The 72,089-nt window shown below is 42.9% G+C and overlaps 1 protein-coding gene across 1 annotated transcript; it reads left to right on the top strand.

Annotated features, from left to right (window-relative positions):
* The first annotated feature begins 12,555 nt into the window (after positions 1 to 12,555).
* TBP (TATA-box binding protein) lies at positions 12,556 to 59,554 on the top strand. The gene is made up of 8 exons (XM_063441235.1): positions 12,556 to 12,677; positions 20,654 to 20,763; positions 22,345 to 22,661; positions 45,448 to 45,535; positions 46,411 to 46,502; positions 49,987 to 50,154; positions 55,121 to 55,215; positions 58,620 to 59,554. Exons 2-8 carry the CDS (start codon positions 20,716 to 20,718, stop codon positions 58,697 to 58,699), a joined length of 888 nt encoding a protein of 295 aa, XP_063297305.1. The 5' UTR covers positions 12,556 to 12,677; positions 20,654 to 20,715; the 3' UTR covers positions 58,700 to 59,554.
* Positions 59,555 to 72,089: the final 12,535 nt, after the last annotated feature.

Raw genomic sequence — 72,089 nt, 5'->3', positions numbered from 1 at the left:
AAAGTATTTTTGGAAGACCTCCCCAATTTTAAATGGCGTGTGGTGTTTGGTGCCGTCCGGTGATAGTATTGAGTCTATTTGTTTTCGGTCCGCCCTATTTCTCAGTTTCCTGGCTAGTAGGGTGTCGGCCTTATTAGATTTTTCATAGTAGGTCTGTCTTGTCCATTGCATGGCTTTGTGTGTGTCTCTGGTCATGAAGTTCTTAATTTCGGTGCGGCAGTCTGTTATTTTTGTGAGGATGTCTTGCGTGGGGTTTTGTTTGTGGCTTGCTTCTAGGGTCCTAAGGTTTGTTAGGGCTGTTGCTAACTCTGCTAGTTGAGTTTTTTTCATGTGCGATGCTAGGCTTATGATTTTCCCCCTCAGGACTGTCTTGTGGGCTGCCCATAGTATGCCTGGTGAGGGTGCCGTGGGTGTATTTAGCGTGAAGTAGTTCGTCAGTTCAGTTAGGATAGCTTCCGTTATCGACGGATTGTGTAGTAGTGTGGGGTTGAGTTTCCAGGACCATGGTTTTGCTACGTCTGGGACCTTGATTGATAGTGTAATGTCCGCGTGGTCCGACCACGTGATGTTGCCCACGTCAGCCGATTGGGTCATGTGAGTAAGGGGGGGTGATATCAGAAAAAGGTCAATGCGGGAGTACGAGTTGTGGGGGTGGGAGTAGAATGTGTAATCCCTAGTGGTTGGGTGGAGCAGGCGCCATACGTCTACCAGTCCTTGTCTGAGCACGAAGTCTTGTAGTAGTCTGTCTATTTTGGGTGTTGGGTTCGGAAGGGTTTGGGTTCGTAGTCTGTCTACCGTCGGTGATAGCGTGGCGTTGCAGTCGCCGCCTACGATTTTGAGGTGGCCTGGGGTTAAGGCTAAGTGTGCTTGGAACGTGTCCCAGAAGTTTTTATCCGGGGTGTTCGGTGCATATAGTGAGGTTATGGCGTAACGGGTGTGACCTGCTTGGCCCGTGAGTGTGATGAATCTACCTTGTGGATCCTTCAGTATTTGTTTGGTGTTGAGTGGGCAAGTTTTTCGCATCAGGATAGCAACTCCATTTTGTTTGGTCGTGGGGGAGTTTGCCGTGTGACATTCTCGGTAGTGTCTATTAATGAGGTGAAATGGTTTGGCCTGTGTGAAGTGTGTTTCTTGCAATAATATAATGTCTGCGTTTGTACGGTTTGCCCACCTCATTAGTTTATGTCTTTTTGCGGGGTTGTTGAGGCCCTTGCAGTTGATAGATACGCATGTCAGTTTGGTGTTCATGTTTTCTCGTTGTGTGTGGAGTGGGTCGGAGGGGTTGTATGTGTGGTTCTTGAGTGGAAGTGTTGTCTGTATCTGTGTTGGTTGTTATGGTAGGGGAGTCAGGTCCTTTTGTGTGAGAGGTCAGGGGTTCGCCTCCTGGTAGGGGTGAGGGTTTGGTGTTTCCTGGTCTTATACTAAAGCTGCCAGGCGTGGTGGGGGCGGAGATCGAGGGGGTGTAGGTACCTGCGTGTTGTTGCAGTCCTGTTCCTGTTCCCTCGTGGGTGGTCTGCTGTCCCGATGGGGGGGGGGAGCAGATTCGGCCGTTATTGGGGGGTTGTCACGAGTAGGTTGTGTGAGTCGGATCGGAGGTGTCCGGAGGGGGAATGAACCTCGCCTCCCGTCTCCTTCGAGCCGTGAGTGCGTTACCTTAGTCGCGGTCATTTGTCGAGTCGCTATGTCCTAGTGGTTGGGGTGGCACTTAGGGTTCCGGGATTCTGTGGAAAGAGTATGCATGACATTAGTTGAGATTACCATTTGTGGTTTGGTATTGCCTGTGCTTGTGTAAGAGGCGGTCTGTGTGAAGTAACCGCTCTGCCATGGTGACTGGGGAACAGCGCATTTTAACAGTTACGCTGTGGTAGTGGGAGAGCTGTGCGATTTGACAGTTAAGTCTTCGCCAGGGGAGAGTGGTGCTTAGTGACTTTAGTGCCCTGATGATGGGGGGGGGCATTGCCCTGTCCCTCCAGTGTCTCAAAAAGAGGCGGACATTACGCGTGGTTACCCATGTCTTGGTGGAGGGGGAGGCTGTTTAGTATAACTTCAGTGCCTTTTCGGGTTGGGATAGGGGTGTCCATTGTCACACCTGAGTCCTAGTTAAGGGGAAGCAACGTTACTTGGCGTGTTTTATAAGTTAGTGCGCCAGTTAGCAGTCTCCCAGATGGACATCATAGTAGAGGTGAATACAAACAATAAAACAGTAAAACATATCAACTATGCGAACAATTTCTTTTTTCCTTTTTTATCGTGTTTTTTTTTTTTTTATTTTTTTTTTTTTTTGTTTTTTATTTTCCCTTTTTGTCCTTGGGTTTTTTGTTTTAAAGATTTCCCAGGCCTGGGTTACAGCGGTGGGATCCGCTGGGTGAGGGAAGTGTCCATTAGTCTTTGTACCTCAGTTTACCATATAATAGGGGGGACTGTACAGCAGTGGTATCCGAGTCCTGTCATAGGGAGCACAGCGCTAATTGTTACCTTTGGCTTAATATAGGGGGGAGAGCGTAATAACATAGAAATGCCGTGTTAGGGATAGCGTATAATGGTTCGGCGTATTTCGGCCTCCTGGTTCTGTAGATGTCTAGCGGTAAAGTTTAAGTGTTGAACTGTGATGCGGGGTGGGCCTATTCGCTGTGGTGGCAAATTATGCTGTAGCTGGTTGGGCGATATTAGCTACCGCCATGCCCTCGTCATTTAGGTAGTATAGTGTCCTGGGGGATTGTGAGAGTAGTAGAAGAAGGGGAGGGACTGGGATTTTCTATGGCATTGGCAGCTTAGTTATAGTTCCCTGGTTCGACCTGTCTTGTGTGCGAGCGTGTCTGCCTGATTACTCCCACAATAACATCATAACAGAATTTAGCATATTTAGCTAGACAGTAAAAAAAGTAAAACATTTCAACATATCAACATTGCAACGTGTTAGTGTATACAAGCCTGAGTCCTCGTTTGGTTTATAGCGGTAGAGTCCGCTGGGTAAAATGAGAGTCCAAGGGCCGTGTGGGTTGGGTTCAGGTTACGTTGGTCCGGTTGGCTGTCCCTGTTGGCCCATTCTTGGTTTGGTGTCGGTGTGTCTGTTGCGGGCGTTCAGTCGCTTGGGCCGCTCCGGTTCCGTTGTTGTTGCGGCGGTCTCTTGGTGGTGGTATGGTGGTGAGCTGTATTCCCAGGGCAGTTGCAAAATCTTCCATTGCAGCTGGGTGGTGTAGGACGTGTTCCTGTTCTCCCACGCGAACTTGAAGTTTAAAGGGGTGACCCCATCTGTATCTTAAACCTTGTTGGGTTAGTGCTGTGGTGAGAGGTTTTAAGTCCCTTCTTTTCCTCAGTGTGGTGGGGGCTAAGTCCTGGAAGAAGGCGAGTATGTGGGTCCCATGTTTCGGTTGTGTGGTTCTGGCTGCCGCCATGATTTTTTCTTTCGTGGCAAAGTGTAGGAGGCGGACAATAATGTCTCTAGGGATTGATGGGTTGAGGGCTACAGGTCGTAGGGCCCTGTGTGCCCTGTCTATCTCCCTGTCTTGGTCTGAGGAGTTCGGGAGCAGGGATCTAAACAGGTCTTGCAGCGTGGGTAATATGGCGTCAGTGTCAACTGTCTCTGGCATACCTCTTATTCTAATGTTGTTCCTGCGGGAACGGTTGTTCAAGTCTTCCAGACTGTCTTCAAGGAATTGTATTTTATCACTCAGGTAAAATATATCTTGCTTGTGCTGGGTGGTGTTCACTTTAATTTGAGTGATGTCAGCTTCTGCCTGGGCTGTGCGGGTATTCAGGGCCTCCACTTCTTCTTTTAGGCCTGAAATGTGCCGTTCTAGTTCAGCGGCTGTGTGTGCTTTTATGTCCGCTGTGGCATCCTGCAGCATTTGGCGGAGGTCGGCTTTGGTAAGCGGCTCTCGCGGTGTGCGGTAGTTGGAGGCTGCTTCTCTATCAGGGGCTTCACTGTCGTCCGTTTCAGCTCCGGATTCTTGGGCCTCCTGGGTTAAAGATGGCCGCCCCTGTTCCCTGGTGGCGCGGAACATTGATGCCACCGATACGGGAGTATCTTTTTTTTTTTTTATTCCTCCCATGGCGGTATTGATCGGGGGGTGCTGTGGGTAGCGTTTACCCCTTTTGTGCGGGTGGATGGCCGGGATAAGGTGCAGATGTAGGCTGATTGCGGCTCGTGGACGGGAGAGCTCAGGCCTCACACGTCCTGCTCCATCGGCGTTCAGGCTCCGCCCCCTGTGTTTTACTGTTTTAAAACACTAATATTTGTGTTTAGTGAAGTCTCTCGAGAATAACAGTACCCCCCATGTACAGGTTTTATGGTGTTTTGGAAAGTTAGAGAGTCACATATAAGGCTTGCATTTCATTTTTTTTACATTGAAATTTGCCAGATTAGTTATGTTGTCTTTGAGACAGTATGGTAGCCCAGGAATAAGAATTACCCCCATGATGGCATACCATTTGCAAAAGTAGACAACCCAAGGTATTGCAAATGGGGTATGTCCAGTCATTTTTAGTAGCCACTCACAAACACTGGCCAAATATTAGTTTTTTGCTTTTTTCACACAAAAACAAATATGAACGCTAACTTTGGCCAGTGTTTGTGACTAAGTGGCTACTAAAAAAGACTAAACATACCCCACGTTCAATACCTTGGGTTGTCTACTTTTTCAAATGGTATGCCATTATGGGGGTAATTCTCATTCCTGGGCTACCACACCGTCTCAAAGGTAACATTACTAATCTAGCAAATTCCAATTTGAAAATGGAACGTTCTATATTTGACCCTGTAACTTTCCAAAACACCATAAAACCTGTTAATGGGGGGTACTGTTGTACTTGTGAGACATCGCTGATTACAAATATGTGCATTTTTTTGCAGTAAATCCTAACAGTATTATGACATTTACAGCTAAAATGTGAGGCGGAACTACAAATTAAAAAAAAAAAAAAAAAAATTCTCATTTTTTTTCATTTTATTCATAATAAATTATGTTTCATATATAAATATTTGATACGAAATGAAAGTTTTTCCTGAATAAAATGATATATAATAAGTGTGGGTGCATTTAATATAAAAGAGGTGAATTACGGTTGAACAGACATATAGCGCAAATTCCAGTTTTTGTTTACGTTTTGTTTTTATCAGAACGTGTACTATTGACTCCGTCCTGAAGGGGTTAATGTTAGGGTTATCACAACACTACCTATTTCTGTAGCATCTGGTAGCATTAAAGGGACACTATAGTCACCTGAACAACTTCAGCTTAATGAGGTTGTTTAGGTGAGTGCTACAGCTACCCGGAGCCTTTTTCTTGTAAGCACTGTATTTTCTGAGAAAATGCAGTGTTTACATTGGAAGCTTGGAACACCTCTTGTTGCAGTCAATCAGACGGCCACCAGAGGGACTTCTGAGTTCAGAGGCCCTAAAAAGGCCTCTCGTCCGATGCATTCTGGGTGAATACATCCAGGGCCGGCCTTAGGCATTTAGACGCCCTGTGCGAAAAATCTTCACAGCGCCCCCCCCCCGTCATCCATGTATGCTGTTATGTTTGTGTTGTCTGTGTATGTAATAGTACGTGTGATGACTGTGTGTGATATGTATGCTATGTGTGATAATTGTAATGGGTATATTAACAGTGTGTGATATGCGTGTATTGGTTGTATGTGACACACACACACACAGACACACACACAGAGTCAGACGGCCATACACACACAGGAAGACATCCACACACACACAAGCAGACAGTCATACACACACACACACACAGACACACACAGGCAGACAGTCACACACACACACAGACACACACAGGCAGACAGTCAGTCATACACACAGACACACACAGACAGTAATACACACAGACACACACAGAGGCAGACAGTCATACACACACACACACACACACACGCAGACAGTCATACACACAGACACACACAGGCAGACAGTCATACACACAGACACACACAGGCAGACAGTCATACACACAGAGGCAGACAGTCATACACACAGAGGCAGACAGTAATACACACAGACAAACACACAGATGCAGACAGTAACACACACAGACACACAGTGGCAGACAGTCATATACACACACACACACACACACACGCAGACAGTCATACACACAGACACACAGAGGCAGACAGTCATACACACAGACACACAGAGGCAGACAGTCATACACACAGAGGCAGACAGTCATACACACAGAGGCAGACAGTCATACACACAGAGGCAGTCATACACAGTCACACACACAGAGGGCAGACAGTAATACACACAGACAAACACACAGAGGCAGACAGTAATACACACAGACACACAGTGGCAGACAGTCATATACACACACACACACACACACACACACACACACACAGACACTCAGAGGCAGACAGTAATACACACAGACACAGTGGCAGACAGTCATATACACACACATACAGTCATATACACACACACACAGGCAGACAGTCATACATACACACACACACACACAGAGACACACACAGGCAGACAGTCATACACACAGACATACAGAGGCAGACAGTCATATACACACACACACACACACATAGGCAGACAGTCATACACACAGGCAGAGAGTCACACTCACCTGACAATCACACAGTTACCTGTGGAGTTCATTGTGGAGGCAGTGCAGCTCCTGGTGACTGTTTGGTGGGGAAGCAGGGACTCCTTCCTGCTTCCCCTGCAGCCGTTTTCCGGCGCTTTTAGCTCCGCCCCCGCCGCACGGTAAGCTCCGCCCCCGCTGCAAATTTAAAAAAAAAAAAAAATTTTTTTTTTTTTTTTTTTAATCGGCTGTGCGGCCGCACGGCGCCCCCTGCTCCATGGCGCCCTGTGCGGCCGCACAGCTCGCACACCCCTAAGGCCGGCCCTGAATACATCAGACGGGCTATCAGCACACAAAGCACTGTGAACGCGCTTTGTGTGCTGATAGCCTGTCAGCACTGCTGTGGGCGTGGCTTCAGATGACAGCTGAAGCCCGAACCCACAGGGACGCTATCTGGCCACAATAGTGGTTGAAGGGGGGGGGGGGAGACCTACTCTCCTCCCCTCCCCCCCGGCCCCCACCCCTGTGCGGCGGGTGGCGGCCCTAAAATAAAAAATAAGGGGAGGACCTACTGTCCCCCCCTGGCCCCCACCCCTGAGCGGCGGGTGGGGGCCCTAAAATTCACAATAGGGGGGGGACCTACTGTCCCCCCCCGGCCCCCACCCCTGTGCGGCGGGTGGGGGCCCTAAAATTATCAATAAGGGGGGACCTATTGTCCCCCCCGGCCCCCACCCCTGTGCGGCAGGTGGGGGCCCTAGTTAACCCTTCCCCCCCCCCAAAAAAAAAAATATCTCCCTACCTACCCCCCTCACCCTAAAAATAATGAGGGGGGGACCTTTAACTAAAAACCTGTAAAAAAAAAAAAAATGAGCTAAAAACAACTTACCATTCGATGTTTTCTTTCTTCTAAAATCTTCTTTCTTCAGCCCCAAAAAAGGTCAAATAAAAAGCCATAATAACTGACGCAATAAAAAAAAAAAAAAAACCTGAGCGCAAAAAAAATAATCCATCTTCACCCATGGAGGGCTCCGCGCAGACTGAGCTCTGCAGGGCGGGGGAAGGCTTATAAAGCCTTGCCCCGCCCTGCAATTAGGCTAAGAACACTCTGATTGGTGGGTTTGAGCCAATCAGAGTGCTCTTTGTCATTTTACAAGCGTGGGAAAGTTCTTTGGAATTTTCCCACGCTTGTAAAATGACACAGAGCACTGTGATTGGATGGATTTCAAGCCATCCAATCACAGTGCTCTGTGTCATTTTACAAGCGTGGGAAAGTTCTTTGGAATTTTCCCACGCTTGTAAAATGACACAGAGCACTGTGATTGGATGGATTTCAAGCCATCCAATCACAGTGCTCTGTGTCATTTTACAAGCGTGGGAAAGTTCTTTGGAATTTTCCCACGCTTGTAAAATGACACAGAGCACTGTGATTGGATGGATTTCAAGCCATCCAATCACAGTGCTCTGTGTCATTTTACAAGCGTGGGAAAGTTCTTTGGAATTTTCCCACGCTTGTAAAATGACACAGAGCACTGTGATTGGATGGATTTCAAGCCATCCAATCACAGTGCTCTGTGTCATTTTACAAGCGTGGGAAAGTTCTTTGGAATTTTCCCACGCTTGTAAAATGACACAGAGCACTGTGATTGGATGGATTTCAAGCCATCCAATCACAGTGCTCTGTCATTTTACACAGCGTGGGAAAATTCTTTGGAATTTTCCCACGCTGTGTAAAATGACACACAGCACTCTGATTGGCTTAAACCAGCCAATCAGAGTGTTCTTAGCCTAATTGCAGGGCGTGACAAGGCTTTATAAGCCTTCCCCCGCCCCGCAAAGCTCAGTCTGCGCGGAGCCCTCCATGGGTGAAAATGGATTATTTTTTTTGCGCTCGTTTTTTTTTTTTTTTTTTTTAATTGCGTCGGTTATTATGGCTTTTTATTTGGCCTTTTTTGGGGCTGAAGAAAGAAGATTTTAGAAGAAAGAAAACATCGAATGGTAAGTTGTTTTTATCTCATATTTTTTTTTTTTTTACAGGTTTTTAGTTAAAGGTCCCCCCCCTCATTATTTTTAGGGTGAGGGGGGTAGGTAGGGAGATATTTTTTTTTATGGGGGGGGGAAGGGTTAACTAGGGTCCCCCCCCCTTTGTATTTAGGGCCCCCACCCACCGCTCAGGGGTGGGGGCTGGGGGGGACAATAAGTCCCCCCCTTATTGGGAATTTTAGGGCCCCCACCCACCGCTCAGGGGTGGGGGCCGGGGGGGGACAGTAGGTCCCCCCTATTGAGAATTTTAGGGCCCCCACCCGCCGCTCAGGGGTGGGGGCTGGGGGGGGACAGTAGGTCCCCCCCTATTGTGAATTTTAGGGCCCCCACCCGCCGCACAGGGGTGGGGGCTGGGGGGGGACAGTAGGTCCCCCCCTATTGTGAATTTTAGGGCCCCCACCCGCCGCACAGGGGTGGGGGGGACAGTAGGTCCCCCCCCTATTGTGAATTTTAGGGCCCCCACCCGCCGCTCAGGGGTGGGGGCCGGGGGGGACAGTAGGTCCCCCCCCCTTATTGTGAATTTTAGGGCCCCCACCCGCCGCACAGGGGTGGGGGCCGGGGGGGGACAGTAGGTCCCCCCCTTATTGTGAATTTTAGGGCCCCCACCCGCCGCTCAGGGGTGGAGGCCGGGGGGGGACAGTAGGTCCCCCCCCCTATTGTGAATTTTAGGGCCCCCATCCACCGCTCAGGGGTGGGGGCCGGGGGGGGACAGTAGGTCCCCCCCCTTATTGTGAATTTTAGGGCCCCCACCCGCCGCTCAGGGGTGGGGGCCGGGGGGGGGGACAGTAGGTCCCCCCCCCTTATTGTTAGTTTTAGAAAGCGAGCTGAGCTGTCAGACAGTCAGACAGCTCAGCTCGCGAACGCGCATTCCGCGCACATGCGCGGTAAAGCGCTAAGGTTCTTCATAGGGCGGCTGTCAATGGCGCTCTATGAAGAACGCGATTGGTGCAGCGCGAAGCCGCGCATGCGCACCACATCGCGATGACGCTTCTCTCTGAGAAGCGTCCTATTGGGCCCCGCGATTTCGTCATTTTGACGAAAAAGGGGGCGCGGCATGGCTGGGAGCTCGGCGCTGGAACGGAGGTAAGTTTTTAATATAAAAAAACCTCCAAAATAATTTTTAATCCATGAAAGTTCATATAAAAGCAAGAAGGAAGGCTGGGGGACCTGTCTTTCTTGCTTTTATATGGTGACTATAGAGTCCCTTTAAGGGGCATTTATTAACAATGAGGGAGGGTGGATATTTCCCTTAGAAAGTACTGGTATTAGGCTTTTTCTTAAGGGGTGCCCTTGAAGGCACAGTACATAGGATACCTCACTTTAGGGCTTATCCTACCTATATTATTTTTTCTAACTGACTCCACTGTATTCCTTATCCCTCCTATTAATCTACTTTTGGCTCAATTGTAAGACCATCAAACTTACTTTACAATTAATTACCGAATGACAGCAACAAACGCTTTGATATTTACCTACAGAGAATGCTAGTGTATTTCTATTTGTAGATGTTCCGGCACTAACGCCAATTGTTGCTGCAAGATCAATTAGACTTCATAGACTCAGTACCCCTTGTCTAGCAAACAGTAAACTATCGCTTAGTGAATCTACCCCACACTGATCTCTACGCTATCCCAGCTTACACTCAGGTAGATACTGACATGCTGGCGACAGATACTTGCCGGCATAGCAGTTGATTATTACCTCTATACCCAGTACTCCCCGCTTGTTAATTGTCTTACCTGGCTATTCACTAAGACTGCATACTCTGCATGAGCATATCGCCAGCAGACATTTCTTGCGAAGAAGGGTTATTCACTAACAGTCAGACTGCCACTTTGGTAGTTTACACTACATTCTTGTATTAGCTAGCGATCTTGTTCCATCATATCTGGCTATCAATTCGCGTGGCACTTCACACGATCATAAGCTAGCAGATATCACCTACCAATATTAAAGTGGGAGACTCACCTACAGACGGACTGTTATTTTTGCCACTAAGTTCCACACTTTTAATTCAGTTATATTCCCCTTAGCTAAATGTGTACTGCTCTATCATGTATTTAACTCGTGCTGTACACATCGCATGAGGACGAAGCTAATAGACATAGAAGTGACATAGACATTGACATTGAAGTGACATAGACAGCGTTCCGAACGGAATTCTTTACTTTAAAGTTACAATCAGCCCCAACCATCATTCATACTATTACAGGTTACTTTGTTGCAAATATCTTATTGGCAAAGTATCTCTGTATGATCTAAGTAATATGTATCCTTACCCTGCTCAATCCTAGAGCAAACATGACTTAGATTTGGGGTTCTAACAAACTCAAATTATACTGATCCTAGTCCATGGGACTGTGTGGTCTCAGATAACCGTCAGTATTGTCCCACTACGGTATCAACACTACACTGCGACTTAATACCACATAGGCTATATAGCTACCAGCCCCACAGGCGTTTAAGTGCTATTTTAACTACACTTTCACTTAGATTGTTAGGTGCCTACTACCTTTTTAAATGCATTACCATTAAAAGTAAAATTGTATTAAGTCAGTGGTCTGCACCTGCCCTCAAGCTACACTACCCTCACTCCCATTTCCCTTGATAAGCAGGGAAATCCACTCCTTATGATACTTTACCTTATCCTATTCTCCTGTCTTCTTTGTTTTTTGAATATATTTGTGGTGAGGTTTTTTCACTAGGGGTTAACCCCCACCCAGGAGTACATTTATTTGGTACCTGTTTAACTTTTGTTAGAAGAAAAAAAAAAACTGTTCTGAAGAGGACTTTAACTCTTGAAGGGATGAAATTCTTACGCATGGGAAATATTTTCAAAACCAGGGCAAATAAAATTGAATGACTAAAATAATGCAATGCTTAAGTAGGATATTTTTCTGGTGCAGAGAATAAACCCAGGACATCGGAAATCGTGACTGCCGCACCAAATGTGGAACCTTTGGGAAGTATGCATTTCACATGCTTTATGGTTATTCAGTGTGTGTGAATGCACAAATAACTTTTTTAATGTTACATGATAAACTTGTATTTCTTGTGCACTCATGAACCTTTCAATAAGTGTTAAAACTCTTATAATAGTGTGATGGATAGAAATTAATGTGTGTAAAATGTCTATTTACTATGTATACCTGTGTTCATTTATTACTCAAAATGGCTGCTAGAGCACCCCCTCCTATCGTCTAAGACCCTCGTGTAGCAAGATGGCGTCTCCATCTGGAGCTACACACAAAGACAATGATGACATCACACTTTGGAGGAAGTACATCAAGATAAAACACTTAACACCTAACCAATTAAATCTTTACTTTTACTAATATCTAACCCTTAATCAATTGAAAAGTTTTGCGTGCTGTATTTGCAACGTTGCATTATTTTGCCTTTTTAAGGGGCTGGCCGCCCCCCTGACAATACACTTGGAAGTTTTTATTTAATTGAACTTTTCTGTGTCAGTGTGATTTCTTCAGTGTGCACGCTTTATTACATTTAAAACATTTGGACAGGGGCAGATATTCCAGCAAACACTTAGTTTGATCTAAAACAATAGCAAGAAAAAAATAAATAAAATTAAAAAAATAAATAAAACAATAGCAAGGACTGTGTGTTACCTGGCCCTGAACAGATTATAGAGTTATAACATTAATGGCCCTAGGTAGGAAAATATAAATCTCCATGTGTCTTTATTATGGTAATATGAGCCATTTTCTTGCCAACACCTTAATACAAATTAATTACATTTATATATTTGTGTCTGTATAAACAGATGTAATTATGCTTGCACACGACTGCCATATGTTAATCGTGCAGTTTCCCCTCCATTGCTTTAATATAGCGGATAGCACTGCCCTACATGCAGAGACAACTTTCACAAAGTTTTTTTCCATCCTCTACAAAGGTTCGGAATCTAACGGATATGACGTCAGGACTGCGAGCCGTCGCTCACTGGTTACTCCGTCACCGGAAGTGCTGCGTTGCGCATGCGTGCTGAAATGTGGCGCCGGGTGGAATGGTCCTAGTTGTTTGAGGTGTCTGTGAGTGAGTCCGTGAGTGCGGCGTAAGTAGCCGCAGGTAAGAGCGACCCGGCCCGGCTTTATATCTTGGTATTGTCCCCGTGTGACCCCCGAGCTGAGCGATTTCCCGCCATGTTGATCGCATGATGTACTAAGCTAGCAGGGCGCTCAGTCGGTATATCTCGTAGATGGCGGTTTCCTTCAGGTTTGCTCCACTCTCTCCTCGTGTTAGTAACTCGCAGTCCCGTGCTGTCACTGCTCCCACCGGGAACGCTGCATTACAAAGCTGGACATACTCGTTATGCGTAATATTCCCGAGAAGGGGATACTCGTCTGTTTATAACATTCTGAGCGAGCTCCACATTTTACTTGGTTCGACGGCATAGAATCTCACTATTTAGCTTAGTGTTTCATTATACAGATGTTACCCTGCCATAGCTCTCAGAATGCTGCAGTTTTACTCCCAACGAATTTGGATACTATAGGCACCATAACTACTTAATGCCGTCATCCAAAAACCCATAACAGTGGGATGGTAATATGAGACTTATTGCATCATAGCAATTCAGGGAAGCCGGTATTGTGCCTTGAGTGCCCCTTTATTACCTGCTAAGAGTTTTGTTTCGTTTCCCGAAGTGTCATATTAACCTACAGGAAGATAAAATTCTTCCACAAATCTTTTTTTCCAATGGAAAATGGAGATACCCAGTTTGCAGGATAAAAAAAATGTAGGTTCCTACACATACATTTTTATTAACCCCTTAAGGAGACTGCTTCAGCAGCTTGTCTTTAGGACACAAGCTATTTTTGTGTTCAACCACAATCTGCATTTTTCTCATTTATTGTACCAACACATATATACCGTTTTGTTTTTTAAGGACAGAAAGGGCTTTAATTCGATGTGACACATACATATATATAAATTCTCGTTTTGGCAATAGCATGTGCATAGTTCAGTTTAAGAAAAGTAGTTCAAATGTAATTCATTTAGATGTCTTGATTAACAGAGTATATACTATCTCTAATATTTCAGAGTTTTGTAAGTTTTTCTTATAAGTTTAATAATTGTGACAGAAAACAAAATTGCCACACAAAAGTATACCTTTTTATATAAAGCAGACATCACAGGCTATTTATGTAAGGCAGCGATTGACAAAACCCAGGTAGCCTTGGCGACTAGGAAGTTTGTCCTGGTGCCTAGTTGGTTATCAGTCCATTGAGTCAAGATGGACAGCTGTGCAGAATGGAGTTGTTATCTTCAAGCTCTTCTTGCTCTGCAGTGATACATATGACATCACTCGGGCCCTTGCATCACTATACAGCGCACGATGGTGCTTACAATTACAACACAGCCGTACGTTGGACCCTATGGAAAGGCAGTCATTCAGAAAGCCCATTACAGGTGCTTCCTAGTACAGTGCTGCAGTGTTCGGCACCTACATTCAGTGTCTCCAAGCTCTGCATGGAGGTGCTAAACGTTCCCCAATGATTCAATTCATCTCTATGTGGAGATGTTGACTGGCGTGACAGTGTTTTGCCGCACATGCGCAATAGCCTCACAATGCTTTGCTATGGGAAAGCATTGGATTTGCTAAGATCATCATCTTTTCTCTGCGTGGGAATATAGGTAAGTAATAATATCTTTCTCGTGCAATTGAAGGGTGGCAGTCATCTAAACACACACACACATTCTCTCTCACACTCAAAAAAATATTTAAGTATACTGTAGCTGGAGTTAACCCTTTTATCTTGGGTCTAGTGGGGCTGCTGTCATCTTCCTGCTCCGCTCCCCTGCATTCCTTTTAGTGATTAAGGGGGTCAGATTGACATCATCATGGGTCGAGGACTAAATTTCTAGTCGCCATCTCAACCTGTCACCTGGGATTTGTGCCAAATTATGCTTGGCATACTCTTCTGAATAAAACAATGCCCCAATGTATGCCACTATCCTGCAAAGCTAGAGTCATCCATATAAGAATCATGGTCATTTCACTTTTTACAATTTGAAATTTGATAGTAGAATGTTATGATTCTATGTCTAATTTTGGGGCATTGTAGAAGTTTGACAGAAAAAAAATGTATACAGTGTTTTTAGCACCAATTTCTTTCACATTTTGTTGTATTTTTTTTTTTTTTACGCACACCTTGCTCTTAAGTGTTTTTTTTTTGTTAACGTGATATATACAACTGTAATAAAAATCAATTGATTATACTCAGCTCTATTTCCAAAGTACAGAATTACCCCAATTTTTGGTATTTGTGTGCCTTGGCCAATTTTGTAGACGTTGCTACCAATATAGATCAGGGTGATCTAGTAAAGGGCTTGACAAATTTGTTTGGAATCTAGGAGCCAGTCATTTTCAACGAGAAAATGCAATTCTTAAAGGGACACTATAGTCACCAGAACCACTACAGCTTGATGTAGTTGTTCTGGTGTCTATAGCCTGTCCCTGCAGGCGTTTTAGTGTAAACACACACTGCCTCTTCTGCGAAAAGGCAGAATTTACATTGCTGCTTAGTAACACCTCTAGTGACAGTCACTCAGACGGTCACTAGATTCCTGGGTCACTGCTGCACCACGTGCAGCACCCAGGTTCAGTATCTCCAAGCTCTGCATGGAGGTGCTGAATGTTCCTCGTAGAGATTCATTAATTTAATGCATCTCTGAGGAGATGCGGATTGGTATTAAGGGAAAGCATTGGCTTAGCTGAGATCATAAAGATTGATAATCTCAGCCATGGGGAAACTGGCACGGCGTGACTAAATGGGGGGAAAAAAGGTGAGTAGAAATAATCGGAGGGAGCATGTACCTAAACGCGCGCACACACACTGACAGGCTCACATACACACTCACGCTGACAGCAGGCTCACATACACACTCACGCTGACAGCAGGCTTGCACACACAAACTCTTGACAGACACACACTTTTTTTTTTTTTTTTATTCTTTATTTTTCATTCAATAGCACCTACAGGCGCACATCAGTTTACGGGCTTACGCAGAAGCCAACATTATCGACATTATGGAAACATACAGCTTTACAATCACAGTATTATAAGCCTCAGTTTTCTTATCAAAACCGATGGTGCCTGCCGGCCATTGAGGTATTTTGTAAATTTTAACTTCACAGTACCCCTTGTTAGTATATACATCTTTTTACTTTTAGCTCGACAAGGAAACAAACTCTGTTAGGCTAAGGAAGAGGCCAAGTAAATTACAGACCCTCCTTCGTAGATCTTAGTTCTCTGTAACATTTTAAACGTGGGTCTGAACCCAGGCTTGGCACTCGCCATTTATAGGGGAAAATTATGTTAGGTACATACGCAGGCCAGAGGGGTAAAAATAGTCAGCTATCGTATGTGCCAGTTAAACCCCTAACTGTACTACCTAGTTCCTCCGTTCGCTAGATCTAGCCTGAGGAAACAGTGCGAAGCGTAAAGAAGAAAGAGAAATGAAGAAGGAAATACCTGAAAAAGTATATAGCCAGGTCGGAAAAAGGGGGCAAGAAGTGAGGGGGGGGAGGGGGAGGGCGGCCGGTCCATAATCTCTCAATGTGAAGTGGGGCCCAGTCCAGCAAGGCCTCGCTGCGGTCCATAACCATCAGGGTACGACTCAGGAGCCACTCGAGCCTATTGCGCTGTCGTCCCAAGGCTCCCAGAGTTTCCGAAAAGTCGCGGACGTCCCCCTCACCCTTGCCGTAAGATCATCCATAATTCTACATTCTTTAATTCTAGATATAACTCCAGTGAACTCTGGGCCCTCTGGAGTAAGCCACGCCATCGCTATCGCTCTGCGTGCACACATAGTCACCTTGTGTACCAGTCTCTGTTCCCGCGTTGTCCACCCTTCCACCGATCTGTTTAATAGGTATATCCACGGATCCAATCTCAGTGGTCTACCAAATAACTGCAGCATTAGGTCCTCCACTGCCTTCCAAAATCCGCGTATCTTAGCGCATTCCCACCACATGTGGAGATACGTACCTTGGGTCCCGCATCCCCTCCAGCAATCGTCGTTCTCTAGTTTGTGCATCCTATGCAATTGTATCGGGGTAGTATACCAGCGGAACATAGTTTTCCAGGCCTGTTCTTGTAAAGTGACGCACATTGAAACCTTAGAGTTAGCCTCCCATATCTCCTGCCACTCTATCCCCTCCAGTGTCTCCCCTAGGTCTCTCTCTCATTGAGTAGTATACGTCAATCCCCCCTGGGGGCAACTCCGTCCGAACATAATCTCTCGTAGAAGGTAAACGTCTCCAGGGCAGCTTTTTTAATGTGTGGCAATTGAGCGAAACCCCTCAATTGGATATACCGGAAGAAGTCCGCTGGAGTGAGGTGGGTACTCGACTGCAGTTCCGCAAATTGGACGACCTCTCCATTGCGAAACAGCTGATGTAGCCGTCGCATTCCAGTTTGTTCGATGTTGCGAAAGTCCCGGGGGGTCGTACCTGGCGGGAATTCCTTGCTACCATACAGAGGGGTCAGGGGGGACGGGGACGATGCCAGCTTATATTTGGTGTTACACAAGTCCCATATCCTAAATGAATTGAGCATCGTTGGGCTTGCGCTCCGTATCGTTGGTCTGTGTTCCCTGGGGACCCACATTGTAAACTGGGGAAGGACGCCGTCCACCATCTGGGATTCGATGTCCACCCAACGCCTCTCCTTAAGGGCAGAGTGCCACATGGCCACCTGTGACAATTGCGCCGCTACATAGTAAAAGAAGAGGTTTGGCAGGCCCAGACACACACTCTTGAGAGGCGTGCGCTCACACACTCTTATGCCGATAACAGGCTTGCACACAACAGGCTGACAGACTTGCGCACATACACACATACAGGCGCTCACACACAGACACTCTGACCGTTAGGGATTTTTTTGTATACTGAGGAACGCAGTTTTGTGTGGTGCAAAGGAGAGGTGCCGGTTGCAGTGGTGGCGGGTTATCTGAGAATCGTTGCACTGTTTTGTGGCTGGTTGCCCAATATGGTTGGATCAGGGGGCATTCTCACCATAAATGTATGTGTGTCGGTGGCCAGGCCACATCTCCAGCATGCATCGTTGGTGGCGGAGTCGAATGAATGTATGGATTGTGGGCGGTACGGTACAACCGTAGAGGTAGTTTGTACATGGTTTCCTGTACTCCGCTGGAGGGGGCGCAGTGTTGCGTGAGGCCACTTATTTTGGAACACTGTTTTAATGTGAACTTGGTGTTTAGTGTTTTCTCCCATTTCCCCATGTGCCTCTGGGTCGTGTTTTTTTTTTTTTCTTCTGAGTCTTCTAATCATGCTGTAGAGGATGGATAGTTCCCCGTACAAGCAGTTCAGGATCGTCACAAAGTGCACCAAATTCCGTGAGGTCTCTCGATGCGTGGTGCCCTGTAATGTTTGAGGATATAAAGTCCATCAATTGTCTATATCTGAAGCAGAGCATGAAGTGTGGTGTCCTTGTTGTCGGTGATTCATTAGGACTTTCGAGCCGGGCACGGCGGATCTGGGGGATCCCAGTAGTCGTTGGAAGGTCGTGGCTTCCATTCCAGAAAGGAAGGTCGTGTTGTGAACAATGGGTAGCAGAGGAGATGGCGAGGTGGTAAGTGTGAGCATGAACGCTTGTGTGCGCCACACTTGCAAGATAGCAAGGGATGGGGTGCCGCAAGTTGTGAACTTTGTTGTTGCCATGGTCTAGCCATGGTAGGACCGCTATTGGCCTACCGATCATGTCTGATTCTATGTCTTTCCATAGTTTGGCCACTCTGTGTTTGGTCCACTCAGTTATCTGCAAGAGGTGAGTCGCCCGGTAGTATTCTCTGAAGTCTGGTAGGGCCAAGCATTCAGTCTTTTTGGCAGCATGAGGGTATCGTGTTTAATCCTCGCTTTGAGTTTGTGCCAGACGTTGTGTTAGAACACTAAAACATAAATCGTTGTTGGAGGGCCTGCGTCTTCTGGGTGGAGACGTTTGGGACTGTCGATTTTGTATAGTTTATTTTAAAGTTCGAGAGTGCTCCGTATTCTGCATGATAGCTGGTAGGGTTGTTTTAGGCTTGGTAATGAAAAGAGGTCTTTTGCGTAGGCTGCGACCAAATGTCTCGCTGTGCCCACCTTGATCCCCGATATATCGAGATTGCTCCGTATGGCATCTAGGAAGGGTTCTAGGGCTAGGACGAAGAGTAGGGGTGACAGCAGGCACCCCTGTCGCGTGCCCTTGCAGATCTGAGGGTTCAGTGAAGGCACGTTGACACAAACTCATGCTGTGGGTATTGTATATAAGGCCTTGATCCAGGCCATCATGTGGAAGCCCACAGGAAGCATCACTCTGTCGAAAGCCTTCTCCGCTTCCGTAGACAGCAGGAGAAAGCCATCCAAGAAATTGGGAGGTAATTCGCACACTGCTCCACGTCCTTGCCCGCTTTGGGTATCAGGGAGATGTTCATCCCCAGGGCTTGCAAGGGGACCCGATGACCTTCTCTTATGGAGTTGAGTGCTTTCAGTAGGCGTGGTGATTAGATTTCTACAAACTTTATAGTAACGTGTCGTTAAGACGTCGGGGCCAGGGCTTTTGCCCAGCTTCGTGTTCTTTAAGGCCCATGCTAGTTCTTCCGGCGTGATGGGTTCTTCCAATTTGTCTGTTGCTTCCTGTGTTAGACCGTTGCGCACCTGAGCTGTAAGGTATTGTTCACCCTGTCTATCCCTGGCTACGGTGGGCCTCCGTGGTTGTTGGGAGTGTTTACAGCTCTCCGTAGTACTTCCGAATGGCCGCCGCCATCTCTGAAGGCATTTGTGACGTAGTCGCTTCTCCTGTATTGATCTTGGCAAAAGCGCGACGACCTACATTCCTATCATGCGGGCCAGTAAAGCGCCACACTTTTTGGTGTAAAAGAAGGCTTTAGGGTGCTGGTATGCTCTCTGGTATGAGGCGTTCAGGATTAATTACAGTTCTCTCTGGGATTTGTTAAAGGACCAATACAGTGCCAGGAAAACAAACTTGTTTTACTAGCACTATAGAGTCTTTAGGTCCCCTCAAGCCTAGGCGTTTTACTTTTCCTTCTTTCTTTTTTTTCTTTATGGGCACTAAACACTTGACACAGCACTTTGAGTTTGCCTCACAGAGATCTTTTAATTTCATTTATTATGTCTCATTCTCTTTGCTCATTTGCTGTCTAGATAGTTTACCAGGGAGAGAGGCTTTGTAATCAACTATTCACTGCTAGATTTTCTAGCAGTATACCTCTTTATCTATACCCTCCACCCTGCTAACCTCTTGACAGATTGCATGCTCTGATACCCTGATCATAGGTACATCATTAGGCAATCTCTCCCCCTACCCCATTTGCAATACCTTGGGTTGTCTACTATTGCAAATGGTATGCCATCATAGGGGTAATTTTCATTCTTTGGCTACCATAGGGTCACAAAGGCAACGTAAGCAATCTTGAGCAATGTAAAAAAAAAATGAAACACAAGCTTTATATTTGACGCTTTAACTCTTGAAAACACCATAAAACCTGTACATGAGGGGTACTGTTGTACTCGGGAGATTTCGCTGAACACCAATATTAGTGTTTCAAAACAGTAAAATATATTACAACGATGATATCACCAGTAAAAGTGACTTTTTTGCATTTTTCACGCACAGACAGCACTTACACGGACGATATTATTGCTGTGATACTTTTTACTGTATTGAAACACAAATATATCACAGCAATAATATAGTCCGTGTAAGTGCTCTTACTCTTTTATTACAGGCCTACCCGATACGTCGGTTTCGGCACACCACAACCGACTTGCTCATATATCTAACTTATCATGTATACGGCTTTTGTCCCCGACTACAAATATATATAAAAATATATTTATATATATATTTATATATATATATATATATATATATATATATTTTTTCTTCTGTGTTCTGTAGCAAGCTTGTCAAATAGTGATTTGAAATCACAATTATGATGTAAAATGTTTTTTTTACTAGTATTTTGTTCATTTGCAAAGTATAATTAACAGTACCCTTTTTTAATTTTCCATTCAGGTTTGCTTGGAATGGTTTGATATAGTCTAATCACACATATTTGAAAAGCCGGGCACAAAAACATGGATCAAAACAGTATACCTCCTTTCCAGGGGCTGGCTTCCCCCCAGGTGAGTGTTTTGGTCTTTAAAGACTGATCCTTTTGTAATATCCATAACGTCAGGAAGGGTTAGAATACTCTCATAAAAAAAGCATGTTCTTCAGTGGATCCCAACCCAATCTTTAAGTACCCCCTAAAAGTCCAGGATTTACAGATTACCCAGTTGTCTAATGTGTTTTCTTTCTTTAAAAAAAATAAAAATTTTTTTAGACACAACAGGGTAATCCTTAAATCCTGGACAGTTAGGGGGTACTTGAGGACTGGGCTGGAAACCCCTTTCTTAATATTCCATAAGACAACATTAACTGTGGCATTTTTGTTTTGAGTCCATTGTGAATGAATCACACTAAAACCGTATGTTTGTCTAATTTCACATTAAATATTCAAAATATATATAGAACGATCAACATGTAGCATGTACCATATTTGTGAAAATATATACAAGTGCAAATAGAGGCACATGAATTTGTTAGAGCTAATAAGCTAGCTCCAACTGCAACAGCCCTTAGGCCAAATTTTGTTTTGCAGTTACTTCCCACGGTATGAGATGTAGTATCAAAGAATATTATATAATGCAGAATATCACCACCCAATAAAAAAAAAAAAAAAAAAAAAAATCTTGGAGTTGTATTGTACAACCAATAAGCCTTATGAGGTGAATATTTCCACTCACATGATTTAGAGCTTATTGTGAATGGCTCAGATTAATTGCAGTTTGTGGGTTAATCCACACCAACTATACCAGCATCCAGATTATTCTTTCAAAATAAAGATTGCTTATTAGCTCTGACAAGTTTGAGTGGTACTGTTTGCACTTGTATATATTATCACTTTTATATAGTACATGCTACACTATGAGATAGATATAAACATGTTTTATTTAAAGTGATATTACACAGGAAAAGATTTATTGAAGATAATTTGTTTTGAGTGCTTCTCTTTATGATGGTTTAGTTACTTAATCGAGTTTACATTTTGCATATGTGACATACAACAAGGACGTCTCAGATTTGGCTAGGTTTTCTGGCTTCTCTGTGGAAGGGAGAGAAGGCTTCAATTTTGGCTGCAAACTGACCTTTCCACTTTAAAGGAATAATTTAGTGTTAGGAATACAAACGTATTCCTGACACTAGTTCTTAAAAGCGCTGTATAAGTATCTAGGCCCCTGTTAAAAAGGTGTTTTTAGTCACTTATTTCCAACGCTGCTCTGCCTCCTTGGCTGAGATCTTCAGATTTTAAATACTCTGCCAATTCAATGTCTTCCCGTAGGAAAGCATTGCTGCGCCACTCAGCATCTCCTCATAGAGATGCATTGAGTCAATACGTTTCTATGGACGTTCAGCTTCTACATGCAGAGTGTGGAGATGCTGAAAATCCATGCTGCACACCAGGTGGCTGTCTGAGTGAAAAGGCAGTGTTTACATTAAAAAATCTGCAGTTCAGGCTGTAGACACCAGAAAAACTAAATTGAGCTGTTGTAGTTCTGTTGACTATAGTGTCCCTTTAAGATCAGAGGTTTTTCTCTTCCATTGAAAAGGGCAGTGTTACCAACTATTTTAGTGAGTGTCTTATTTTTATTTATTTTTCTCAGGGTGCAATGACTCCGGGTATTCCGCTTTTCAGCCCAATGATGCCTTATGGCACCGGTTTGACCCCACAACCTGTTCAGACAAACAGTTTATCAATACTGGAAGAGCAGCAAAGACAGCAGCAACAAGTACAGCAATCAACATCACAGCAAGGCACTCAGGGGTCTGGACAAACGCCACAATTATTTCACTCACAGACTCTGACAACTGCTCCCCTTCCAGGCAACACACCACTCTACCCCTCCCCAATGACTCCTATGACTCCTATTACACCTGCAACACCTGCATCAGAAAGTTCAGGAATTGTACCTCAGCTACAGTAAGTTCACCTTGCGTATACTTAATGTTTTTTTTTTTTTTTTTAATTCTTTATTTTTGATTCGGCACGGAATGCGGCATAGTGATATACAGTGGCTCACGCAGGGGCCGATTACCAACAGTTTCACAGGTTATGTAACAGTAGACAGGTGGTTTCTCAGCATATGTGATGTTAATATTTTGCCGTTCCGTGTCGTCTTTAACTGAGGGGGGCATTTCCAGCCCTTTTATAGAGTAAAAAAGAAAAACAATACAATAAAATACATTGAAATAAAAAACATTACATTGTAAAAGTACAATACGTAGTTCAGGACACTTTCCATCGATTCACGGTGGTAAAATGCAATCTGTGTTGCATAGATCAGTTCAGGCTTTAACATCTTTGTGTTACGTCGGCACTGAGTGTGGCCCGCTGAAACACTGCGGCTCACACAGAGACCGACCTCCGAGAAGTGTCGTTTGGCCTACAATAAATACTAGGTGTTTTTCGGTTTATATGGCCTTGGTATTTTGCCTTCCTGTGTTGTTTGTAACCTGTGGGCGTGTCTAGCCCGTACATAAAGTAAAAAGGACACTGCAATGCAATACAATAATATAATAAGAACACCACCTTTACCTGGGAGAGTGTGGGGAGAATACGGTAAGCAATACAAGCCACTCTCCAACCTATTCACATTGGGTGCATATAATCGTTTGTCTGCGTAGTGCAGTTCGGGTTTTTGTGCCGTCGGCTGTGTGTCGTGGCCAATGCCTTGTGTGGGTTGGAGTCATGTCGTGGTGGAGCCTCAGTCATGTAGGTTCAAGTCTGTTAATTGTGACTAGTGTCAACCCGTCCCCTGGGCCCTCCCATCTTACACCTCGGAGCCGAGGGGAGTGTCGTGGGGGGGCCCCAGTGCCGGGCCATGTGCTTAAGGTGATCGCGGTGCAATACTTACACAGCGTAATATCAGCTTAGTGGTATGGTGTTACGTTTGGTTAGGAGTCTGTTGAAATTCGTCACATTGTCCGATTTGTATACAATGAAAAATAAAAATAAAGGAGGGGGGGCGGGAGGGTGGGCTAGGTCATGGAGCTGGGGGTGGGGGGAAGGAAGGGGAGCGCTGGCCGTTGGGGCGTACGGCGGAGTGAGACCCTTTCGGGAACGTCTGTCATTGTCATGGTGGTATGGCCTAAATCGTCAAGATAGTCTTCCCAGGGTTGCCATATTTTATGGAATGATTTCTCTGTGTTCCTAATTTGGGCTGTGAGTTTGTCCATCAGATATGTGTCTTTGATCTTTACAATCACGTCAGTATCCATGGTTAGGTTAGGTTTCAGCCACGCCTGGGCAAGAGCCCTTCTGGCCGCCAGTGTAATTTTATTAAAGAGTTGTTGTTCTTTTCTGGGGAGGCCATCTATGGGTTTGGACAGTAGGACCGACCATGGTTCTAAATCAACAGGTTTCATTAGTACGTCAGCCATTAGTGTCTGTATGCGCTTCCTATATTTGTGTATTTCAGGGCATTCCCACCACATGTGCACGAAGGTGCCTTTACCACCGCAGCCCTTCCAACATGTGTCTGTCGTGGTTTTCCCCATTTTATGTAGTTGCACTGGTGTGGTGTACCATCTCATGAGCATTTTATATGATTGTTCTTGGTGCAGTACACAGATTGAAGTCTTGGCTGTCGCTTCCCATATGTTAACCCAGTCCTCTCCCTCCAGTGTCCCCCCCCCCCGGTCTGTCTCCCATTGGCCAATGTATCGTGGGTCTTTAGCGTCTTTGGCAGGGGCGCTGAGTTGTGCGTAAATAGTCTTTATTAAGCCTTTTTGTACGGCTTCGGCGTTACACAGCTGTTCATAAAACGTCATTGGGGTGTGCGCTGCTTTTTTAACCTCTGGGGTTTTGGCGAAGTCTCGTAATTGCATATGGCGGAATACATCCTTTGTAGTTAAGGTTGTTAAAAGTTTCAAACTGTCAAACGTTCTAAAGGTGTCCCCATCGTACATGTGTCCATATCTCTGCATCCCCGTGCTCTCTATGCCCCTAAAGTCTCGTGCGCTTAGCCCGGGTTCAAACGCTTTATTCCTCAAATATGGTGTCAATGGCGAGGGAGTGTGTTTAAGTGCGTACTTGGTAGCTGTCTTATCCCATATTCTTACGGAATTTAGAATTGCCGGGCAAGTGGTTCGCAGGGCCGGTCTGTCTTGTTTGGGTACCCATATCCAGAATTGTGGCAGATCCGTGCCCATAAGTTTCGTTTTCAGGTCGACCAACCGATGAGAGCCTTCTGGTGTGTGCCACGCTACTATTTGGGCTAACTGAGCCGCCAAGTAGTATTGGTGCAGATTTGGAAGTCCCAGTCCTCCCCTTAACTTCGGTTGGTACAGCATCTGTCTAGCTATTTTGTGACGTCTTTGTGCCCATATAAAGTTATCTATGTGTCTTTGTAGTGTCTTTAGGTCTTGCTTAGTAACTTTTTTTTTTTGAATTCTTTATTTTTGTTGTGCATGCATATAACGCGGGCAGGTAAGAGGTGCCCCAAGAGCATTCCTCTAGCTTATCCACTTTCAAAATGAGGAGCACAAAGAAAGCAAGCACATTTTAAAGTATTAACAGTAATAAGTTGAAACAGTCGCTTTTGCGTGTAGCGGTATGATTAGTTAGACAGGCTAGATCTGTGCTTCGGCTATGCTCGTGGTAGCAAGAACATCATCTGTATAACTAGTAAAATTAAAATTACAGCGAGGAGCACAAATAAAGCAAGCACATTTTAAAGTATTAACAATAATAAGTTGAAATAGTCGCTTTTGCGTGTAGTGGTATGATTAGTTAGGCTAGATCTGTGCTTCAGCTATGCTCGTGGTAGCGAGAGCATCATCTTTATAACAAGTAAAATTAAAATTACAGCGAGGAGCACAAATAAAGCAAGCACATTATAAAGTATTAACAACAATAAGTTGAAATAGTCGCTTTTGCGTGTAGTGGTACGATTAGTTAGGCTAGATCTGTGCTTCAGCTATGCTCGTGGTAGCGAGAGCATCATCTTTATAACAATTAAAATTGCAGCGAGGAGCACAAATAAAGCAAGCACATTTTAAAGTATTAACAATAATAAGTGGAAATAGTCGCTTTTGCGTGTAGCGGTATGATTAGTTAGACAGGCTAGATCTGTGCTTCGGCTGTGCTCGCGGTAGCAAGAACTTCATCTTTATAACAAGTAAAATCAAAATTACAGCGAGGAGCACAAATAAAGCAAGCACATTTTAAAGTATTAACAATAATAGGTTGAAATAGTCGCTTTTGCGTGTAGCGGTATGATTAGTTAGGTAGGTTAGATCTGTGCTTCGGCTATGCTCGTGGTAGCAAGAACATCATCTTTATAACAATTAAAATTACAAAGTGATTGCCTAGTCTTAAATCAACAGAAAAATTCAACGGCAAGCTGTCTAAATCGATAGGAGAGAGCAGTGTCTGCAGCGTGGCGGTGACTAAGCCCAGTATTTTCGTCTAAAGGTTAAAAATGGAGTGAGGATGGTTTTGTTTTAAATGGGATTCCAAGGTCCCTTAGTGGGGGATGTTATGGCTGATGGGGGCTTGCGCAGGAAGATACCTGCTTGTGTGCGATAGTGGTGTGGGTGCTTGATGGGTTAATGACATGGAAAACAGTAGTGAGCTACGTCTGCCTATTGAGTTCTAACTTATAGAAACATATTTGAAAAATAACAATAACATGCAAACCATGATAAACCTTGTGTATGTCAGTTGAGTGCTATGTTAGGCTCATGCCTCTGGGTGTTAGGCAGGTTGACTGCTCAGGGAAAGGGCTTTTCTGGCATGTGCACTGTAAGTCAATCACTGTTAACAGTGCATAAAACATTAGATGAGCAGGTGGCATACAAGCATACAAGAATCCGTTGCATAAGGCCCTCTAGCCTAGGTATTGGCGCCATTATCAGGGGTGCTAGATTGTTACATTACAGGCTAAACTAAGTTGCTAGTAAACATAGCATGAAAAAGTAATCCATAAATGTCCCCGTGAGTCCAGTGTCTGAGGCAAAGACAAATGAGGTACCCTTTCGGGAAAACAAAATAATCCATGAACATTAATAGCGGTACATCTTAACAGAAACCTGACGGGAGTTCCCAGCCAGGCTAGGGTAGCCTGGGGACCTCAAGCTTCGAAATGACCCCCTGCACGATATTTCTCACTGTGTGGCCGGTTGTGTGGTCGCCAGTCCCTGATTATGTGGTAGCTGCAACGTATGGGTCGGGTGTTGGTCCTTGCGGCACGAATGGGATAGTTCTCGTCGGGTCCCAGGAGTGTGTGGGCGAGGTGGTGCTGTGCTGGCCCGTCTGGGTGAGGGAGTCCGGAGGGAGGCCCAAAGCCTGTAGCAATTGTGCCGCGTCGGCGGGGTCCTGTATCTTGTGGTATTCCATTCCTTGGCGGACCGCCAGCGTGTGTGAAGGCCGCCAGCGGTATTGGAAGCCATGTTTTCGGAGCAGTGCGGTAAGCGGTCGGAATGAGCGCCGCCATGCCAGGGTCATATTCGAGAGATCCGCATAGAAGCTTAGTGTCATGTCTTCGAATCGGAGAGGTGGTTTACCCCTTAGGGCTTGGAGGACTGTCATTTTATCTTGGAGGGTGTGAAAAACAACGATTAAGTCCCTGGTAGCCATAGCCGGTGCGCTAGGCGGCTTAGGAACTCTGAAGGTGCGGTCAGGGCTGATGCCTTTAACTTGTGAGTTTGGCAGAATGGCTACCAGGAGCCGTCCAACTACCTGTGGAAGCTCTGCATCCGGTATGGCGTCTGTAACCCCTCGAATCTTCAGGTTGGTTCTCCGCCTGGCGTCTTCATAGTCTGCGAGGCGGTGTTCGTGGTAACGCTGATGTGTTTGCAGGTCGCTCACTGCCCGCTGAAGCTCACCAATCTCTCTGGTGTGGGTCGAGGAGGCTCTTTCAAGGGTGCCTATGCGAGTCGTCAGGCCCTTCAGATCTCCCCGTACCGCTGTTATGTCTTTTTGCAGGGTCGTTTGGAGGTTGGTAAGTAATTGTTTTAGGACCGCTGTAGTTACCGGAGCGGAGTCCGGGTTAGGTTTATGCTGTTGCGGGGGTTGTCCCGTTGTAGGGGTCGGTGGGTATTCATCTTCAGAAAGGCCATCGGAAAAGTCGGAGCAGCCTCCGTGGAGCGCCGCCATGTTGGATCCGCCTGGGCCTCTCGCCTGTCTCCACATGTCCCCGATGGTGAGCCCTGGGGTGGGTTTTTCCGCGTATATTTTCTTAGTTTTTCGCCCCATGGTGTTGGGAGCGGTTAGGGGGACTTGTTGTGTATTTGGGGGTCTATTGTCGGGTGTTATCCCCCAGATTTCTTCGTTCGTGACCCGGAGCTCTCGTTTATTGCGGCCGCTTGCTCCTGCAGTCAGGCTCCGCCCCCCGCTTAGTAACTTTAATCGGCAGGGCCTGGAACAAGAACAGCAGGCGAGGGAGCAGCGTCATTTTTATGGCATGTAATCTCCCAATCCATGAGATTGCCATTTGTCTATATCCCTACATAGTTTTTGCATAGTGGGCGTGTAGTTCGCGTCATACAGTCTCTCTGGGTCTGCGGTTAGTTTGATCCCTAAATTTTTAACGTCGGTTCTCGAGAAGTTGAGGGAGTGGTTGGCTTGTATGGCTGTGGTCTCTACCGTGTCCAATTCCAGTGGCATTGCCACTGATTTTTCTAAATTAATTTTATAGCCTTATACCTGACCGTATTCTTCGAGGAGGGAGAGGAGGTGTGGCAGGGATCCCTGGGGGTTAGTGAGTGTGACCATGATGTCGTCTGCGTACGCAGATACTTTGTATTCCTCCCCTCCTGCCTTTATACCTGTAATGTTCCTGTCCTCCCTCATCCGTTGCAGAAGTGGCTCTAGCGCTCGGACGAACAACAAGGGGGAGAGGGGGCATCCCTGTCTGGTGCCGTTGGCGGGCGTGAATGGGGTCGAAGCTGCTCCTGGGACGGCTGTCTTCGCCCTCGGTTCAGTGTACAGGGCTTTTATGCCCTGTATGAACTTTTCCGGCATTCGTAGGTGCTCCAAGAGTGAGAAGAGGTAGTGCCACAGGACCCTATCAAACGCCTTCTCCGCGTCCAGGGAGAGGATCAGAGAAGGCGTCCGGGTCCTCACTGCCCACCAGATGACATCCGCCCCTCTCCTGGTGTTTTCGTACAGTTGCCGAGATGGCACAAAGCCGACCTGATCTGGGTGGACCAACGTTCCCAGCAGGGGGTTTAGGCGCGTCGCTAGGATTTTAGCAAACAACTTTACATTGAAATTTATCAGCGAGATGGGCCTGTAGTTCCCCGCCTCCGACGGATCTTTACCAGGTTTTGGGATGAGAGTGATGTCTGCCGTTAGTGTTTCCGGGTTAGGATGTCCTCCGTCCATCCATTCCGTGTACACCTTAACTAGCCGTGGGATCAAAGTGTCTCTAAGGATTTTATAGTAGGAGCCGTCGTAGCCATCCGGTCCCGGGGCCTTGTTACCTTTAAGTGCCGTGATTGCCTTATCTACCTCATCCTCCTCAATCGGAGCACCCAATGTTAGTATGTCTTCCGGTGTTAGACGTGGCATCTTCGTTTTGGTTACGTAATTTGCAACCGTTTGTGCATATGACACATTGTTTCCGTTTAGTTCCGGGGAGTGATTATAGATGTTGGCTAGGAGCTCCGTGAATATCTGGTTAATTTACGTGGGGTTATGTGTAATCTGCCCTGTCTTGTCTCGGATCGCCGTTATGGTTTTGAACTGTTGTTTGGTGTTGAGTGCCCTGGCCAGGAGGGTGTCCATTTTATTAGAGCGTTCATAATAAAGGCGTTTTTTACGGACTAGATCCCTCCCGAGATCCTCTACCACCATGGCCCTTATTTTGTGTCGGAGTGCCCGAAGGTCCCTGGAGTCCCTGTGTCGTGGAGGTTTGTTTGTGCTTGGCTTAGGCCCTCCTCAGCGCCTTTTGTAGCTCGAAGAGGGTTTCCGCCTTCTGTTTTTTCCGCCGAGTTGCCAATTTAATGAGGGTGCCCCGGATGACCGCCTTATGAGCGACCCATATTGTAGATTGTGTCAGGTCCGGCGTGTCATTTTCGTCAAAGTAGGACGTAAGTTCATCCTGAATGAGCTTTGCCACCTCTAGATCTTTAATAAGTGTGCTGTTCAACCTCCATTTCCATGGTGGCTTAGGCCCTGGGATTCGTAATATAAGCTCTATATCAGCGTGGTCCGACCACGTAATGAGGTTGATCCGCGCAGAGTGGATCCAGGGGATCCCTTTCTGATTGACCAAGAATAAATCTATGCGGGAGTAAGTGGAGTGTGCCGCCGAGAAGAATGTGTAATCTCTCTGTCCCGGGTGCCGCAGCCTCCAGGGGTCCAGACGTTTTGTGTTTTGTATGAACTGGGATAATAGTTTGTCCTGTCCCCCCACCCTCTGAGCCCTCTGGCCCCCAATCGGTGTGCTACGGTCGACTGGTGGGCTGGGAGTTGCGTTCAGGTCACCCCCCCCAGTACTATTATTCCATGTGGTAGCGTGTGTATTAAGCCGTGTAAGTTGTCCCAGAAGTCTGGGTCTGGTTGGTTGGGTGCGTAGATCTTAATTAAGTGGTAAGTGGTGGCGTATATGTTCCCTGTAAGGATGACATACCTGCCCATGGTGTCGGATTGTGTCGTGTGGGTGACGAAAGGGCATTTTTTTTATGTAGGAGTATTTCTACCTGGTGTATAGGTGATCGGTTAGTTGAATCCGGGCTGAGCGCAGCATATGTGTCTCCTGTACGAAGGCTATGTCTGTCTTTTGTCTTTTTAGTTCCCTTATTAATAGTAGTCGTTTGGTCGCGTGTTAAGGCCGTTGACGTTCAGGGAGGTTATTTTAAGTGTGGCCATGTTTCGTCTGAGGTCCTACCTGTCTTGTGCGCGTTGGAGTCAGAACTGTCTGCCGCACGCCCCTCCGAGGTGCGGTGCGTGAGAGCTAGTGGGGAAAATAAAAAATTGGACAGTGTTAAGTGACAAGTATGGGGAGTCCTCGTTAGGGATGTTTTGTTCGGCCTGTAAGCAGGGAAGTCAGTTGTTGTCTTAGGGAGGGCTGCCGAGGGTCCAGGGAGCCCGCTTAGTAGTCTCAACCTTCGTATATGAGGTGAAGATAGGGGGGGGGAATGAAAGAGTGAGAGGGGGGGGGAGGGGAAGGTGTGATATGGGGGATCACTCCGGTCTTATTCGTGCCGGGTATATCGGGGGGTGGTTATCCGCTCCGCGAGTACTGCAAGTAGCACGGAGGGGACAATCATTCGCCGAGCACCCTGCCTTTGATCCGAATAACAAAATGCATGTACATCAGTTCCCTGCTAGATTCGTTAAGGATTGTGCGTCCTCTCACATCAAGTCACTTTTGTGTACACAGAACTACAGTATGTTTGCGAACCGTGCATGCTTTACTATGATTAGACAGGTAAAATAAACATGAGATACATGAAACATGAAATATAGACCACATTAAATGTTCTAATCTAGTCAACCCAACTCCTACCGCTATTGTGCCAAGCACCTGTTCTCGGGTGTCACTTAGGATCAGCAGTATGGGGACTGGCGTGGGGGAGGGGGCGTCGCTCAGTCTGTGTCGGGGCTGCTGGAGATCGTACCTGTCCGTTCCACGTCCAGTAAGGTGGTGGTGGGAGTGGGGGCGGGGGTGGCGTGAATGGCCGGGTTGAGTAAAGGCTTCTGTCACCCCTGTTAGAGGGGGTCCGGTAGCGGGTCTAGAGGAACTAAGTCGGTTACGGGGTACCTAGCTATACCCTGTACCCTTGGTTTAGCGGTCAACCTAAGTTACATTGTGCACCAGACAACAAAAGTTAACCCCTAAGAACAGAGAATGCAAGTAAAGAGACAGAAAAATAGAGAAGGGTGGGGGGAAAGGGAGTATACACTTGAGTGTCTGGTCGCAATTGCAACGTTCTCATTAACCCGGTTTGGTGTCCATACGCCCGGAGATGTACTCTGGGCCATAGTCCCGTTCCCTGGTGAACTCCGGCGCTGTCCCGGTTGTAAGTGTTCATTATTAAAGTCATAGAGCTGTGCAGCGCGGTGAGTTCTTGGACAGTCCAGGCAAAAGTAGCTTCTCTATATGAGTACGCTCTCATCTTCATATGTCGTCGTCTCCAGCTCTTCAGTTTGGATCTTTGTTCGTGCGTTAGTGTGTTATCTTTTTCTCTTTTTTGTATTTTTCCTTTTTTTGTATGTTAGTTTTATTTATTATTTTTTGTATATATTTTTTTTCGTTTGATTCCAATCCCTTGTACTTCAGGCAGTTTCTTGGGTCTGTTCTGTTCTCTGTCTTTCTCACCCCCATCCCCTGGGTGCTGTCTTGTGACGTAGGGTTGTCGTTCTCATGTTTCACATTATCTTTCGATATCTTGATTTTTGTATTTGGTATGTTTCTGTCTGATTTCTCTTGTGTTTGGTTTGTTTGATAATATTCGTTCTGCTGCTTGTTGATTGTTCGCTGTATCAGTCTGTTTTCGGTGTAGTCGTCTACCTTTGTCTTGTCGTCTGTGACTTGGGTCGGTATTCCAGTATTTAGGTTTTTGCAGGAGGGGATTATATTTGTTTGAGTCTGGCTGTTATTTATAAGGTCTTAATGGAAGGAAGGTCCTTTTGGACCCCCTAAGGAGCACCGCCGTCCAAAGCTGCCTCTTCCCTGGGCAAGTGACCTAGTGCTTGGGTGCCTCTTTGGGGGAGTCGGAAATCCTCTGGGACTTCTATGCCTAATCCGTGGAGGAAGGCCTTAGGGTCCGCTGTGGGTAGGAGTACAGCCGGTCTCGGTCCGTTGAATACCAGCATTTTGAAGGGATGTCCCCATGCGAAGTTGAGGCCCTTGGCCCTGACTAGGTCGGCAATGGGCTTCCATTCCATCCTCCTGGCTAATGTGGCAGGTGCTATGTCCTGATAAAGGTGGAGTGTGGAGCCTTCCAGTGAGTAAGTGTGGTGGCGTGCGCTTTTTATAATCGCTTCTTTGGTGGAGAAAAAGTGCCACCGCATTATCACATCCCTTGGGGGGCCGTCAGGTGGGCCTCCAGCTCTCAGCGCCCTGTGTGCCCTATCTATGGTCCATAGGTGTTCCGGTATGGCAGGCAGTTGCTCTTTAAACAGCCTCAGGAGCACATTCTGTAAGTCTGCATCTTTTATTCTTTCTGGTAGGCCTTTTATTCTTAAATTATTTCTGCGAGACCTATTAGAGGCATCTTCGAGTTCTGCTTCTAATTCAGCCACCCTAGTGATTAGATGGTTGGTGGTAGAGGCTGCTTCGTTGTGGGCCGCCACCACGTGGTCCATCCTCCATTCCAGGGCCTCTGTGCGCTGGCCCATTGACTGAATCTCCTCCTTAACCTCCCTTGCTGATCTCTCTATCTCCCCCGCCAGGTAGTGTCTTACCTCTGCTATAGAATGTAAGATTTCTGCATTGGTCGTCTGCAGAGGTTTGTGCCTGTGTTCTCCGGTGTGTGGGGATTCTGGGGAGCCCGCGCTCATTTGGCCGCCGCCATCTTTAGCCGCATGCGGCCGGGGCGTCGTGAGGAGTTCGGCGACGGAAAGGGTCCCTTCCTTCGGCTTCTTGACGGATTTTTTATGTGATGCCATCTTCTGCAGTGAGAGGATTTTAGAAGCGTTGGCAGGGGTGAGTCGGTTTTTGCTTGGCGTTTCGGGTCCGGCAGGGTGCAGAGCTCTCTGCCTAAGCAGCCATCACTGTCGGCGGTCAGGCCACGCCACTTAATGTTTATTTTGTACACCGCATGCTCACGTGTTTTTACTACTGTGTGATAGGAAGTGATAAAGTAAAGCTTCTGCTATATAGTTGTCACTTGTAAATTACCTAGTTGTTTTAATCTGTGAAGTAGTGACAGTTTATAGAAATGAGTCTGTAAACAAATCCTATTGTATAGGACAACCGTAAAGTAATTACATTCTATTACACACACTACCTATGATCCAAAATTTTATGTAGTTATTGAAGGGTTCGCCAGTTATGTGTATTTTCCGTACTTTAAAATTATAGTTGTGTATGTTGGACAATAGTTTGACCAAGAAAAAAATTATTTGAGAACCTGCCTTGCAACTTCCATACTAAACCGTTTTTTTTTTAGACCAGAATTTTTGCATATTAAATCTCTCCTTCCGCATATTTTTTATTCATTTTTTTTTCTTTCAGAAGAGGTGTGGTGTGTACCTTTTGGTGGTTTAAACCAGTTACCTCGTTTTTTCGCTAAATAAAAGTGCAGGCAGGGAATTCCAGGGACTACACTCCATAAACGTGATGGAGAAATTATTGTGATCTGTCGCACTGGAGGTATAGATCACACACTTCCTGTCCAAGCCCTGCCTCTTAAAGTGCAACGTGATTATGCTGGTGAATGCCCTTAACAATGTCCACTTGACAAGTACTATATTAAATGATCTTCCTGTAAATAAATTGGTAGTTTGTTGAAAGAGTGCAAAATATTAATGTGGAAACTTCAACAATAACAGACCAAATGTATTCATACTTACCATAACTCTTTCCCTGCATTTTCTTGGACACATGAGATTATATCCTTCCACTCCACAGAGAAAATATTTTGTGAAAAGCTTCTCCCCAGTCGAGTTAGTCTGTACCAAGCTCGTAGGGCAAAAGCAATGAAGGAAATAATGCAAACATCAAGTAGCTAACATTTTAATAATTTAGATGGTAACATCAATTTGTCCTAACATCTCTAGTAATCCCTATAGCTCACATTTGGCCTTGCAATACCCAGACCACAGCCCATGACTGTGTGCCCATATCTAAAACGTAAAAATCCCATTTTACGCTAGTTTCATTTTACCATCTAGTGCTCTGTCAGAAGTGTTAGTTTTGAAAGTTTGAGACAGTCTTGCTTGCCAGCCTGTCACATTACAAGCCTGACAATGCAAAGTTTCCAAATGTTATCTTGGATTATCATCGGCAGTCTTTACTCTTGTGATTGCCATAGTATGAACTTAGAGTACTCTGAAACTGTTGGTACTAAACTACAAGCGTATGACATGTCCTCTTGCAGACCTTTGTTTAAGCTTTAAAGGGCACCTGTAGTGGTCAAGAAATGTTTATGCTTTAAAAAGAGCATTCCATTCAATCTATACATTGTGCTGGCAGTTTTTGCTAGCAAATGTATAACGTGGGGGAAAAACTCCCATTTGTCTCTCAATTCCTTGGCAGCCTCTCAATGCCATAGAGGCATGACATTACTCTGTTCAGATGCCAGCACGCTGGCAATGAAGCCAGTGTGTCTGCACCACTGAGATTTTCCATGCTTGGCTAAGTGTCCCTAAGCAGGGCAAAATCAGTGTTCATCAGAGAAGATGCGGGGGTGGACCTTGCTAATGTGATCGCAGTGGGAGAGGGTGCAGGTTCAGTTTAATTTAGAATTCATCCTATTATCTCTTTGGTCCCTCCTTAATTTTAAGGAAAAAAAGAAGCTGTGCCCATATTTTTAATATCTACTAAAGCTCATTGAGAAGCGTTGGAAAGCAATGATTGTGTGTTTGCGCATTAATAAGCCTCTATTTTCTTCCCCAGCTCACACTGAAAGTCTGTGTCGGGGGAAAGGGGAGGTCTTGCAAAGGCTGCAGAAAGCAGGTCTTTTTGCTAGATGATTTTTGATATACATGCAGAAACAAATACTGATGATGTAAATGTTGGCTTGCATCTTATAGGAAATGGTAAGGAAAAATCAGTGGATTTTTACATTAAAGTGAGAATGTTAATTTACAGTGGAACAAACACATGGCAAGAGTGCCATGCACAGAATTTTGGAAAAGGCTCATTCATGAAAGTCGCACCTTGAAGTCTTGAGAAGGACACAAAGGTGTCAGAAAGTTGCTTGCACGTTTTTGGTGGTTAAACTTTACGAAGATTATTGGTGGCGTGCTTAGGGTTACTGTCCTTTAAGAGAAGTACATTTTTCTTTAAAATAGTTTTGGGCCAGATTGTAGGTTGAAGGAGATATACAAGGATGTCGATATTGCTGAACTTGAGTTTGAGGAGCTAAACATGATGTAGGACAGTGATTACAATTTCATGCCCTAGCCAGGCCTTACAAGTTATTTGCCACTGTAAGCCTTGAAGATACATGTCACACTCACCTGGGGGTGAATTTATACTTAAGAGGACGAAATTACACCCGCTAGTAGTGAGTAGAAATTTTGATCCCAGATATGGGTAATTGAAAATGGTGGTAATGTCTTCCTTAGGGCAGATAGAAGTGTTGGAGGGTAACTCTAATCACAATAGCTTCTTCGCCTTATTGAAGTGTTTATAGTGCAAAGCCTGTCCCTAAAGCATTTTAAACCCCTTCAGTTTCACATTCAGGTTAACAGGTTGTGCTGGCAGAAGAAGCAACACCTAGAAGCTTTGTACAGACTGCCAATGACTGGGTACATTGATTTACTACAATGTTCTGTTATAAAAGTGGCCTGAAGTATTAAACTTGGTGCAGTCACCATGGAAACCAGTGGAAACAGTTGACACATCCCAGTGGTAACTTTTCTCACCTTTTGCAAAACTTTTTAGAATAGAGCAAAATAAATCTCACCCACAGTGTCAAAGCTCCTGCTGCCTGGCTCTCAACAATTAATCCGTTAAGGACCAAACTTCTGGAATAAAAGGGAATCCTGACATGTCACACATGTCATGTGTCCTTAAGGGGTTAAAACTTCTAACTCGCTGATAAAGAAAAATAAACATAAATTATTTTTTTTTATTTTTTTTAACCTCTGCCTTTCTATGGTGAAGAGGTTCAAAGCAAAAACTGGACTACAACTCCTGTCATGCTCTGTGAGATTCTGGCTGAGGCTGGTAAGAGTTAAAATTAACATCTGATGTAGTGTGATAGTGAGGCGACCATTTGCTAAACGGCTTACGTGCAATATATATCTGACCTCATACAGTGATTGGCTAAGCCTGATGAGTATTTTAGTTCACAGTATATAGCAAGTCATCGAGAGATATTCAGTGTGAAGTCAGAAACCTGATGTCTGATTTGCTTGTCCAGCTGGTATAGTTGTGGAAACATGATTTCACAAGTTTCTATACCCAAGAAGGACCGCTCCAGCTTGAGATGCAGGTGATTAAGAATGGTTATATATATCTATATCTATCAGTGTATATCCATAGACTGGTTACACAAATTATACATTACAGGGTACGTTACACAACACCTGATGTCTGCACAATTTTTTTTTAAAAAGAAATGAAATAATCACATTTAAACTGTGTTAACGTTGCATATGTCACATAAAAGCTCTAAACTTGATTCCATCAGGTGTGAAATATAGAAGGCTGGGTCTGTAGTTGTTAGAGGGGCATAATTTCCCTATTTATGGACCGCTAGACCCCTCATTACCATTTATGGTCTGGCGATTTGCATACCTGGATATCCGCCTGCTGCAGACCGCCATCTTGGAGACCTTACCTATACAAAAAGAGAAGTCCTGCGCTTAAGCTGCAAGGACTACAACACACATCAGCCCCAATATATAGTAAAAACCAAAGAAAAGAAAATGTTACTTGCGCTTTTTCCTTAATCCCTATGTATATTTAGACAAATGGAGGTCATTTAGTTGCTCCAATGGCCATTGGAAGGGTCAGTGTTAGGACCCGCTTAGGGGGGGTCTGCCTTGACGTTGGCAGGCGGGCATCCCTCCAATGGCCATTGGAGCAACTAAATGACCTCCATTTGTCTAAATATACATAGGGATTAAGGAAAAAGCGCAAGTAACATTTTCTTTTCTTTGGTTTTTACTATATATTGGGGCTGATGTGTGTTGTAGTCCTTGCAGCTTAAGCGCAGGACTTCTCTTTTTGTATTTGTATTTACTTTGTATCACACAGCCTGGTTACAATGCTGCTACCCATCCCATGTGTTCCCTATTAAGGGTTAATAAGTAAAGGGGTGTATATAAAAAATACCCCTTTCTGTCTCATTAGAGATATCTTTGCCAGAAGCTCAAGGAAGCAGGCTGAAGGGTCAGTGTTAGGACCCGCTTAGGGGGGGTCTGCCTTGACGTTGGCAGGCGGGCATCCCTCCAATGGCCATTGGAGCAACTAAATGACCTCCATTTGTCTAAATATACATAGGGATTAAGGAAAAAGCGCAAGTAACATTTTCTTTTCTTTGGTTTTTACTATATATTGGGGCTGATGTGTGTTGTAGTCCTTGCAGCTTAAGCGCAGGACTTCTCTTTTTGTATTTGTATTTACTTTGTATCACACAGCCTGGTTACAATGCTGCTACCCATCCCATGTGTTCCCTATTAAGGGTTAATAAGTAAAGGGGTGTATATAAAAAATACCCCTTTCTGTCTCATTAGAGATATCTTTGCCAGAAGCTCAAGGAAGCAGGCTGAAGGGTCAGTGTTAGGACCCGCTTAGGGGGGGTCTGCCTTGACGTTGGCAGGCGGGCATCCCTCCAATGGCCATTGGAGCAACTAAATGACCTCCATTGGAGACCTTACCTGCCTTCAGAGTTCCTGGATCAAGGTTCTTTCTACCATTAAAGGCAGGCGCTTTCTTCCCCTCTCCTCTGGTCACTACCGCACGGTCACGAAGCTACTGTAACAGTGAGTTGGTTGACCCAGTCACAGACGCACAGCGTCATCACTGGCCAACTCTCTTTTCACATACCTCTGTTCGTATACTTTCGTGCAATCTTTCGTTTAAATCTTCATACGAACAACGGTTTGGTAGTTGCCCACTGTATTCTATCGGTTCATATACTTGTTTTTCGTGGGATTATACTCACCTGTTCGGCAGGAAACGCACACATGAACCATACTCGGGTTTCTCACAGTAAGTATGTACTAGTGGTTCTTTTACTGGAGCGTTCAGCAGTTATACGACTTTGTTTATCTTTGGGAGCCATTCGTATGATTACGGCCTATTTTCCCTTGTAGGAATCCCTAGAGTCCATGCGACCATTCAGTTTAAATTCCACGAATATGCTGGGTAGACTATGGACCCCCAGAGGTCATAAAGAAGTACTGCACGTATTTCACAATTTATCAATAGAATGTGTTTTCAAAAGTTAAATTCAGCAGCACTTTTGCTATTTTGTCTAAGCTCTGATCCCTTATATACATCTTTTACAGGTCGCTGATCCTGAAACACTCCCTCCCCCGCCCTCCCTTTTTTTTTATTTTATTTTTTATTGTACCTCCTGAGGTTGTCAAGGCTTATAATTTCTGATTGACTCTGGTTTTCAATTGTCACACTCTTTAGGTGGGTTCTTTAATTTTAATCGGTTAGTAATCAGTTTATGCTCTTTTTTTAAAAGTTCTAATGTTGGCAATATTGATATATTACAGCGTGAGGTCTCTCTGCATATTCACATGTCTCCTGTCTTTTAATTTCTACAATATATCATTGGTTAGTGTTTTGGATTTTTTGTTTACAATTCCACATTCTGCCCCTCGTTTGCTCGGAAACCTAACGGGTTACTTGTTACTTAGTACTAGGCCCTACTGGTTATACTACCAATTAAGTTCCAGCTGCTTCATTTTTAGGCCTAGTCTATTGACTGGTAGGTATTCTACATTATTATATATTACTACCTCCTTTTACAGTCACGTGATGGATGGTTACTCTCGTAGATATCACTCAGTCATCTATGCTTTCCTACTCTACTCATCTGATAAACTACAGGCAGGTGTACCCAGAGGTCGTTATACTTTTCCATCCCCATCCTGCACTACCTTCTAGGGTGAGACTTATTCTACTGGCTGAATCCACTTTCATGTCAAGACTGCTCAATCTGTTCCTGTTTTCAGACAGACCGTTCCAGCGTTACACTAGATGGACCTGCTACAGCAGATTTACGCATGTGGCAGGAATTTCTCAGAAGATGGAATGGGAAAAGCATGTTTATCCCTTTACTTACCTCTGACTCCCTCACTATTTTCACAGATGCAGCAGCCACCTCAGACTTTGCAGCAATTTTTGGTGATTACTGGCTTGGGGGGGCTTGGCCTAGGGAGGTATATAATGTACCAAGATTTTATCACCACGTCTGCCCTGTTCGAGCTGTACCCTATCATAGCTGCTGCAGTAGCTTGAACAGCCTGGTCAGGTCAAGTGGTGAGCTGTTGTTCAGATAATTTGGCAACCTGCCAAATAATTAACAAAGGTCGTTCAAAATCTCTGAGGAAATTGATTTGGCTGGTAGCCAACTATAATTTCTTCCTGGTATGTGTGCATATTCCTGGCATTCAGAACATAGCGGCTGATCATTTATCTCGCTCTGTTTCAGGAATTCCACAATGCATTACCAACGGCAGCCCTGGTGGCTACCCCAGTTCAATCATGGCAGGACATGACATTGGATTTGGAGATCTGTTAAAGAACGGCAGACTCCTTTTGCAACTAGCTTTGTCTGACAACACTAGGAAGTCATACGACAGGGCTTTCCATGTTTATAACAAATTCTTGTTGGACTTTTAAGTTGTAAATAAACACTCAATGGAAACTAGTGTAGCCTTCACTTCTTCTTTTTGCCACCTTAAATTAAAATTATCATATAACACTATCAAATTATATCTGACAGGGATACAACACCATATACTTACACTTTGGCTAAACAACCACAGTTTTCTATCTTCTTACCAAATCAAAACCATACTTAAAGGCATTAAAAGAATCAAAACCCAGTGGAATTCATCAGCATATACCAGATACATGCCTCATCCAATACAGGAAATACGTGAAGCATTTTGTAACCTGAATATGTGAAATATCATATGACTGTCCTTGTAGGCAGAATACAATCTTGCATGGTATACTCTTTTTGCCCTCTTTATTACAGGCCTACCGCATGGTCAGTTTCGGCACACCACAACAAACTGTTCATATTTTCTATGTTATCACAAGGTATAAGTCAGGGATAGGCAACCTTCGGCACTCAAGATGTTGTGGACTACATCCCCCCCATAATGCTCGTACACCCATAATGCTGGTAAAGCATCATGGGAGGTGTAGTCCAAAACATCTGGAGTTGCCTATGCCTGGTATAAGTTATATACTGTCATTATGGCTTTCTATGCCCTGAACACAAATGGAAGGCAGAGCCTGTAGTTATGAGAGGGGCATGAAGCCCCTATTTAAGGACTGCCAGACACCCCCCCCCCCCTCCTTATACCGTTGATGGTCATATATATATATATATATATATATATATATATATATATTTATTACACCCACAAACACACCAGCTGTAGACTTGGTCTAAGTAAGATTTTACCATTTTTAGGGAGGCAAGGTGGGCTAGATGGTGGCTTTAACACTATAGGGTCAGGAATACAAGTTTGTGTTCCTGACCCTGTAGTGTTACTTTAATTTATTATATTTATATTGTATTTTTTTTAATGGTTGACCTTTAAGAGCTGGGATACATAAACTGAAAACCAATTAAATTAGTTTGTATGTAAGGTAAATACAAATATTGACAGGAGCTGCTAAAAGTACTATTTGTACATACTATTTGTGTTCCTTTAATGTTTGCACAATGGACCATCTTACATTATTCTCGAAAGCTGACTGTTTTTTTGTTTTTTTTATTCCCTATGTGTGGAGTTGTGATCTGTTTTGCTCGGAGACCTTGGAACTCCATAATCAGGATCATGAGCAGGAATCTGCCCATCATGTGTTTCTTTTTAATAGCAGCTACAATGACTGTTACTTTTGAATTTGTTTACATTGTACATTCCTATGATATTACTTCCTGATTGGAGATAATGGTGCTTTGACAACAGCTTTGTTTGCCGACACCTGAATGAACAGTGCTTGCCTTTGAGCTTCTACCCTACTTTGGATTTTGCATGGACTGTTTCATATCTACAAATAAACGTGTTGCAGAATCCTAGAAACTATCACACATTGTGCTATAAGACTGATATTTGCAGGTTTCCTATGTATTTGTCCAGCTATATTAAAACACAACCATTTCTCTGCATATTTGGATGACCTGTTTAAATAATAACCCTCTCATCCCAGTCTGTGAAAACTGGAGTTTCATTCTCAGCATTAACCTCTATTTCATTGCTGTATCCGGATTAGTTTGTAGATGTAAGTATCGGAACACTACCCGTTGGCTATGCCTTAAAACTGCCTTTTCATCCTGTATAGATTACTATAAGTTGCCAGGCTAACTGATATTTAAGACCTCTGAGTTATCTGTGAAAATCCTCTTTATTCCTGCCTCACAAAAACATAATTTTCTACTCTTGCAAGTCTGTTAAGTTGCATTTGTTTTATATTTATAGGTGGGAGGGTTGGGGGTGGTGGAAGGAGAATACTGGATTCCCTGTACACTTAATTGCAATCTATAAAGTTGTTGTTTTTTTGTTTGTTTTTTTTATAAATACCCTCCAGATTAGAGGCAGTGCACTACAACAGGGATTCCTCTAATCTGGATTGTAAAGGCAGGCAGAGCCTGAGAAATTTCTCTGCCTGCCTTTCCAATTCAGATTAGAGGAAATCCCTGTTTCATGTGCACTGCCTCTAATCCGAAAGAAAAGGTAAATTACGGTAAGTAAAATTTTTACTTTGTTTGTTTTAGATTTATTCTCACCTTCATTTTTATTTTTTTCTAATGTTGTTCTGATACATATGAAACCTGTTCCAAATAAATGTTTACTTTTTTATTTATTTTATTATTATTATAGTATATTCCTATCTAATATTGGAATGCATTTCAACCCTAAACTGCTTAGAAACACCTTGGTAAGCAGTCACTCAGATGGCCATTATAGGTGCATCTGATTCCAGCTCTGGGTTACCTCCGCTAGTCCTCTTCTTTCAGCCAGTCAGGAACCACTTCGAATACCAAGAGACCCATTTTTCCCCAGTAACTGGACGACACACAGTCCTGGAGGTACAACACAATTTTATTAGCCACACACGGCTTTTCTGCATAACCCCCTGCAAGGGATATATTGCACAAGGTCACCTCCCAGGATCCTCCCCCTCCCTGGGTCCCTAGCACAGGAAAGAACTCTGTTCACTTTGTCCCCAAAGCCCGCCACTAAATTCACAGGGTTTCCCACACCAACCGCCAAAGTTCTTCTTCCTCTGTGCCTGGGAGTCTAGGCAGGAAAAGGGACCGTCCCTTTGTCTCCCAGGCACAGAAAAGCCCTCCCGTGGGAAAAGAGCTGGTTTCTTTGTCCCTCAGGCTCACAAGAGCCCGCCAAACTCGCTAGTGCCCACACCAATCTCAGGGACCCTCGTCCTGGTCCCTCGATCGACTAGTCTCCATTCGCGGGGTCCTGGTGTGAAACCCAGACAAGCGAAGCCTCTCCGTTCGAGATATGAATGCTCCCGAGGAACGATGGTCACCCAGGGAAGCTCTCATTAATTACATCCCTTGCGGTTTCACAACTATATTGCAAGTGTGAACGTTCTCTAATGGGGCACCGGGGAGGTCCTCGTTTTGGAAACAATCCACAAATGCTCCCCCTGATGGCGTTCGCTTATACGAACAGCGGCCACCCAGGGAATCACTTGTTGTTTCCCTTGCAGTTTTGACACTTGGGTTGCGAGTTGGGAACATTCTAACCAGGGATCGACCGATAATGATTTTTTTTTTTACAGCCGATACTGATAATTTGTGAACTTTCTGGCCGATAGCCGATAACCGATATTCTGTACATTTACCATTTGAAAAAATTGGTAAAAAAAAAAGGTGAATGCACAAAATATACATGCCACATGTAGTGGATGCAGTGTGTATTTGTGTATTGTGTATATAATGAATGCAGAGTGTGTTTGTGTAGTGTGAATGAAGTGTTTGTGTAGTGTGTGTTTCTGTAGGTATGTAATTTGTGTAAAATGGGGGGGGTGGCACATAATTTTTAAAAAAAATAAATGTATTTCTAAACATTTTTTTAAAGTGTTGTGATTTTCTTTTTCTTTTTTTTTTTAATCTTGGCCTGGGAGGGGGGATGTGGCATGGACTGTGCAGTGGGGGCCCGCAGCAAGCTCTTACCTTCCCTTCAGCTCCACTGTCTAACTTGCGAAGATTTACACAGGGGAGCTGCTGGGAAGGTAAGAGCCAGCTTACTGCGGGCCCTCCAGGAACTCCGGGCTTGTCATGGGCCCGGTGGTCCAGGTATGTATTCTTGGCAATATCGGTTGATTCTTAATTCTAACATAATAAATGAGGGATTGGGGTGGTCCCACTTCGAGAGGCGAAGGGAAATCCTTCGGGGAGCGGGCCAAACACACGAAAATACGGGGGGGGCACCTCCATTGAGAAATGCTTTCCTATGGCCCCTTTGAATGCGCGCGCGGCAGGCTCAGCTGACGTCGGACGGGGGAGCTGATGTCGGACGGGGGAGGAGAGGTCAGCGGAGCCGAGGGAGCCCGGCGCTGGATTAAGGCAATTGACTGAAAATGTTTTAACCCCTTCAGCGCCAAGGGAGGGGGACCCGCTTTGTTTTCCTGACACTATAGTGATCCTTTAATATTTTCCATCAGTTAGCTTACAACATGGAGAACATAAACCTACTTTTGTTATATGCCCCATATAAGAGCTGTTCGGTACCACAGACAGAGGGAAACAAAGAGCCAGAAGAAAGATGGGGAACGGTGGGGGGAGGAGGATGCTGCAGATAGCCCAAGAAAGGAGGCAGAAGGGGGGCATGAAGCAATCTCTCTGCAAAGATATCTAGGTCAAGGAATATCCCCTGGAGGTATCCTGAAAGTCCCCCCTATAGGGTACAGAGGATGAAACCAGTGACCTTATGAGGTGGGCACAACGGAAGAGCGGTTGAGGTGGGGGTGTTTTTAATTTTTAAAATGTGCAGTAGTAGCAAAGAGCTGTATTGAAGTAATGCCTGTCCCTTTAAATTCAACAGTCTTATTCAAAAGCATGCGCTTTAAATGAGAAAGTTGCCTCACTCTATATCTTGAAAAAGGTAAACACGATTCAACACACACACAATGTGCCAAGTTTTCAGCCTCTATTTGAATGGGTTGACTTGTTACTTGAGATCTGCCGGTCAAGCTCCCTTCCTTCACTACTAACTCTAAAGTGCTGGAAGTTCCTAAGCAGGAACTTCTGTTTACTCTCCTGAGCTAAGCCCTGCATTGTAGCAAGCCCTATAGCAAGCTGTAGGGGAATGTTCATTTAAGAAAAATATTACATGAAGAGATTTAATTTAATTTGCAACAGTAGGTTGGTAAATGAAGAGATTTGGTGAGCATGCTAGATAAGTTGGTAAGTATAAATATATAACACACAGAATTTGTTAAGATAATAACTTAAGTGCTAGAGAACCAACGATAACAAAGGAATAGGCTGCAAACATGGAATGTAAGGGATAACCTCAGTACCTTACAAGAGAGTAAACGTACAATACAAAACACAAGGAAACAGGTTACGCCAAATACAGAGTATAAGTCCGGTGTGTCAAAATGATTCTTGAGAAATTTCTGGCTGGAATTCTAATATGTCAAAAGGATTATTGGGAAAACTATCCGAAACCTGGAAGATGTTCAGCCAGAAACTTCTCAATCCTTTTGACGTATTGGACTTGCTATACAAGGTATAAATATATGTAACATAGTTTGTTGGCCAACTTTTCCATAGATCCTTATTGTCCAACAATTATATATGTTCATGCTTTGTGTTTTTAGAGAGCAGTAAACTGAAGTGTAAATAGTTGTAAAAAATGTTTTATTGCATTTGCACGCAACGTTACTCATTTATCTTTCTATTCATAGAAATATAGTGTCGACAGTAAATCTTGGATGCAAATTGGACTTAAAAACTATTGCACTTAGAGCTAGAAATGCTGAATATAATCCAAAGGTAAGAGGTTTTTTTTTGTTTGTTTGTTTGTTTTTGTTCTCTATATTTCTTATTGATTTTTTTTTTCTTAAATTTACTAACCCCAAGACTTTTTTGCCATGTGTTCATTTTACCTAAATGTTCCCCTTTTTATTCAAGTGCACCCTATATATTCTATATCATTTTAAAGGAGGAATATGGCTTTATGATGCCCTATTTGCATATATATATATACACATGGTTTTTTTTCTTTCTCAGTTTTACATTAAATAATTTCTACACACCAAGTGCAAATAAAGAACACTAACTCAAACTAGATTCACTAATTAGTCCTGATAATAAAACTGTCTAGGATTTCAATTCATTTTTACAGTTATAAAACAAATACTGCAAGGGGTAAATGACTCTTTTAAAGCTAAAATTTACAATCAATCTAAATGCGTATCAGCAGCGCTCACAGCGCTCCTGTCAATCAGGGCCACTATGTTTGGCCACCAGATATAGAAAGATACCTGGGGATTCATGATCATTCAGCCAAAGTAAGGGATAGCTTTACTTTTGAATTGTAATATTCAGGGCATAAGAGGTTCCATTATGTAGATTGAAGGGGGGAAAAAAATGTTCTCCCATTTTCCTTTGTAATGGTGCATGGCTGGATGGTCAAATCACACATTTAGAAATGACAATGAAGATGGCTGTTAACCCCAGCCATCTTTGCATGCATGTGATAGTACCAGTATGATCACCCATTTTATATGAATGGATATATTTTCATATCAAATAAAAGCCAAATTCATTACTGTGGGCACGAGGTGCAAGAAATCATTTTCACATTACATTTATAACCAGTCATTTATAGTGAGTTTGTTTACATTTTTACGTATTTGTTTCTCCAGCGTTTCGCTGCAGTTATTATGAGAATAAGAGAACCACGAACAACGGCACTTATATTCAGCTCAGGCAAAATGGTGTGCACAGGAGCTAAAAGGTTAGTTTATTTAATATATCTGAGATTGTAATTTAATATTCGTATTTCTGTGATGGGTAGGAATGCAGAAAAAAAATGTTAAGGTAATAGATAAATGCATATGTATGTGTGTGTGTATGTGTGTGTGTATGTGTGTGTATATGTATATATATATATATGTATATATATATATATGTATATATATATATATATATATATGTATATATATATATATATATATATATGTATATATATATATATATATATAATGTATGTATATTTTTCTATCGGTTGTTTTTTTTTTTTTGTTTTTCTTTTTGAAGAAAAGGTTTGGGTTTTATTAGTACAATATCTTTGGCTGACCCATCTAGAAAGACTAGTACATAAAATATGTTTGAAGTTTTGTAATTTAAAAATATTTCCACACCTCAAAAAATCCAGGTTATAAACTTCTATATATTTCAAAAAAATAAAATACATGCACAAAAATGTTGTTTAACAGTTGTAGCAGAGTAGAAGTATAAACTGCAATATCGCCGCTGGTAGACGTAATCCCCTTCCCCAACAACTGGACGAAACACAGCTTTGGGAGTCAACTGAATTTTTATTGAGCCACAGCTGGCTTTATACAAGTCCCCATGCAAGGGGTTTCCTTAACGACATTCCATGTATTTTTTTTTCCCTGGTGGACTGTGTGGAAGACTGTGAACAAAGTTACATTTCCTATGATCCTTTTCTGTACTGGGGAGGTAATCGCGTAAGAACAATTCTTTAAATTATCTCCCAGTACAGAACATTAACCCCTTAAGGACACATGACATGTCATGATTCCCTTTTATTCCAGAAGTTTGGTCCTTAACCCCTTAAGGACACATGACATGTATGACATGTCATGATTCCCTTTTATTCCAGAAGTTTGGTCCTTAAGGGGTTAAACCATATTTTTAAAACATAACTCTTATAATATTTATCAGAACTCCACGAAAGAACTTCACTGAATAGCTGGGATCTGAGCGCCCAATCTGTTGAAATACCGCTCAGATCTGTTCGGTAGAACAGAAAAAACATTTGAGTTTTGCCACAACAGTCAGCATACTCTCCCCACAGACTACATACACTTATCAGCCACGACATTATGTAAGTCTCTTGTGCTGCCAAAATGCTCTTATCGGGCCATCTTTTATCTGGGATTAGCAGCAGATCCTTTAAGGTCTTCAAGTTATGAGGTGCGTCTTCCATGGTTTGGATTTGTTGTTCCAGCACATTCCACAGAGATGCTCAATTGGATTGAGATCTAAGGAATTTGGAGGCAAAGGCAACACCTTAGACCAGGGCTAGACAAACCCAAGGTTTCCCAGCAGAACATTGCTTAGAGCATAACACTGCCTCACCAGCTTGCATTCTTCCCAGTGCATCTTGCTTTCATCTCTTACCTGGGTAAGCAACATTCACTTGCCTGGCATCCACCTGATCTAAAAGAAAATGTGATTCCTCAAACTAGACAACCTTCTTCCATTGCTCCACGTTCCAGTTCTGACATTCACGCCCCCATTAAAGGCGCTTTCGGTGGTGGACCGGTATACAGCCACATACACCGCAAACTCCAATACACTGTGTGTTTTGACATCTTTCCATCATGACCAGCATTAAAGGGACACTCCAGTGCCAGGAAAACAATCTGTTTTACTGGCACTCCAGGTCCCCTCTCCCTCCCACCTCCTATCCCCGGTTGCTGAAGGAGTGAAAACCCCTTCAGTCACTTACCTGAGACCCCCGCCGATGTCTCTCGGCGGTGGCTTTGGGTTGCCGCCGCTCCTCACCTTCCTTACGTCAGCCGGTTGGCGAGACTGATCCCGCCAGCCGGGGCGACCAAATGCGCATGCGCGGCAATGCAGCGCTCGCGCATTTGAGCTCTCCATAGGAAAGCATTAAAAATGCTTTTCAATGCTTTCCTATGGGGAATTGAGCGATCCTGGAGGTCCTCACACAGCGTGAGGACATCCACCGACGCTATAGCACAGAAAACCTGTGCTAGAAACCAGGAAGTGCCCTCTAGTGGCTGTCTAGTAGACAGCCACTAGAGGAGGAGTTAATGCTGCAAAGTATTGCAGTTTATAAAAAAACTGCAATAATTACACTTGCAGGGTTAAGGGTAGTGGGAGTTGGCACCCAGACCATGGGCAGAAGTGGTCTGGGTGCCTGGAGTGTCCCTTTAAGTTCAGAAATTTGAGCTAGTGTAGCTCTTCTGTGTTATCAGACCAGACAGGATACCCTTTGCTTCGCCTGGGTACCCATGACCCTGAAACGGGTTCAGCAGTTGTCCTTCCTTGCACCACTTTTGGCAGGTACTAACCACTGCATGTCGGGAACACCCCACAAGACTTGCCGTTTTATTTAGCCATCACTGTTTTGGCTCTTGTCAAAGTCTCTAAGGTCTTTCACTTGCCCATTTGTAATGCTTCCAACACATAGAATTCAGGAACTGAATGTTCATTTGTAATGATATAATCAATGCTATAGACTTCACTTGGCAGTGATTGCCGATCAATGTATATGTGACAGATCATGTTTCCCTTTAATCATCCATATCTATCTTCCCAGTAGACTTATATGATCTCTGCCTTCTTTCATGTCTCCTTATTTTATAATCACATCATCTCCTTCCATGCCCTCCTGTGTTCCATGTCATGTTGCGTTCCAACCACATGTACCTACTATTTGTAGTTCCCTCACCCTTTCATTCCTTTTCAGTTTTTCTATTCATATTCCTTCCTCAGCATTATTCTGGGTTTCATTCTGTGCCAGCCCCTTCATACCTTGTTCCTCCTTTTATTCTGTTATTCAATGTGTCTACGCTTATGTTATGTTTTATGTTCTGCTTGCACTTGGTACATAGCTTCTTAATCCATTTTGTGAATAGGGAGCTACTGGTTTGCTTAGTGCATCAGCTCACTCTCTTGACCAATCAGAAGCGCCCCTGTCTGTGGCTTCTTGATTTCATGCATCAGAAAAAAACAGGAGAGGGTCAGAACTAACCACTGCTTGGCTTAACATTTTGGTGTTAAATAGTTTAACCCATAAAGGTAAGCCAGTGCCAGGAACATTTTGTCACCATATCTTTATTCTGATTAAGTTATGGTGCCCGGAGTGTTCCATTAAGTATAGTTTACCTTTTCATGTCCATTATTAATGTATTCAAGCCAGTTCTACAAGATCTGGGATCCTTGTATTGGGGTACAGCTGGGTGAAGAGGGTCCCTTGCCATCACCTGTTCACCTGGGGTTCTTTCCTCTTATGTGGTTTTAATATATATATATTTTTTTTCTTAATATTGTATGGCTTTACTTGTATTGTATGACTTCTCTAGAATAAAACTTTAATTGCAAAAAACAAACATGCATCAATGCATGTAATTATTCTATTGAACTGTCATCATGTTACTTCCAAATTCAGTTTAAGTTGTAATTTTTTGTTTACTTTTTTTTTTTTTTTTTTTTTTTTTTAGTGAAGAACAGTCACGGTTAGCAGCAAGAAAGTATGCCAGGGTGGTACAGAAATTGGGATTCCCAGCCAAATTTTTAGACTTTAAGATTCAGAATATGGTGGGAAGCTGTGATGTCAAATTTCCAATCAGATTAGAAGGCTTGGTCCTCACACATCAGCAGTTCAGCAGGTAATGTTTGCTTTCATACTTTCCAACAAATTATCGAGTTGCATATTGTTTGCCATGGGCCTCTAATCGTTAGTGCAGAGTTGACTTTCATTTAACCTCTTTAGGCAATTCTACAAGTTCTGATAAAAAAAAAACCTAGAATTTGAGCTATATGTCTGTCAAATCATAATTTAACTCTTTCATAAGAAACCAGGCTTTCATTTCATCAATATTTATATATGAAACATAATTTAATATGAGTTAAGTGTGAGAAATAAAAAATTCCTAGCATATGGACACATGTGGGTGGTGCTTCCATATGCTGGGACAAATAGCCTGAAAGATATTAAAATTATTTAAATTGCTACTCACCCTTTATATTCCCCATGGTACCTTACTACCTAGTTCTTCTTGTCCCAGCATGGGATGGATAGGTAGTCTGTCAAGACTTGGTGAGGTACTTAGGATGTGATCAGGGGGAAATTTTGTCTGATAGCTGCCCGGGTGGTATGCTACGTGATCTGGCTCTATCACCTTCAGGAGTTACGGATCTACCTTGGGTGCTGGGCATCATTGCAGAGGGCTGCAAGATTAGATTCACAGAAAGGCCAAGGCACAGTCTTGTGATTTCTTTTCACCAATCAAAAGAGAAAACAGAGAGGCACTTTTTGCAGTGTCTCTTCTAAGAAAGGGGTGAAAGCATATATTCTCGTTTTTTCCTAGTTCCAAAGCAGGATCAATCACAGCGGTCAATTCTCGATCTAAAGAATTTAAACCAAAAATTCTGTATGGAGTCTATTCCATCAACCACTCATATCTTACAGAAATGGTAAATTCTAGAGAAGTAGTCAAAAAGGAAGACTAGATTTGGAAATGATTTCTTCTGAGGTCAGAAGACAACTAATTTAGTGGGGGGGGGGGGAAATAAAGCTTCCTATCGAAAGGTCTGTCATTCCAACAAAAAGAATGGCTAATCTTGACTACAGACACCTCTCAACTAGGTTGGGGTGCTCATTTCCAATCCCATATGAGCCAAGGCATATGTCCACAAGACACATCAAATTTCAGAGAATTAAAAGCTGTCCTCAATGCTCTTCTTCATTTCAAACCATGGATCACAGGCAAAGTAGTAAGAATTAAATCGGACAACAGCACAAACGTTGATTATTTGAACAGACAAGGGACAACGAGAATAAAAAAAACCTCTGTTCAAAAGGAACTGGAAGATTTGGCCACTACGCACATAAAAGGGAAAGACAACATAGTAGCAGATGGGTTGACCAGGTCAAATTGGTCTCAGATTGGTCTCTACATCCAGACCTATTTTCAGTTCTCACCAGAAAATTTGGAACTCCAGATGTGGATGTTTTGGCCAGAAGGATAATTTGCAAAGTCTGGATGTTCGATTCTCTTCACAAACAAGATCACCCTCATTTTCTAGACGGGATGTCCATCAGTTGGACTTTCAAATTGGCATATCTGTTCCCTCCAGTGGCTTTAATTCCAAGAGTAGTCTAAAAAAAATCAGGTCAGAACAGGCTCAGGTGCTGGCAATTATCCCTTACAGGCCCAACAGAAGTTTTTTGGAGCTTCCAAACCGGTTAGAAAACAGCTGCCTATTGAAACCTTGCTCCTGTTTAGATTAACAGCATGGCTGCTGCAAGGCTAATGCTGCAAAGTCATAGCATCCTGGGTCATAGGTTTGACCTTTTGATGGGATCTATGAGGAAGTTAACTTCGAGAATATATTTAAGAATCTGGAATTGTTTTCTTCATTGGTGTTATGATCACAACCACCTACATAGTTCCCTTTCCAGTGACACAATTATCCATTTTGTTCATGATGTGTTTTTTTTTTTTTGTTTTTTTTAAATCTGGTCTCTGCGTGTCTACATTAAAAGTGCATTTGTCTGCCTTGAGCCATTTCCTCGTGAAAGTTTGCCTCAGAGTTGTGGATTAGACATTTCTTCAAAGCAATCCTGCTACTAAGGCCTTCTCGTAAATCTTTTGTCCCTTCTTGGGATTTATCTTTCGTTATGAAGGCTCTCTGTGAATCACCCTTTGAACCTTTAGATGATGTTCCATTATAGTTTATTTTTCTCAAGACTGTTTTCCTTGCTATTACTTTGGCAAAGAGAATTGGGGAAATTCAAGCTCTATCTTCAGGAGAATTTACCATTTTCCATCAGGATAAGGTCATTTTATATCCTAAACTTTCATTCTTACCGAAGGCTATTAGGGGCATTAACTAGAACTACCATTGCTTGGTGACTTATGGAAATCATCAGGCTGGCATATGTACATTCTGGTCTTCAATCTCCCATCTCAATCAAAGCTCACTCCACTAGAGCTGTGCCTACTTCATGGGCAGAACGTGCCAACGCTTCTCCAGATGACACATGCTGAGCTGCTGCTTGGTGGACGTTTCACACATTTATAAAACACTACAGGGATAGACCTCTTTTCATCCTCAGAAGCTGATTTTGGATGTGAGGTGCTCCAAGCAGTTGTGTATTGACTTCCCTCACTCATTTGCCTTGGGATCTTACTATATACCATCTGTTTACTGCCGCCAGATGCTAGGAAAAGCAGAAATGTTTACTCACCGTAAATTATTTTTCCTTAATATGGTAGCAGTACAATGTCCCTCCCTGTTCTATTTTTATTTTTTTGCATGGAATGGAGACTGTCCTTGGTTTTTTTTTTTAGGTTTTTTTTTTTTTTTAAACGAACTGGTTAGTAAGGTACTGTGGGGAATATAAAGGGTGAGGGGGAGGAACAATTTAAAACATTTTAATATCTTTCAGGCTACTTGTGCCAGCATATGGAAGCACAACCCATTTGTGTACTGCCACCATTTTAGGCAAAAAAGGTTTTTTTTTTTTTGTTTTTTTTGTTATGCATGACATTTTAACTGTGAATGTCCTAATAATGTTAGCTTTTATTGCGATAATATACACAATTGTTTGGCGATTTTGCAGTTTACTGGTTTATTTTGTAAACTTTGTGTGCTACTGTAATTACAAGAACTCAATTGTGCTCAGCTATATTTCCTGAGTAGAGAATGACCCCCTTTGAATGCCCTTGTCAAGGTTTTGTGAAAATACTGTGTTGAATTTATCTCCCCAGATGCATCTGTGTTGCATTTTGGCGCATTATAGTAGCTCACATATTTATATTACTCCAGAAATGCATACCGTTGCAAATGTGGGTACCATGGGGACTCACATTATACATTTGACGCTTTATTGAGGTGTTATGTTTTAAAAAAAAAAATTTTTGTGGTCATGAATTTTATTATTTCATTTTTATATGTACATGTATTTTGCTGCTATTTTTTTTTTAAATCTAGTCTCCCTGTAGTAATCAAATTATTTTAACTGTCCTCCACAATATTGAGTTGTATCAATTGGTATACCTTTTGCAAAGTAACAATCTTAATCTAAACTAAACCCTGATTCTATACCAAATCAAAATCCCAAATAGAACACTTAATCTGATCGTAAACTTCACCATAATCCTAACCTATGCCCTAATTGTATACACCATAGTTCCATAACCTGGGTGACTGTAGTGTCCCTTTTAATTGTAATCGTAATCCTATCACTGGCATTAGTGTCAGGGTTTGCTCTGCTGGTTTATGCAGAGTATTCCTTTGCTCATCCTAATCCTAAAATTATTTCTAAACCTAAGGTTTCTCTGTGCCAATATCAGTATTTATATAAGCAAAGGGAATTCTAAGATAAAACAGTAGTTACTGCCAACTATTATCAGTGTAACATCTCCTGTTACATTAATAAGAGTATGCCCAATGTGGTCGGTGTGAAGCAACCGACATTGCCAATTACCAATCACAAAGGCATTGGGGGAATGGAAGAAGACCCTCCTAGGTCTGTTTAGACTTGGGGTCTACCAAGCACTAGGTCCAGCATGAGAATAACGTGACTGAAGTTGATCGCCCAATCACTCTGTGTTCTCTGTGGAGGTGAAGGGCTGTACGCAGTGCTGAGTTTCTAAAATTACTTTAACTGACAGAGTGGAGCTCCAAGGATTGATACAAAAAATGCCTTGGTGTGAGCATGGATTAAACCCTACTCACACCACTCACACCACCCAGGATTTAAATCTCGATTTACATTGTTCAGCAACAATGTTAAAACCACCTGCCTAATATCATGTAGGTCACCTTTGTGCTGCCAAAACCGCTCTGATGCATCAAGGCATGGAGTCCTCAAGACCTGTAAACGTGTTCTCTGGTATCTGGCACCAAGATTATTGCAGCATAGTCCTGCAAATTGCGAGGTCAGGTATCTGTGGATCGGACTTGGTGTTCCATCACGTACCAAAGATGCTCAATCGGATTGATATCTGGGGAATTTAGAGGCCAAGGGAACAAAAATGTGTGCAGTGTGGCAGGGTTCAATATTCTACTGAAAGAGGCCACTGCCATCAAGGAACACCATTGTGATGTAGGAGTGTACGTGGTCTGCAGCAATCTTTAGGTAGATGGTACGTGTCAACGTAACATGTACATGAGTGCACGACCCAATTTTCTCAGCAGAACATTGCCTCTGCCAGCCTGCCTTCTTCCCATAGTGCATCCTGCTGCCATCTCTTCCCCAGGTAAACTACGCACAATCTGGCGATTCACCTGATCTAAAGACAAAGTGTGATTAATCTTCATTCATTCACCTTCTTTCTTTAAAGGTGCTTTCAGCGTTGGACAGGGGTCAACATTGGCACTTTGACCGGTCTGTGGCTATGCAGCCCCATACGCAGCAAAATGCGATGCACTGTGGGTTCTGACACTTTAGAATCCCTTTAAAGAGAAACTGTCACGGTTTTGAGTATGACCACATGATACAGTTAAAGCAGGATAGAAATTTTGTTTCACGTTGCGTCTTCTGTGTGTTGCTTTGTGCTGAATACCAAATAAAAAGCAATTTGGTAAAACACCTAACCTCTCTTCCACACTTCTCTTTCGTAGTTATGAACCAGAATTATTTCCGGGTCTTATATACAGAATGATCAAACCAAGAATTGTCCTGCTTATATTTGTGTCTGGAAAGGTTGTGTTGACTGGTAAGTATTCTAGCTATATTATTTCTTCTATATTGTGGTATATGATAAAACTAGGGCCAAGGGAATCACATTGTATCAGTTCAGTCTCCGTAAGGTATTGTGTTAGACTTTGCATTAATTTCATCCACATATGCAAGCATTGTGTGAATACCAATAAAAGTACGACACTTAAGAGCACCAAAACATTTGCTTAATGTACTGGTTTGAGTGAGACCATGCCCCTGCAGTGTCACTGCTCAATCTGCCAATTGGAAATTAAATCTCTTTGCCTTGGTAGTCCTATCCACATCTCCCCTGGATTTGACGGATATGACATTTCCTGGAAAAGAGCACTTTTTTTTTTTTTTTTTTTTAATATATCTTTCCATATTGCATAGAATGTTAAACTTTCTTATCTCTTGCTCTGTTAATTACCTGCAACAGCCTAATGCGTATGATTAAGTGGACAATATAGTTACCAGAACTACATCTTAATGTAGTTGTTCTAGGGCAGTGATGGCGAACCTGTGGCACGCCGGGCCCTCTCTGTGGGCACGCGGCCATAGGTTCACCATCAATGCAGAGCAGGCACCTGCCTGCCCAAAACGGCAGGCGCCTACCCTGCTTTCTTGTCGGAGGACCGGAAGCAGAGGGGAGGGATCGAGGAAGCAGCTCTCCTGTCCTCCTGCTAGCTGTGTGGAGCATTGCTGCACGTAACCATGGCAATTATCCACACAGCATCTAGCGGGAGGACAGGAGAGCTGCAGGACCTGTCCTCCATACTCACACACAGCACTCCACACACTGCACCCCTCAATGCGTGTGTGTGTGTGTGTGTGTATTCCGCTGACTGCGTTCTCAGCAGTGTGTGTGTGTGTGTGTATGTATGTATGTATGTATGTATGTATTTAGCGGACTGTGTGTATTTAGCAGTCTGTCTGTGTGTCGGTGTGTATGTATTAAGCAGTCGGTGTGTGAATGTGTTCAGCAGTCGGTGTGTATGTATTGCATTTGTTGGACGCCACGTGGAAAAGAAAACGGCGGCCATCTTGTTCGCACGAGGGGGGTCAGCGGGACTTGGTCGTCGAGTGTCTGGAACTAAAATCTGACACTCGACCTCACAAACCACCGCTGAAAACTACCGAACGCCGGCTTCTCCCACTTACCGAACAGCCAGAAGAGCAGTATTCGGTAGTTATGTTCGTGCAGACAAGGGGAACAATCGCTACTATGAGCCAGAAGCATCTATTCGGTATTTTGCCCGTTTTTCGCCTTTTTCCTAATTGACCGACCGCACACGCTGAATTCGTGCAACTGTTTTGGGCAGGAGCCTCGTGTGTGGTCGGTAAAACATGACTTCCACACTTTTTAAAGGACCACTATAGTGCCCTGAGGGTGCCCCCACCCTCAGGGCCCCCCTCCCGCCCGGCTCTGGAAAGGGGAAAAGGGGTAAAACTTAACTTTTTCCAGTGCTGGGCTGGGAGATCTCTGCCTCCGTTCCGCCCCATCGGCTGAATGCGCACGCGCGGCAAGAGCTGCGCGCACATTCAGCCGGTCGCATAGGAAAGCATTATCAATGCTTTCCTATGGACGCTTGCGTGCTCTCACTGTGATTTTCAGTGTCAGAATCACGCAAGCGCCTCTAGCGGTTTGGGGGAAGGCTTAACCCATTTATAAACATAGCAGTTTCTCTGAAACTGCTATGTTTATAAAAAAAAAATGGGTTAACCCTAGCTGGACCTGGCACCCAGACCACTTCAGTAAGCTGAAGTGGTCTTCAGTAAGCTGAAGTGGTGCCTAGAGTGGTCCTTTAAGAACCCCTGAACCGATCTGGGTGAAATTTGGATATGTGTGTCCCCCAGATCAGGGCCATCAGGATATCAGATCAGGGCTATCAGGATATGTATTTTGTGGGGATACCTTGTGGGGAAAGGGGTGTTCTAACTTTTGGGGAAAATGTGTGCCCTTTGCCTGGAGATAATTGATTTATTCCTTAACTTATCTCAAAATCTCCCAGGCAGAGGGAGGGCGTGTATTAGTGCAAAACTGTATAATGATTAATGTATTTGTTGGCTGTGGGAGGTCCTCTTGCAGGAGGATTTCTCATAAAAGCCAGCCTGTTTTCAATAAAGATCATTCCTGTTACACCCTTCATGAAGTCTAGGCTCATGTTTGGGGGGGAATATTCTATTTGCTGGGGAGAATAGTCTTGGAAGCTGTATTCATCTCTACTATTCCTCTACTCCCTGCTGTAGCTATAATCACTTAGGCTCAGCTGTTGGGAAAGGAATAGAAGACCGCAGTACCATAACCACTGCATGTCGTAAAATTATCTATTTATATAATTATTTAAAATTTAAATCATTGAACTCTGTTCTTTTTTTTAAAACAAAAGATGTAAATTAGTTCAGACAACTGTACAAGTTGTTTTTTTCTAAACTTAAACCTCAGTATTCAGGTTTAATTGCGGTGTTGGCACTTTGAGGAAAAAAAAGTTGGCATGTATTGCAGTTTGGGTACTCTGCCTCAAAAAGATTCGCCATCACTGTTCTAGGGGGTATTACCTGTCCCTGCTAACTTTTTAATGTAAACACTGCCTTTTTATAGAAAAGGCAATTTTTACATTACTGCTTAGGAAAACCTCTAGTGCCATTCACACAGACATTCAGCATGTGGAATGCTCCCGAGAGAGTTGCATTGATTCAGTGCATCTCTATGAGGAGATGCTGATTTGATAAAGCTCGGCAGCCAGCAGCGAGTATACCTGTGCGGTGCTATATAAAGGTTAGTAAAATTACCATTCTAATTTGGGGGGGGAGGGGTGAGTGCGAGATCACCTAAACAGCTATATACATCTATAGTGTTCCTTTTAAAGTTCAATTAACAGAGCATGTAAATGGTCAAACTAATTTAGAACAGTTTGACACTGGCTATTGTGCTTGGAATATTTTCTTACTATCCATAGCAAAGGATTTATGATCCAAAAAAATGCTTGGAGCCAGATAGGAATTCTTTCTTTTTGTTGCCCAATATGGCCATGGCTTCAAACCGGTTTGTTTTGGAACAAAATATAAAAAGGTGTATTTAAAGGTAGTACTTGACGTACTTTATTCTTTATTTTTTAACCAAGGTTGCAGTGTAACGATTTAAAGTGTGAAACTTGACTTCTTTATGAAAAGTTGTATTTTGTGAACGTTTTACATACACAACTGTTAAATGAGAGTAAATGAGAACTGATCATTTTAGAATGCATAAACCATTCAAAGTAGAAACTATTAGCATCTGTATAGATCTACTAATTTCTGCTACATAATGCTAAAAGGTGGGTTCTATGAATAAATCATGCTCATACTATTGCATTTTAAATAGAAATCAATATTTATATTCAACAAGTGTGTATATAATATTTCCATTGTCCATTTCAGGTGCTAAAGTCCGGGCAGAGATCTATGAAGCTTTTGAAAACATATATCCTATTCTAAAAGGATTCAGGAAGACAACGTAACAAATGCTTTGCAGCTCATATTTGTATATATCGTTCATGTAATATAGCGCACTATTTTTACATAGCATGATGTGTTGAAAAGAGATGGAATTGTGTTAATTACGATATTCCTTTGGCTCAAGGACACACACTTGCATTGTAACTTGAGATGATTTTATTTAATTGTATGTTTTACTGTATAGCATGTTTTATCTGGAAGATTTTGGGGAGTTTTTGTTTTCAGATTTATTACTTTAAGATCTTTCTTTCAAAATGGTCTGTTATCTCAGTTTTCACCCAAGATTTTCCCACAAAATACGTTTTATACTATTGCAAAATATTGTAAAAAAAAAAAAAAATTTTAAACACAACAAGAAAAAGCTGAGTTACTTTTATTTTATTTTTTTATTTTTTTGTAAATTCAATATTTTAACAGTTATTATTGCAGATCACATAGGGATTCAAATAGAAAGTCTTAATTGTTAATATTGCTAGAATTAATCACCTTCATATACTCCCTTAAGTGGATATAACAGAAGTTGATGGTTCGGCCTGCAATATGTCAGTCATCAGCTCACTTGGGTGTGTGCCAAAAGTAGTAGTATTATAAAGAATTGTATTGGTATTGGCATACTTAATGACTGCTTCAAGTAAGAAATGTTCACTTTTCTAAATGAAACTGCTGTATTTTCCTTTGTTTTAAAGGCAGTAATAGCCTGGCAGCGATTCTAGCAACATCATTTCAACTATTTTATCACTGAAGATACTTAAAGGTCATTATACATGTTAAGTTGTTTGAAAATCCACATATTCTAATGCCAGATACATTCCTCAATTTAAATGTCAAGCAGTGGACAATAAATATAAAAGCTTTCACTTGTGTCCTTGTTTTTGTGTGTGACCAAAACAGGGGTGTAACTATGAACCACTGTGCCTAGGAGCAAAAACAGAAGAACACCCTCATTGATCCCCCCCACTTATGGTGTGGTGGCTGAGTGTGTGTTAGTCTGTGGGATTTGGCAGAATGTGAATCCACTTTTCTGCTATGCTTTTAACATTGCTAAAGATCAGAGCTCTGTGGCTTGAATAAGCACACCATGTGGAGGCCGCTCAGTCTCCTGAACACAGTGTGTAGAGAGTTAATGCATGCTGTACTGTTAGATAAAATGCTTGAGGTGAAAGTCAATGTATACTGATACTAGCCTAGCCCTGTCATAGCTTTGCATTGCAAATAACTAATATTAGCAAGGTTTCAAGAAATGATGGTTTTGCAAGGAGGGCTATCTGACCTGGATTCCTCCACTTGACAGTTGCCCAGTCAGTAAGGTGAATTTTTGTGACCCTGGTAGTGCCGCCACTGGACTGAACAATTACGTAATGTAATTGTAATGTTTTTCTTACACATAGAAAATCGATTCAATGATGACGACAGTTATTCTGTTGGCTGATGTTGAAGGTTAGGCTAATCAGCAGCTAGAAATTAATGGAGACCGCAGGAGCTACCCAATAGGTCAAACATGGTTAAATCAAACTCTACTAGCTGAACAATGAAGAGTATCTGAGAAATATATAGAGGTGTGTGTTCTCATTCTTTTACTATATATAAATGCAAATTCAGAGATTACCATAGCACTAAGGTGAATACCAATTTGGTGTATACAAAATAAATGGTGAATTTGTTTAAAAAAAATAAATGTACCAGCTCTCTAATTCTTTGGGATAGGAACCAAATAAAATGAGTAAGTTGATGGTGAGACCCTATGTTACCTGGGAGAACATGCTCCCCCTCTTTCTACCAACTCTTATTTAGCTGATTAGGAGTTGATATACGGGCTGTTAGATTCCTTATCAGCTAGTGAGTATATCCCATGAGCCAATTCTTATTTTCCTATCGTATGGCAATATCAGTGGGTTGCTCCTCCAACTAATGGGCAGGTAACCCTCTGAAATAAAAACATTAAAATGTGCAAGTGCCTCCTTTTACCCTGCTGGCTCTATTAGTTGGTGATACAGCTGGTTGCTGTTAGGGAGGCTCTGTGTAGAGCTCCTTTTTTTTTTTTTCTTACACTGACAAGGTGAAGAAGCGTAAGCAAGTTGGACCAAACATGTGGCTTTGCTAGAGACATCTAGAATAAAAAGGAATCATGACCTGTCACACATGTCATGTGTCCTTAAGGTGTTAAGGTAAGACTTTCTGCTTTTATCTTGTGGTCTCTAGCCTGAGCTTGCCTTAGTTTAGGTAGTATTTTTTTTTTAAAATGTAAAAATAGAATATTTTACTCTTTTCAATGTATCTAATACTGAATCAGCTGAAAAGGGGAAAATGTCTTTTGAAATCAAAGCTTTTAATTTGTTCCTCCTGTGTGCAGCCCATGCCAGATGGCTACAAGAAAAAGGTTTCTAGTAATTGTTAAAAAATAATCTTATGAGGATGCTTGAAAAAAAAAAAAAAAGGCTGAAGTGTTCTTACATGGTTCCAAAATAGTTTACAATAAAAATTTTTGGACATGCAGTCAGCACAGTTGTCTATACAGTCAGAGCCAGATAGCAAGTCACCATCTTTGAGGAAAAATCATAAGTATTTTGAGGTTACAGATAAGAGTTCAGATTAATCTGTAGATTCTGCCTCTTAAGATTCCACTGTCTCTTCGAATAAGGAAAGAGTTTTTAACAGGATAGACTTCACAGGCTTTCAGAGAAGTAGGAAGCCATATGGATGAGTTTTCTAAAGATATATGAAGGTGGCAAAAGCAAGAAACCATACGCCTTTCCAATGCACCCTAATTTGAAAGATTTAATGCTTATAGAATGGAAGTATCCTTCTTAAAAAAAATTTTTTTTTTTTTTTAAACATTTCTAAACATTTTAAAACCATCTTCTCCATTACAGAATGATCTGAAAAAAAAAGATTTCAGAAAGATCAATGTATTTATCGCACAACTGGGGAAGAAAGCTAGCCTACCTATTGGGGACTTTATTTTTTTCAATAATCTTTATTGAATTTTTTTAAACACATTTACAACAAGTACACATACAAAGACAGTACACAGTTATATCATTAGTTTACCAGCATATTGTTACACTTGTAAAAGACAAGTGAAATTATGAACCATGAGGGCATATCCTGAGAAGAAAAAAAAGAATAAGTGAATATATAACAATTGTTATTGAAGATATTCCCACCACTTTTGGGTGTCTGCTTTTGGTGATGGCAGAAGGATATCCATCTAAGACCTTTCTCCATTTTGAGTTGATACAAGACTTGATTTATTTTTTATTTTTGTGTGACCACAGGATATGCTTGTAGCCCATATAGTCACCCTCCCTAAACCTGCCAAACATCCAAATAAAGTTCAGAATTTACACCCGATATGGCACTTGAACTCAGATATAAAGATATTGGCAAAAGTGTATACGACTAGGCTTAACCCCTTAAGGACACAGCTTCAGAAGCTTGTCTTACGCTTAAGGACACAAGCCATTTTTGCTGTTTGTGTTCAACACTTTCCCTATTGATGTACAAACGCTCCCTCACAAGACACTTTCTAAACGCGTCCAAATCCCTTATCCCGCTTAAGTGGCGTACAACAGACCCCCCAAACATCGAACAATGGATGAACAGGGTCAAACTGCCCTAAACACCACGTATGGTACCATATGACTACCTTACTAACCAGATGTTACTGTCCTGCCAGAGTAACATCCATGTCGGACCCATTCCTAAGACCTACTGACATTAGCATGGGTTTGGTGGCGGGTCTCAACACTCTCAAGGGCGCTACAATGCTGTCCGAGCCTATGCCGCACCACTCAGCACCCAAAGCCAAGACGGCTACTCCAGCTTAGACAAATAAGCAGCATGATGTGGCACGGCCACCATGCCAAGGGGATTGCCTTTGCAGTGGGAGGGGAGATAGCCACGGATATATATGCGGCCCTCACCACAAAGTATAGCAGATCAGACCAGGTCCCCTAGACACATTAGCCACCAAGGGCCCAATTGGGATACCCCCCTTACCTCACAACCCGATAAATGTGAACTGTACGTCAAACGCTCTTAACAAGCATATTGTGCTAATGCGGGACACTTATTCACAAGCAATGCATTCTTACCCCTATATACGATTGTCTACGATCTCCCTGTTATTGATCTATTTCTATACCCATGTGTATGCTCACTCGACCACTATATTTGTAAAAAATTTGATTTATTTCTGAAAAATAAAGATTGTCTAAAAAAAATAAATAAAAAAATAGTGAAAACTGTATAATGTAATTTTAATGTGAGATAAACTGTCAAGTAGCTAAAAAAAAACTTAGCTCAAGTTCTTGTGCTTTAGGGTCCGTTAAGGTGACCCTATCCCTCCTTTGCATCCAAACTTTCTTAGGGTTCTGTCGTAGGTGATTGGCCTAGAAGAAACATATATATAGTGTAATATTGTTGGTATATATATTAGTAATAAAGTACAATTAGGTACTCACAAACCCAGACCCTTACAATAGGCTCAATTCAAGTTGCATATAAAATCCAAAGCCAATATGGGCTTGTGCTGAATAAATCAGGGATCACATACTTGGGGATAATTTTAACAGACAATGTTGAAAACATTTGGAGAATTAATTACCTTGCTTTAATTAAGGAATATAAAAAAAATTTGGCAGAATGGAAACATCTATTTGTGTCATGGATGGGCAGGATGAATATAATAAAAGCTTACGCATTCCCCAAATGGTTATATCGTTTATGTATGATTCCCCTTGAAATTCCCATAAAATATTGTGATTATTTTCAAAAAATGACAAACGTTTATATGGCAGGGGGAAAAAAATTGAATCTGCAGAAATACATTATATACAACAGTTCTGCTAATGTAATGATGGTTATTCAGGCTCATAAACTTCAAATAGACAATTCTAAACAAGAAGATTGGTATTTGATAGAATCTGAAATACTAAAAATCAAGAATCTGGAAGATATTTTAGGGGCTCATCATAATGAGATTTAAAATATAGCTAGATAGAATACCTTAATTATCCTTGACAATATTATTAGTGGATGGACGAGGTTTAAGAAAAAACTTTTAATAAAAGATAAAGTTATTAAAAATACCTCTCTTCTAAGTCTAGAAACCCATTTCCAAAATATAGCAGTAAAGACTCCACATGATAAATATAAAATCAAAATCAGAGACTTATTAATAGGACACAAACTCAAGACTATTAACACATTATGTAATGAATTGGGTCTCTTGAATCCTCAGATTTTTTAGGATAAGAATTAAAAATTATATTAGAGTGCATCTATATAGAGAGGATGGAAATGGAGTATATGAACAGGTAAACAAAATCTTTAATAATAAACCTCAACAAGGTATAATTAAGACGATCCATAGATTAATGCTTACCCTAAAACAAGAGGCAACATCAAGAGTATTGTTGGCATGGCAAAGTGAATTGCAAACAACTTTCGATAGTAAAGAATAGGTAAGTAGTACCTCAAGGAGAAATGGAAAGGGGCTTTTATTTGAACTATCAGACTTTGGAAATATATAATACTCTATGGAGTCCTTGGCTAAATAAGTATTAACACTTCTAAAAGGGCAATGAAGAGAAAAAGGAAAAAAAAATAAAGAAAAGAGGAAGGGGGATTAGGGGTTGAGAAAGGAAGAAGTTAGAAGGTACAGAAATTGGAAAAGACAAAAAAGATTATATGTAGTCTTCATTCCTCACTGTAGGGAACAAGGGATAGGAAAGGGGACAGGTAGAAAATGAAAAGAAAAAGGAAAGTCAAAAGCAGTTGGGGAATAACAAAAAAAGAGAAAGGAAAAAGAGTGGAGGAAAGAGGAAAGTGAAAAGGATTTTTTTTTGTTTGTTTGTTCTGTTTGTTTAGGTCCATGAGTGAGTGATAAGTATGGGTAGAGATATAAATAGAATATTAAAATAAAAAAGTAAAATGAAGGTAGAAAAGAATAAAAATTTAAATAAACAGATGATGAATATGGTATAAAGGTAATATCTAACAGTGAAAGATGGAGATACTCATGCCTAGCTCTAATGTTAAAAAATAAAAATTACACATACGATTATTAGATATCTCCCTCCTTCATCGTATTTGAAATGTTTAATAATTAAATCTAAGGACTTTTGAAAAAATAAAGCAACACCTCTTTTTTTCTTGTCAGTCATTGAGAGACATTGAGTGGATAATAGTAGGTAAATCTTTTGAGTTAAAAATGAATTTATCTGACCATCTCCAGTGGGTCTCTTGGATCGCACATAAATCAATTTTTCATATATTTTAGTGATTGGAGCAAAATTGACCTCTTAAAAGGGGAGTTAAGTCTCTGCACGTTTAGTGTAGCAAACATAACCATTATCAAGTGTTTGGGACCACCCTTTCTCTTCTCCAGAGTAAGCAATGAACAGAACAGCAATTATGAAGTAATTGAGAGAAAAACAAAATACAGAACATTGAAAAAGAAAAAAAAACATCAATCAGACATACATGGGTAATACATACACAACACATATGCCGATAATATTTTGATATCTATGGCTGACCTGGCACAATCTTTGTCACTGCTGCTCCACCTCTTGGACCGATTTGGTCAAATATCAGGATATAAAATAAACTGTTCTAAATCAGTTACAGTCCCATTTTAAGTGTCAGAGAGGGACGTGGAGATACTATGCAATAAATGTAATTTACTATTTAGTTCGGGGTTATCTGGGTGTAAAATTTGCTCTTCTTGTGCAATTCTGTTTTCCAGTAATTATCTACAATTAATTAACAACTTGAAAAAAGAGGTAGAGGCTTGGTTTGATAGACCTATTTCATGGATGTGCCAAATTAATTGCATTAAAATTATTGTGCTATCTAGGGTTCTGTTCCTATTTTTGGCTCTGCCCATTAGGGTCACAAGAGCCGACTTAAACAAATTACAGAGAGTGATTGACAGATTTATTTAGCAGAATAAACAGCACAGAACACACTGTATAAACCCAGATATAAGGGTGTACTGGGTTTGCCCAACCTACTTTTGTATTATCACACTGCACAATTAGCTCAGATAGTCGTATAGCACTCACCTCTACGTGAACATCGCTGGGTAATTAGCCTCTTATTATATTTTGCTCAATAAAGTTTCTAGGGTACCATTAAAATGTCATGCCTGCCAATTTTGAATTTTATTACAAGACATTGAAGCTCATATTGCATATTCTTTCTTTACTTACCCCTTCTTTACTGTCCACCTATAGCAGCAAAGAATACAAAACAGTAAGAAAAATATTGTATACATGGTAACATAAGCCACTCCCAGACCATGTCCCAGTATAATAGTAAGTGCCTCCCCTAGATACTCCTCTTTCTTTGCTGCTCCACAGTCAGTTAAGTACCTATTTCTTTGTCTTTCTAGATTTTAGTTGTACTTTTTATTTTAGACTTGTACTTTTATTTAACTTGTGATTTTAGATAGACTTGTGATTTTAGATAGACTTGTGATTACCTTATTATTATGTATCTTTTAATCCTGTACCCAGGGTCCCAGACCAGCTAGTGTGGTTCATTCCCTGTAATTTGGGGTCTTTCTCCCCTGGTTTATTTACCTTATATTTTAGTGGTTCTGCCACCCCCCCCCCCCCCCTCTTTATTTAGAACCTGCTTGTTTTTTTCCGGGTCCCGGTTTCATTTTGGTGCCCTTTTGGTGGCTTATTGCACCACCGTTCAGCCCAGTTCGTATTTTTTCGCGATTACAGTTCACACGTAAATGACAGTTTCTCTTTATACGTATTGGTTTTTGGTCCGCATTTGGTTCGCAAACGCTGTTTCATTTGCGGATTCATGTGCAACTGTTCGGTAGGTTTTTTGTGCCGCGTTCGCAGTTTTGCCTTACTCGATGCATTCGGTACGGTACTTTTTCATGCAAGTTCCTGTTTTTTTTCTCCCACAATCTTGCAAGTTTGGGATTGTGTTTCTTTCCGGTTTTACCCTAACCCTGCCTCTTCTCACCTCGTGTCTATACTACTGGTCTGGGCCCTGGTGAGCTCCCTTATGTCCCTTCTCCTGGGTAATGAGTCTGGGTGATTAACCCTCACTACTTCACTGCCTTTTCTCTAGCAGCATCCTAGATTCTCCTAGTTTTGGTTATACTGTGGGTCTTACTCCTATCTGCCTTCCCATGCCTAAGCTTAAGGTGCCTGTATGCCTGCCTACCCCTGGGGAGATGGATACCCCACTAATATTGGAAGATGTCCTTTCTACTGCTGGCTCCCCACCCTTGGTGGTAGACCCTGCTTCTCGCAGGAAGGACACGCAGTCCTTGGCTCTGCAACAGTCTGTGACCAACGCCATTGTGGCCACTGTGGGATCTATGTCTTCGGCCTTGTCTTATACTGTATCTCAGGCACTGCTTGCATACCCATAGAGCGCAGTGGCCACGGATCCCTTGACACCCATACATGGTCCTGATGTGGATCCCCATCTCTGGTCGCCCCTGAATGCTTGTCTCATCAACGCAAAAGAGCCTTTCCGTGCTAGGCAGAACAGGTGCGGTGGAGGAAATGTGCAAGAGCACAGACTGAGAGTGACTCAGAAATCGGGTCTAGCGAGGAGGCTGGTGTTGAGTCCTGTAGTGACTCAGAGAAAGATTCTGGTGGTCTCTTTACCTCTGCCCCAGCGAGGATGACAGGAGGCGACCCAAGCCTGATTCTCTCGCAGACGTGGGGACTGCCCAGAATGGATCCGCTGGGCGGGCCCAAATTCAACCAGAATGACCTACATCATTCTAGGTTGGTCGAGTGACTCCTGGTGGACCACGTGGCCCGCTACCTAGAAATCTGGGTGCAGCGTCCTCTTAGCAAGGCAGCCCAGAACCTGCCCTAGACCTGTGGTACCTAACAAGGTATGTGACACCCCGGAGGTCGACCCAGTTTTTGGTCAAACTAGGGTGGAACCCGCATAAGGGCCTAGATTCGTCTCTCAGTTCCTACCAAGATAAACACTTGGACTTCTTTGGCCCCCTGGCCAAACTATTTGAACTGGCGGAGGACGCCAGAGCCGATAACAGGCAGGTTGACCTGGAGGAACTCTGTGGTTAGGTCCAAAGGGCCATCTGTATAGTGGACAGCATTAATGCATCCCTCTCTATGGAACGACGCAAAGCCATTGTTTAAAATTTAGCCCTCCGTGAGGCTGGCAAAGATGCCCTGGACATACTTTTTGGAGATTCCTTCATAAAGGATCTAAGGCGGTTCATTGGTGCATTTACTGATATGCATCCAGTCCTCCATGAGAAGTGTATTCCGGGGGTAGGTCTCTACCAGGGCCGGCAGATCCAGACCTAGAACATGATCTCCTGGGAAGAGATCTCCACTCACTCCTCCTCTGGCTCCCTAGGAGAGATAGACCAAACACCCCCCCTAACATCCCCAGCTCTAACCACATCCTTCCAAATATGGGATATAACAACCTCACGATTTCCTCTAGTAAATGTACCATCACCACTCACACCAGTCTTGAGAAAAAAAACAATTTCTCCCAGGCATGACACTCCAAAACTTTGCAAACTTTGAAGACAATGGGCTGCTAAGACTCCTCCACTTCTTTCGTAATCAACAACTCTTACCATTCGCAGACCTACCAAGAAAAGTACCATTAACTACCTTCGACCATTTCCGATACCTACAATTATGCAGCTTCTTCAACTAACCAAACATCATGGCCACAGCCATCACCACACTCACACACTTTGAAAAAGCATGTCTACACGCACCCATTCAAAAAGGACAAATTTCCACAATAAACTCCCTCTTGAATTCAACCTCCCCGGTACATGCCCTCTCTTATACGTTGGCCTGGGAAACAGACATGGACCCATCAAACGATCCCTCCGACTGGACTGACGTCTGGGAAGCCACGGCATCACTCACTGTATGCGTTAACCACAAGGAACAAGCATACAAGACGATGCTCCAGTGGTACCTCACGCCTCTCAGGCTGTAGCAAATGGGGCGCTCAGACACAGATGTCTGCTGGAAAGGATGCGGAATATAGGGCACATATATCCACCTATGGTGGGAATGCCCATCTATCTCCCAGCTTTGGGCCTGCGTCTCTAGCCTCGCCTCAAGAATCCTCCAAACAGACTTGCATAGGGAACCCTGGATCTGGTTACTCGCCAAACCCCATGTCACTCTTACCAGAGCTCAGAACAAACTGGTGGGTAAAATTGCACTTGCCTATAGACGCACGATTGTAGAACAATGGGATAACCACAACAAACCCTCCCTCGCAGTAGTACTCTGAAAGACAGCTGAAGCTATGGAAATGTATCAGCCATGCCCCAAGAAACAACAAAACACTTCCACAAAATGTGGGACCCCTTGATCCTAGAACGCCAGGGCAGCACATAAGGGGGAGGGTTGGGGCCTGCGGCTGCCCCCCGCTGGTCCCAACCCTCCCCCTTATGTGCACCTCCTTTACTCTTCTCCTTCCTACAATCACTACACTTTCTTTTTTTTCTTTTTTTTTTATTCTTTATTTTTGAAGTGAGCACAGTTATAACAATTGCTTATGAGGTACCCCAAAGGCAGACCTCTAGCACGTTAGGCACAGTTTAAACAGGGGTAGACATGAGATCTTGCACACAATTTTTTAGGTAAGGATATGAACAGAAATGATGTACGTTGCTTAGAGAGTTTGAAAACTTAACATATAAAAACATCACTTTTGTTTTCTACGTAGTAGGTTAATATGCTGTGTCAGATGCTAGGCAGAAACATACAGAATTGTTCTGATTCTAGATTAAACATATAGGTTACACATTAAACACTTTAGTTTAAGACTATACTGCTAGGTCTGCTCTGAGAAAGCAAGTGGTCAGGGGACCGGATTAATGACGCTGTTAAGAAAATACTTGCTGGAACGTGTTAGTTTATACACTGTGTGCAGAATTATTAGGCAAATGAGTATTTTGACCACATCATCCTCTTTATGCATGTTGTCTTACTCCAAGCTGTATAGGCTCAAAAGCCTACTACCAATTAAGCATATTAGGTGATGTGCATCTCTGTAATGAGAAGGGGTGTGGTCTAATGACATCAACACCCTATATCAGGTGTGCATAATTATTAGGCAACTTCCTTTCCTTTGGCAAAATGGGTCAAAAGAAGGACTTGACAGGCTCAGAAAAGTCAAAAATAGTGAGATATCTTGCAGAGGGATGCAGCACTCTTAAAATTGCAACGCTTCTGAAGCGTGATCATCGAACAATCAAGCGTTTCATTCAAAATAGTCAACAGGGTCGCAAGAAGCGTGTGGAGAAACCAAGGCGCAAAATAACTGCCCATGAACTGAGAAAAGTCAAGCGTGCAGCTGCCAAGATGCCACTTGCCACCAGTTTGGCCATATTTCAGAGCTGCAACATCACTGGAGTGCCCGAAAGCACAAGGTGTGCAATACTCAGAGACATTGTCAATGTAAGAAAGGCTGAAAGACGACCACCACTGAACAAGACACACAAGCTGAAATGTCAAGACTGGGCCAAGAAATATCTCAAGACTGATTTTTCTAAGGTTTTATGGACTGATGAAATGAGAGTGAGTCTTGATGGGCCAGATGGATGGATTGGTAAAGGGCAGAGAGCTCCAGTCCGACTCAGACGCCAGCAAGATGGAGGTGGAGTACTGGTTTGGGCTGGTATCATCAAAGATGAGCTTGTGGGGCCTTTTCGGGTTGAGGATGGAGTCAAGCTCAACTCCCAGTTTCTGGAAGACACCTTCTTCAAGCAGTGGTACAGGAAGAAGTCTGCATCCTTCAAGAAAAACATGATTTTCATGCAGGACAATGCTCCATCACACGCGTCCAAGTACTCCACAGCGTGGCTGGCAAGAAAGGGTATAAAAGAAGAAAATCTAATGACATGGCCTCCTTGTTCACCTGATCTGAACCCCATTGAGAACCTGTGGTCCATCATCAAATGTGAGATTTACAAGGAGGGAAAACAGTACACCTCTCTGAACAGTGTCTGGGAGGCTGTGGTTGCTGCTGCACGCAATGTTGATGGTGAACAGATCAAAACACTGACAGAATCCATGGATGGCAGGCTTTTGAGTGTCCTTGCAAAGAAAGGTGGCTATATTGGTCACTGATTTGTTTTTGTTATGTTTTTGAATGTCAGAAATGTATATTTGTGAATGTTGAGATGTTATATTGGTTTCACTGGTAAAAATAAATAATTGAAATGGGTATATATTTGTTTTTTGTTAAGTTGCCTAATAATTATGCACAGTAATAGTCACCTGCACACACAGATATCCCCCTAAAATAGCTATAACTAAAAACAAACTAAAAACTACTTCCAAAAATATTCAGCTTTGATATTAATGAGTTTTTTGGGTTCATTGAGAACATGGTTGTTGTTCAATAATAAAATTAATCCTCAAAAATACAACTTGCAATACAAAACAAACACATGGAGTCAGACCAACAACTGCTACAACCGCATATTCATAATTACCAGACATCAGACACTTTCTAATACACTATATATATGAATATATTTGTAGATCAAAACGAGGCTGTCATCTTTAATGATAATGATGTTATAAGATGAAGACTACAACATTTGTTGTGATACGTTACGTTGTTTACTGCTGACAATTACCTGTTTTGAGATGCTATATACCCTAACTACTCTTTCTTCTTTCTGTAACTTCTTATCTTGACAAACTAAAATTGGAAAAACAAAATAAAGAATTTAGAAAAAAAAAGATGGTAGGTATGTAGAAGAGGATGAAGGTCTAACTGACTGCCTCAATTAATATTTTTGTTCAGTATTTACAGCTGAAAATTAAGGAAAGAGACCTCAGTTAGGAAAAAGGGCTAGTTAGTCATTTGTTACATGTGGGTTTAAATTGGAAGCGGTTATATTTCACAGAGCTTGGTGTAATGGTGTACTAGCAAAACCATTAACAGATTTATTTAACCAATGTGCTGTGCTGCTCCCCTTCTGCCGCTGTATGTAGCGCTGCGAAGCGGCCTGACAGGAAATGGGGGGGGGGGGAAGAAATGAAAGGGGTGCAGGGAAAGGGGGGAAGAGAAATGGAGGGACTGCAATGGAAGGGCGGAGACTGAGAAATGGAGGAGAGAGAGAAATGGAGGGGCTGCAGGGGAAGGGGGTAGAGAAATAAAGGGTCTGCAGGGGAAGGGTGGGAGAAATGGAGTGTCTGCTGGCGAAGAAGGGGGGGAAATGGAGGGTCTGCTGGGGAAGGGGGGGGGAGAAATGGCGGATCTGCAGGGGAAGGGGGGGAATGGAGAGGGGAGAGAAATTGAGTGGCTACAGAAGAAGGGAGAAAGAGAAACTGAGGGATTGCAGGGGAAGGGGGGAGATAAATGGAGAGGCTGCAGTGG

Source organism: Pelobates fuscus, chromosome 2, assembly GCF_036172605.1.
Source record: "Pelobates fuscus isolate aPelFus1 chromosome 2, aPelFus1.pri, whole genome shotgun sequence".
Classification (NCBI taxonomy): Eukaryota; Metazoa; Chordata; class Amphibia; order Anura; family Pelobatidae; genus Pelobates; species Pelobates fuscus.
This window is presented reverse-complemented; position numbering and strand designations above follow the sequence as displayed.

Coding starts and splice junctions, on each gene's coding strand:
- TBP (XM_063441235.1), top strand. CDS start 20,716: ATGGATCAAAACAGTATACCTCCTTTCCAGGGGCTGGCTTCCCCCCAG. Junction 20,764..22,344: donor AGGGGCTGGCTTCCCCCCAG/GTGAGTGTTTTG, acceptor TATTTTTCTCAG/GGTGCAATGACTCCGGGTAT. Junction 50,155..55,120: donor ACACATCAGCAGTTCAGCAG/GTAATGTTTGCT, acceptor TCTCTTTCGTAG/TTATGAACCAGAATTATTTC.